The sequence below is a fragment of the Emydura macquarii genome, unplaced genomic scaffold (genome assembly GCF_026122565.2).
Source record: "Emydura macquarii macquarii isolate MOO-44397 ecotype Brisbane River unplaced genomic scaffold, CSIRO-AGI_Emac_v2 contig_306, whole genome shotgun sequence".
In the NCBI taxonomy this organism is placed as follows: Eukaryota; Metazoa; Chordata; order Testudines; family Chelidae; genus Emydura; species Emydura macquarii.
The window spans coordinates 8,148,553-8,215,543 of NW_027130443.1; the positions used below are offsets into that span (position 1 = coordinate 8,148,553).

General features: G+C 53.6%; 5 protein-coding genes and 1 long non-coding RNA gene across 8 annotated transcripts in view; 1 reads left to right on the plus strand and 5 right to left on the minus strand.

Annotated features, from left to right (window-relative positions):
- Positions 1–477: 477 nt before the first annotated feature.
- UBXN6 (UBX domain protein 6) lies at positions 478–10,236 on the minus strand. Of its 2 annotated transcripts, none has more exons than XM_067558316.1 (11): positions 10,220–10,236; positions 6,551–6,708; positions 6,020–6,081; positions 4,801–4,932; positions 4,292–4,389; positions 3,636–3,711; positions 3,466–3,550; positions 2,964–3,183; positions 2,668–2,798; positions 1,711–1,856; positions 478–1,314 (listed from the first exon to the last, which is right to left on the minus strand). In XM_067558316.1, the coding sequence occupies exons 1-11, from the start codon at positions 10,228–10,230 to the stop codon at positions 1,186–1,188; spliced, it is 1,248 nt and encodes a 415-aa protein (XP_067414417.1). In that variant the 5' UTR covers positions 10,231–10,236; the 3' UTR covers positions 478–1,185. The 2 variants fall into 2 exon arrangements, with proteins under 2 accessions (XP_067414417.1, XP_067414410.1); XM_067558309.1 differs by lacking the exon at positions 10,220–10,236 and adding an exon at positions 9,948–10,116.
- A 623-nt stretch (positions 10,237–10,859) lies between these two features.
- LOC137159861 (uncharacterized) lies at positions 10,860–13,263 on the minus strand. The gene is made up of 4 exons (XR_010921750.1): positions 13,079–13,263; positions 12,354–12,498; positions 11,330–11,444; positions 10,860–11,085 (listed from the first exon to the last, which is right to left on the minus strand). It is a non-coding gene; the product is annotated as an uncharacterized lncRNA (long non-coding RNA).
- A 573-nt stretch (positions 13,264–13,836) lies between these two features.
- On the plus strand, positions 13,837–31,761 carry HDGFL2 (HDGF like 2). 2 transcript variants are annotated; one of them, XM_067558334.1, is made up of 16 exons: positions 13,837–13,958; positions 16,369–16,445; positions 16,529–16,667; positions 18,769–18,966; positions 19,524–19,640; positions 20,693–20,764; positions 21,390–21,525; positions 21,835–21,910; positions 22,810–23,098; positions 24,357–24,493; positions 25,589–25,659; positions 25,957–26,027; positions 27,696–27,797; positions 27,904–28,117; positions 29,708–29,834; positions 30,497–31,761. In XM_067558334.1, exons 1-16 carry the CDS (start codon positions 13,887–13,889, stop codon positions 30,588–30,590), a joined length of 1,992 nt encoding a protein of 663 aa, XP_067414435.1. In that variant the 5' UTR covers positions 13,837–13,886; the 3' UTR covers positions 30,591–31,761. The 2 variants fall into 2 exon arrangements, with proteins under 2 accessions (XP_067414435.1, XP_067414445.1); XM_067558344.1 differs by having other exon boundaries at positions 24,357–24,454.
- Positions 31,762–35,636: 3,875 nt separating this feature from the next.
- Positions 35,637–42,210, minus strand: LOC137162395 (perilipin-3-like). Its single transcript, XM_067562168.1, has 8 exons — positions 42,199–42,210; positions 39,463–39,615; positions 38,843–39,026; positions 37,967–38,049; positions 37,145–37,454; positions 36,556–36,743; positions 36,129–36,332; positions 35,637–36,032 (listed from the first exon to the last, which is right to left on the minus strand). The coding sequence occupies exons 1-8, from the start codon at positions 42,208–42,210 to the stop codon at positions 35,637–35,639; spliced, it is 1,530 nt and encodes a 509-aa protein (XP_067418269.1).
- An 858-nt stretch (positions 42,211–43,068) lies between these two features.
- Positions 43,069–50,357, minus strand: LOC137159885 (perilipin-3-like). The gene is made up of 8 exons (XM_067558359.1): positions 50,290–50,357; positions 48,919–48,986; positions 47,542–47,737; positions 46,869–46,951; positions 46,046–46,343; positions 44,927–45,126; positions 44,659–44,787; positions 43,069–44,559 (listed from the first exon to the last, which is right to left on the minus strand). The coding sequence occupies exons 2-8, from the start codon at positions 48,967–48,969 to the stop codon at positions 44,215–44,217; spliced, it is 1,302 nt and encodes a 433-aa protein (XP_067414460.1). The 5' UTR covers positions 48,970–48,986; positions 50,290–50,357; the 3' UTR covers positions 43,069–44,214.
- Positions 50,358–57,645: 7,288 nt separating this feature from the next.
- The window catches only part of LOC137159873 (perilipin-3-like), a 10,301-nt gene continuing 955 nt past the window's right edge, over positions 57,646–66,991 (minus strand). The window contains exons 2-8 of the mRNA XM_067558353.1: positions 64,581–64,660; positions 63,691–63,886; positions 61,173–61,255; positions 60,535–60,820; positions 59,829–60,028; positions 59,423–59,551; positions 57,646–59,295 (exon numbers count right to left, since the gene is read on the minus strand). Coding sequence (XP_067414454.1) covers positions 58,855–59,295; positions 59,423–59,551; positions 59,829–60,028; positions 60,535–60,820; positions 61,173–61,255; positions 63,691–63,886; positions 64,581–64,643 — 1,398 coding nt within the window. The 5' untranslated portion in view covers positions 64,644–64,660 and the 3' untranslated portion in view covers positions 57,646–58,854. The remainder of the gene's footprint in view (positions 59,296–59,422; positions 59,552–59,828; positions 60,029–60,534; positions 60,821–61,172; positions 61,256–63,690; positions 63,887–64,580; positions 64,661–66,991) is intronic.

Consider the following 66,991-nt stretch of genomic DNA (forward strand, 5'->3'; position numbering starts at 1 on the left):
CTGTCAACTGCTGCTGAATTTGGTGGCAAGTGTAGACATAGGCTAAATGTGTTCAAACTTAATCTGCCCCATCTGTATGTTTAGGCCTCTCTTCCCTTTTTTTGTTAAAGGCTTAATGAAGTGAATTTAGTACTAGTGCCTCCCTCAGCTTCAGCTGGAAACACCATGTAAGTAGCAGGTTAGAACTTACTCTTACAGTAGTAGTATGCAAACTGGCACGTCCCTATTTTCTAACTCATACATAAGGAAGGAGTGTTAGCAGATTCATTTTTTTTAACTCTCCTTGACCAGGGGGCAGAGACTGGTAGTGAACAATTTGTAGATGGTTCTACCTCTGCAACAACTTATTGCTACATTTACAGCAGTTTCTCCTTTCAAGATACAATATTAAGTGAGAGGTTCACCATTTTTATTTGCCTTCACTGTAGTGCGTGGGTTAACCCCTACATCCCCTTGTAGCGTGGCAGTTGTTCTAGACCACCAGTGGCAGCTCTGCCTCCACATTCACACCTCAGCTGAACTCTACTTCACTCTGCAAGTAGAGGTAGCAGAGCAGGAAGACCTATTACACAGCAGCTCTTACACAGGTCCCTCCCCCCACAAGGACAGGTTAATAACTCAAGGAAGCTGTATTTCCAAATATTCCATTTAATCTGGTTGCAGTTGACAATTAATGTTTTAAGCAAGTCTCAGCAGCAGTTGTTGTACTTTGTATAATAGAAGCTTAAGGAAAAGCTTAACACTAGAGCTCTAGCAAAACTCAGTGGAAGGGTAGGCCTGCAGCCTCCCTTGTTTGCTACAATGCAGTGAAGTGGATTTATCTTCCACAGCAGATCTAGAAAAGAGATTAACCAATATACAGAAACAACAACTTTTTACAGTGTTATATAAAAGCAGCACATTTAAAGTTTTTCTGGGCAGGACTGTCTTCACACTTAATCTGTTTAAATGCAGTCCTCGTGTCCCATTATATAGCCACTCCCGGCTGAGCTGGAGGTACTAATGCATTGTGCATAAGTATACTGAAACCTGGCCTCAGGCTGTAGCTAAAATGGAAGTTTTCCCTCAAACAAGTTTGAGACAGGAACAACAGTTGAGGCAGCTTCCATTTTCATGCTTGAGTGCAGAGAGAGGCAAGAACAGCACATACTAGAATCAGCCGTACTGAATCCAATCCTATTTATTTCATGACAGTATCTGGACAGTAGAAAGGAGTTCAGGTTTCAAAGGACTTCCTTTCTGCTCTTCTCCTGAAGCTTTTATGTCTGCCATGACAGCTGCATCCCATGCGAATGTCAGGAGAGCAGAGGGCACCTAGGACAGGCAGAAAATGTACTGGATATTAAACAGTAGCTACACTGAAACTGGTCAAGGAAAGTTTTATGTATATTTAACCCATTGAAAATAGATTGAGGTGGAAGAGAGCTGGAATGCCAGAGTTTTGGAAGAACTTCGGCCAGCAGGAAGACAGGACATTCTGCACTAGTCTGACCTACGTTCCTAGTCTGGTGCCTAAAGCTTTCTCCTCAGCAAGGAGTGGTACAGTTTGGGGCCAGGCTGAAGTTCCACTGCACTGAGTGGAGGACAAAGCTGTGCAGTAGTACAAGAGATTAGACCCTCACTGAGACCAAAATTACTACAATCCCCTTTCCTTTCCCTGAAGGATTTTAGATCTACTGTAAGTGGCTTCAGCTCAATCACTGGACTCACCAGTCCACACTCATTGAATGCCAAGTTCTCTTCATTCAGTTTGAGACCTCCAGGAGCAAGTAACTCAAAGGGCATCCAATCATCCTGCAGCGCTTCTCTCACAAAGCTGTAAAGCACAGATACTGGCTCCCGGGCATAGAAGGTCCCTACCATGAGAAAAGGCAAAGAGGGTTAAGGTCAAATTTTTCCATTTATCAACCTGTTACAGCTGATTTATAGGCAGACTCATGCCCCTGATCTCACCAAGACACTCAGTTCGCATGTTTGGATAACATTAAGCTAATTCGTTAGGGAAGGAACCAAGTTTGTGATTTATGCAACAGGTAACCAATTCATAGAAATACAACATTGGTCATCCCAAGAGCATCAAAGAAGGGCCATAAGATTAATAAAATACTGTTACACTTCTAACCTCAAAATAAAATCCACTGGAAAGCTTCCTCAGTCCAGTAACTGTGCAAGATTTCAAAGTCTCCTACTACAGAATACAACTGGTGTTCTTCAAGCTACAGCACCATTTTCAGGCTGTTACCCACAACGTGGGCATCACACCGATTGTTTTAATGAGCCACTCAGTGGAATCTAAGACAGTAAATTGCTTGTTTTTGCCACCAGCAGTAAGAAAACTCTTGTGAAGCTTTGCAGTGGATCAGGGTGTGATGCTGACCAAGGATGCCCCATATCTCTTTACTCACTATCGGTTTAGATGGCAAGGATGCTTTAGAGAAATTTCTACAGAGGCTGCAAAAATATAGTTACCCCTTTGACCCGGTCCATGCAGTGGTTAGAAGAGTCCCAGCTGGTTTAGTTATTCTATCCCCATGTTGCCAAGCAAATTCTGGCCAGGTTCCTTCCCATGGTCCTGCCAGGTTTATGATTCTTGCTACAAAGCTGAATTTCCAGAAGTTCTTTGAGGTGTGTTTGTGAGAGTAAGTTGCAAGGCATGGCCTCCTTTACCTTGTAGAATGTATCCATCAGGGAAACGGACTCGTAGCAGCGTGTAGTTATATTTCCGCATTTCCCTTTGCTCTTCTTTCTCCCGCATAGCCTTCGTCCTCAGCATAGAGGCCTTCTCCACTGCTTCTGTCCTTTATGGACAAGACAGTTTTAACATGAAATAAAGCAAAGGGGGTGAGTGCGAGTGGTGAGTCTCCTAAACCAGAGCAACACACTTCACCCGTATGGTCAGTCCCCCCCACCGCCTCATTATGTGGGTCCCTCCTTCGCAGCGCTTAGCGCTACAGACCACTCACCGGAGTCGCTGTTCTCGTTTTAGCTCCTCTGCCGTGAGGTTGTAGAAGTCATGGGGCAGCTCGAACTGGGCAGCTTGAGGGGAGGGTTTGAATACGCAGAGCTGGCGATCCAACTGGGCCTTCACTGGCTCACAGTTCAACAGCTGCTCCTTGTAGTCCTTGAGGTTCTCCAGCTTGCTCAACACTTCCTCCTTCAGCACATAGTACTCTTCTGTGGCCTCTGCAAACACATGCACTGGGCGTAAGTGCCTTGTTTCCCCTTCAATCCTGATACACTCCCCACTGCTACCTGTGACCTAGTGGAAAGCAATCCCAAGAAAGCAAATCACCCTGAGGCAACAGGCAAGCTGCAGGTTTGGGGATGTGGGTAGAATGGTGATGTTACAACCTGCAACAGCTTTTAGACAGCTCCAACAGTAACCAGAGCTGCTCCCCAGACACACCCTGCTACCCCTCCAAAGTAGTTGACCCCAGTCTCAAGGCTAATAGTTAGATTTCTTGCCTTGTTCTGGAACAGGCAGCATTGCCTTCTCAAACCCAATGGCCTGAAAAAACTCGTGCGCGCCTTCCAGACAGTTTATCCTTTCCTAGAAGATAAAGAGAGGATTGAGATTTTAATCTGCTCCAGGTGGGAATTCCTCAGTACGGCAACCACAACTGTCTGAACCTCACCTGAAACACTTTATTCTGCAGTTTGATTTTCTGGTACTTCTCCTCCTCTGGATGCAGGTGAATGTTATCCAGATATCTACAGAAGATAAAACCATCACACACTTCAATCACAATGGCAGGCATGGATGCTCTGATCACTGGTGAATCTTGGGTCCCATTTGGTGCCAAGGTCAAAGTTTGAAAACATTACTTGGGCCAAAGAGATCTCCACATCTCCTTACATCCTTCCCATGCTTGCTTATCCCAAGACAAATCTATTTCTGAACACTCATGCAGGATACCCTGGTGCTTTACTATTAGCTTCAGGGGCTAACCTGGCATCATCGAGCACTCACATTTCACTCAGAAGGATGGTCCACCTGGGGGTCCCTCATTCTAGGCATGCAGAGACCACCTTTATGATCTAGTCCATCTCCCACTAATAAGTTTTGTTTCCTGGACTACACACTTTGTAGAGTCTAACAGACTTCAACATTAGGAAATATTTCTAAATCTTCACCTTCAGTTTTCCTTTGAGCACAAGAAAATCCCCTCCCTATTAACCTTATGGGACAGGGGCAACTGCTTTCACCCAAGCCCTCTCGTCTGGAGAAAGGACAGATTTCATGTAGGCCACCTGTGAGCTGAGCACTGCACAAGGCATTCAGACCACTTACTTAGCAATGGTCTCAACACCAAGCTTCACTTTCTCTCGGTCCCTGTTGAAGGTGTGAATCTCCATGATCGAGGCAGCCACTGGGTCTTCAGAGGAATGCTGAGGGAGGACGGAAGCCGATCATAGAGGAGTTAGCTGACTGTCACGCTAATTTCAGAACCAGAGGGGCAGACTGAACAGAGTTCTGGAGACTAGTGCTCCTGCCCAGCTTGGAGGAAGGAGTCAGGACAGGCATTTATCAACCACTATCCTCATCTGGATTTACAGTCCTTTCAGACAAGGAAGCTTCAGGGGAGAAAGTGGAGGCAGCAGAAGGCTGTAATATTGCAAGGTGGTGGTAGAGAGAACATGTTGTTCTGCGCAAAGTATCAAGCACAGAGATGCCTGAGAATTTGGCTCAGACCACCACCACCAGAGGGCATTTCCCATGAGTTACACTGCATTTGGGGACCATGCCAAGGATTTAGTAAGATTGGAGGGCAGGGGGAAGAGTCTGTGGACCTCACTTACCAAGAGGATGGCCTCTTTTATGTGTGCTTCCTTCTGGTCTTTTCTTACTGTGGCCCCAGTTAGTGGACAAGTGAAATAGACGCCTGACACGGACAGTCCAGCAGTTTCTTCCTCAAACGAAGACAGGGGACTCTGAAGAAAGATCGGAAATCAAACATCGGCTCGAAGGGGGAGAATGTTTGACGCCCATATCCCTCGTGCACAGCTCTCTTGCTAGTGCAATGCAGGCAACGTATTCAGAGGTGAGATGCCCATCTCATATCTCAGCATGCCCCATGGATTGTGTGGGTTTTTCAGCCACAGAGCAGCACTGAGCAATGCTACCCAGCGCTTGAACAAGATCCCTTCTAATATAATGGAAGGTCTCTTCCAAGAAGCTACCTAAAGGCGTTCTGAAGAGATACCAATAACAGCCCTTCACACAAGAGCAGAGAAAGGGAATGCTACTAATCAAGTCACCCGAGGTTTGCAAAGCACTCGTAACTAACAGGGTAAATGCTTGGCAACCCTGAAGTCACTCAGAGGAGTGAGTCCTAGCACCAGCGTTCAGGAGCCGTCAGCTCTTCTATTACACCCCTAGTCTCTAGTTATGTTAAAGAGACTCAGCTGCAGGAGGATATACTTCCTTCACTTTCATCATGCGGCTTTGACAGTAATACCAGCTACTGAAACAGAGGGCCACATTCCAGTATCATTCCTCAGATGAAGCAGAACCTTACTCAAGGAGTAGTCCTGCAGATTTAAATGGACCGCTTGTGGTGTAAGGTACTATCCATTATAGGTATGCAAATCTGGCCCTCAGCCAATCAATAGGTATACCTCCCCTACAGAGAAAATCTCAGGCTCAGCCCAGAGAAGTTTCAGGAGTTTAAAGGTTAAAAAACCCATGGGTCTAAAAAATGGGTAGTCTCCTGCATCAACTGAAAAATCACTACTCTGACTCCACAGCAACTGTTCTTAAATCCTAGTTATCTAGCTCACTTCCCACCAAGTCAGAAGATTTCAGAAGAGATGCCATGGTGTGAACTAAAAGGGTTTTAAACTCTCTGAACCAATAAATACCTATTTCTCTGCTCATTTCTAAAGTCAGATTCAAATCCACAGTCCCACAGCATAGGGGCTGGTATCTCCTTCCTTAGGAGATGCTCAAGCTTCTTAACTCAGGGATTCTCAATTGCCCAGGGATCATATGCCCTTGAATAGCAGCATCTCATCATACCTTGTCATCTGCGGATTGTCTTCGCTCACTTGCTGCTGCTTCAGCCATAAGCTCTTTTTTCACTACGAGACAGAAATCCAGGTTACAGCGGCAGATGTGGCAAAACCCAATGAACTATGCAGGACTGGGGCAGGGAAGCAGCAGTTAGAATTTACAGTCCTGAATCAGCCAGATGGTTCCTCTAGTCTGGCATTGTGCCTCTGGCAGTGGGTCAGAACATGGTGCTTTAGAAGACTGCAACCCCCACTTCCAACCAAGAGTGCACCTACCTGGCCATGCAAAACTGCCTGTGGGGTGTGAAACGACAGGAGACTCTCTAGACTAGACGGTTGCACATTCCTTACATCAGCCGCACTAAAACACCCAGGTGGACTCCTCCACCCCCCATTTGAGAGACAAATGCCATTGAGTTGAGTGTAGGTTTTGCTAGGCCAATAAATAGACTGGTGAAAATACTCTGTATGGGCACTTTGTAGACTGAAATACGCCTGTCATGCACCTGGACAAGAAATGGGTGTTGGCTGCTCTTACCCTGATTCTTGATGACATCGTGGGATGAAGGGAGCCAAGGCTTGGGCTTCTGCTCCAGCCGGGCCAAGGCTGCAGCAGCTGCCATCTGGGCCTCATCTGTGGGCCCTTGGCGAGACTTTGAGGTCTCAGTTTTTGGCTTTTCTTTGGGGTTTCTTTCTCTGGTGAATAAAAGAAAGGCACAGATAAATGAAGAGCCCTCAGAGGAGAGCCAGAACCCTCAAACAGGTCAGCTGAAAACATATAAACCAGTGATTGGAGTGAAATTATAATTATGTTCACCTCAGTTAAAGGAGCAAGTTAGGATGTGTATGTTTCCCCTTACCTTAGTCACTAAGACCACAGATTATTAAAATTGGGAGGTTTAAAAAAATCCGGTTTATTTTTTCCACCATCTGATGTTTACTTAGTGAAACTGCCTCCATTTGATCAATAAAAGCCAGCCTGATCAGTTTCATATTCTGGCTATCATGCTGTAGCATTGGGATACTCTATTTTGGGTTGCAGACACAACAGGAGACAGTTTAAATTCAAGCAACTATTCCTTAAGGTTAATAAATTACATTTAATGCAACTTAAAAGATCTGGGATCTGAATTTCAGAGGTCATAAGCACCTACAACTCCAACTGAACAGAGGTGCAGGTGCTCGGCGCCTCTGAAAATCAGGCTCCAAAATGGTAGGTCAACTCTGACAGTGTCCTTTAAGTACACAGTGGGCTGGTCTGCACCAGGAACTTACATCAGCACAGCTTCATCTCTCAGGGATGTGAAAAACCCTCACCCTTGAGAGATGCAGCTATACCGACCTAACCTCTGGTGCAAACGGCACTAAGTCAATGGAAGAATTCTTCCGCCAACCTAACTACCATCTCTCAGAAAAGAGGATTAACTACAGCAAAGGGAGAACCCCTACGGTCGGCGTAATTAGTGTCTACACTGAAACACTACAGCAGCACAGTTGTGCCACTGTAGTGCTTCAACTGTAGACAAGTCCTAAGCCTTTGTTTAAAGGTGATCTGCTATGCTTTTGTTACATAGAAAAGAAGCTCTTCAAGGTGGTGATGTGGATGGAGCTTAAAAAGATTTTCACGTTAGAACTTCAGGTCTTGTTTACCCTGGAAGACTATGGACACCTAGAAGGATGCCACTGGATGCTATGAAAGGACCCCAATTATTTGAGAATGAGATTTTTTTCAGACAAATTATTAACCCCTATTTCACTCAAACACTTGTGAGAAGAGTTCTTTGTCAAGCGTTCAAACCCCAGTTGCTATAATGAGTACTCAAACGTGTCGGAGTCATCTCAGACATGCTTCAGCAAAACCAAGGAAGATAGAAGACAGCAGGATTTAAAAAAAAATAAAGGCCTGCATTGTAAGGCAACAAAAAGGCATCTTCCCCTTTAAGAAGATGGACCCATTTTTCCTAGATATTCCTCCCTTCCCCACAAAAACATGGTGAGAGGGTTCCTATGTATCAACAGGCTTGTACACAATACAGAATGGAGGAAAGCCCTGAAGACTGCACCCACTATAAAGCGTGGATACCATTAGAAAGGGAATATATTTAATGTTTGCAGGAAATAGTGCTTAGCACTTTCTGCTGCGCTGCTAGACAGCCACCCTTGCCCATGCATAATCCTAAACAGCACTGGCAGCTCCAAGGAGAGACCTGAACTGGAAGCAACTGCAGGTGCCCAACAGTGACATGACGTAACTTTACAAGGTCACAAAGAAACCTGATGTTCCTGCTAGGTAGCACTGCTACTCAGCTGCTATGGAAAAGTTTATTAAGTTTGGGTGGCCTGAGTCTTGAGCAGTAAATAATACTGAACTAGTTTTCCCTGAAAGCCACAGGAAACAGGATTTAATCTATGATTTTACAACTACAAATTCCTTGCAACTTTTAAGTAATATTGTTATCAAAGGCTCTGTTATTAAGCTAATTTATTAATATTCCTTCAGGATTTACGATGAAACTGAGGACTCTAGCGACTCTCTTGAGGGTGTATTTTAACAGTGCAGCAGGGCTGAGATCCAGCACATGAAAGTCATATGAAGACTAAACAAATGACACAGAATAGCAAGAACAATACATTTTGCAGCACTGAGTAGGTCAGGCCACTGAGCAGTTAGATTCCAGTCTCAATGCACTTTCACCATCACGGATACGTGTATTGGCCATTAAAACGAATGCAAGTCTAATGTTTTAAACCTGCTTGGAAACATTTACTGATCCTGGAGACATGCAAACTAGTCCATCGATACTGTTTGTAACCCAGATGTAGGCTTGCTGTCACAAGACGCTTCATTCTGATTGAACCCCTTGCTTTCTGCAGGCCAGGGGCTTGTATTCCAAGGTGATTTTACCAGCCACTGTCTCCTGAACTAGTGGATTTGAGGATTCCCAGAGGATTTATATGGTATAAAGTAATTATTTGTCTATGATTGTTCTCAAGATACTAGGCCTTACACATTGTCAATAGTCTATTCACCACACATCTGGGAAGCAGATGAGGCAAGTATCAGATATAGGTGATTTTAATTCCCAGTGGAATTAATCCAAATGCACCCAGCTGCAGTACAATGATATTCAGGAAAGTGACCAAACAACATGGTGAGATTCTGTACTCGTCTCAACTGCCTCCAGATCAATCCTGCTCCATTTACAATTTTTCTATCATCCTCACTGCTGCAAATTTACCTTGGGATTGAAAAATCAGCCCCAAAAATAGCAATTCTGTGGTCAGAACTTGAACAGGTGTGTTCCCTGAAGCCGCACTAGGTCCTGTCAGTTCTTTCTTTGCTGTACCAGCTCCCACAGGGCTAACAGGAGTAAGAGCCTGTTCCTGCTAGACGAGCCAGCAGCTCTGACTCAGACACATGTGAGCCAGGTAAACAAAATCACTTCTGAACCCCTTTCCAGCTGGTGGAAGTGTCTTTTAGCCTCTAAAGCCAAAAGTCCCACAAGGAAAATAGAAGTTGCTTCTCTGGTAATGTGTCCCCCACCCCATCACAACCTACATGTAGTCTGGCCTGCCGCCTCCAGCTCAGGGGCTTTTACACTAGTCCCAGAGCTGGGCACGTTTTGGAAGAGATGGGAAAAAGGGGACCCATGGTAGCTCCTGCTGCATCAGAAACAGGGAGCTCTGTCCCATCTCAGGCAGGAGCTGGTGAGGGACAGAGGGTTTGTTCTCCAGGAGCTGAGCAGCACCCCGAACCCCAAGAGGAGACAGTCTGGGACTGTCTACCTCCCGCCGCCAATGGCATCTGGCTGAATGCATCACCCATCTCCCCTCCCCCCACACCCATCTCATCTCATCTCCCCTCCCCCCACCCCTCCCCAGCTACCCCCAGTCTCCCCCCTAACCACAGCCCCCCCTCCTGGCTCCCCCCGTACCTGGGCGGCTCCGTCAGCTTCTGGCCGGGCCCCGCTGTTTTGAATTTCAGATCCGCTTTGATCTCTTGGAAGAATTTCCGCATAGCGGCGCCGGGGGGGGGAGGGGATGCGGGGGGCCGGGCCCACGGCGGGCGTGGGGGGAGGGAAGACGGGGGATGGAGAGACACCGGCGGCTCCTGGCCCCACCCAAAACTACACCCGCGCGGAGCCACCTCCCCCCTCAACCACCGGAAACAGGAAGTGCCGCCTCCCGCTCCAGGCACGTGACTTACCGAGCGGCCATCGGCAGCAGCCCCTTTTGGAGCCGGTGGGAAGCAGCGGGGGCGGGGCTTGCGCCCTTCGGTCAGTCACCTCACGCCGCCCAGTGTGACGGGACGGGACCCGACCCGGCAAAGGCGGGCGCTCTAGCCCCCTTCCCCCCCAGTCTCTATGGTGCGTGCGAGAGGTCCTCCGCGCGCTGGCGCGGGGCTTAGTTCTGGCTTCTCTGTACCCTGGTGCCGCGCGCCCCTTCCCCCACCTCAGCGCCCGCCGACCCCCCCCCGCTCACCCCACCTCAGCGCCCCCCGACCCCCCCGCTCATCGCACCTCAGCGCCCCCCACCTCAGCGCCGCACATCGAGCCCGCCCCCCCGCTCACCCCACCTCAGCCCCCCGAAACCCCCGCCCCTTCCCCCACCTCAGCGCCCCACCCCGCCCCCCCACCTCAGCGAAACCCCCCGCCCCCTCCTCAGCGACACCCCCACCTCTTCCCCCGCCCTCACCTACCCACCACCCGTTCCTCCCCCCACCCCACACATGCCTGGACACCCCCCCGCCACTGCACCCCAACCCCACACCTAGTTCACCTCCACTCCCAGCCGCACACAGCGCCCCCCCCCCGCCCTCACTCGCCCCGACAGCTAGCTCTCGTCTGCCCCACACCTTCCGCCCAGCCAGGGCGACCGACCCCCTTGGCGGGATGGACAGACAGGCAAAGCACACGACGAACACGGGACGCTGCTTTATTTGCAGGGACGTTTCAGGGAGACACCATTTTGCCTGGCGTGCATCCCTGGCATTTCATTTCCCGGGCCCTGGCGTGCCCGAGGCAATGATCATGTTTACAATGATCCGCTCAGCTGTCAGATATTTCAGGAGAGCTTAAAAGAAGGGAGTGTAAGGGACGGGTGGGCAACCTACCCCTAGCTCCACACACTGCATCCCCCCGTGACCCCAGCCTTCACACCCGACATCCCACTGCCCCCTACTGCTGCCTAGCTCCCCATCCCATGGTACCCCCCCCCCGCCTCCTGCCTACCCACAGCTCCCCACCACCCCTGGCTGCCTCCTGCTTCACCCCCAGCTCCCCCCTGCCTTCACATCATTCCATCAACCTTTACTCACAGGAGCAGTCCCATTACAACTGGTGGCCCAATGGCACTAAAGTTACTCGTGTGTCAACAGCCATCTTAGCTAACCCACCAGGGACCTCCAGAGCTAAAAGCATGAGCTGCTGCACCTTAAAATAAAGAGCAAAGACTATCTAAGCAGGGGCTGTAAGAGACTCATATCCTCAGCACAGGGGAATTTGTAACACACACTCACCAGTGGGCTACTAAAGTTTGCAGGATCAGGAACTTAGATCATAAGGTAACATCTGAAGAGGATTCTTTATCATTTCACTTGCTCTGCAAAGCACTGAGCTTGCTTTTGGCTGCTGGTCTATTCTATTCTACTCTACATAGGTTCTTACTTCACCCTCTTCACCCCAGTATTTGAAGTGCCTTCCAGTCATGCATTAAGCAACATGATTAACATCTGTCACGTGAGATTTTTTTTCACTCATCCTCTCCCCAGGGGGAGAATCGCTATGTACATTTTTTTAAATAAAGGGTGTGGATTTTTTCATTGTGTAAATCTGAGCTCCTCACTGTAGCATCCAGCTAGTTCAGACAAGTTGTCACACATGCTTATTTTTGTTGATACCTCATGTCGACTTTCAACAACAGTCATATAATTGCTGAATTTGGCTTGCTGTTTCTAAAAGCTTCACATAAAAATTACATCAGTTTAACTAAAATGAGTGTTTAAATCAATTTAGTTAAACTGGTACAAACTCCTGTGTGTGTATGCTCTTGAAGTCACTTAATCCTGGCCTGTATCAATTTAGCTTAAATTGACTTGGAATCAGTTTAAACTAAAGCAGTATAAGCTAGGTTTAAAAGTTTTGCATTGGTTTAACTAAATAGATTTCAAAATATACCTTTAAACAAACCAGTGTGGGCTTAATCTTGCATCTATTGAAGTTGTTGGAAGGTTTCAATTGACAATGGGTGTAGAATCAGAGCCTAAACACACATGTCCAGTGCCCATTCACGTCAATTTAAAGAATCCCCTTGGCTTGAATGGGTACTGGGTCAGGCCTCACCTGTTTAGTTGTCAGTCGCAGGCTCTTGTGCTTGCTAGAGCCAGCCACTAGATGGAGACATGATCATCTGCACTAAGCCATTGTTATACACAGCACCATAACAGGACCCAGTCAGACACAGTCCTTGCCCCTAGGATGATATCCTCTAAACAGGACAAAGAAAACAGTTGAGTTCCATAATATGGCCCATGACAGGGATTAGAAGGTCTCTTCTCACACTGCTGCAGGTGTCTAGGTATACACAGAGGACTTTAATGATTAGGAGACTGCTTCTGGCCTGAAAATGATTAATTTATAATTACGGTGTTTAATTTTCAGGTCTTTGGGCAATTGTCAAACAGCATCAGAGGTGAAGGATGTAACACTAACTCCACCCCATTATCACCTATACACTCCAGCTGCTCCCCACCCTGCTGAGAAAAGCCGCCGCTGCCGTTCTTCCCTCCCCCCTTGCTGCCGCCGAAAACGGGCAAAGTGGCTGTAGGGTTTAGGCGGAGGGCATTGATTCAAAGTGTCTACAGCGCTTTTTTTTCCTAGTATTACTCTGGCCAGGTACAGTCAGGTGAAGTGGTACTTTGCCTGACTGTACCTGACCAGAGTGGTACTCGGGAAAAAAAGGTTGAGAACCGCTGTTATAGCCCATCCCTCCATTCTATCATCGCCCTCCTTCCTCCTCAATACACCTATAGACCACCTTCTTTATTCCTATCAGCCTACACACTCACCTCTTCCGCTCTACGGCCACCAGTCAATATTCCATTGCCCCCTCTTCAGCCCGGAATTCCCTTCTATAACCCAGGCCCTATAGTCTCTCCCCCTACCCCACTGTCCTCTGTTGCCCCATCACTCCATGCCTCCTATACTCCTCTGAAGTTCACTAGACGCTATACACTCCCATCCCTAGCTCATGCTCCCTAAACCCCTCACGCCATGGCCTCATACTCCGGCGACAGCCCCATCCCCTCACCCCATACCCCTACCTTCCCCCCGCAGCCCCTATACCCTTCCCCCCATACCCCTTCCCCCCCAGCCCCTATACCTTCTCCCCGCAGCCCCATACCCTTCCCCCCACACCCCTACCTTCCCCCCGCAGCCCCTATATCCCTCACTCCACACCCCTACCTTCCCCCTATACCCCTCACCCCCTGACCCTATACTCCCCCCGCAGCCCCTCCCTCCATGGACTATACCACCTCAGAGAGACCCCCTCCCCATCCACACATCCGGCCCGGGCCCGGGGTCAGCTACCGCCTCCACCCCGCGTGCCCCGACAGCTGCCCAATCCCGTTACTCCCCAGTCTCCACCCCGAGCCTCCATTGGAGGAGGGAAGATGAGTGGCAGTCCCGGGGGCCAGTGCGCTGCGGGATAGCGCCGGGGGGGGCGGGACATCCTGCGGGCCGAGGGCCAGTCTCCTGCCACCCCCCCCCATCCCCGCTTCCCCGGCGGTGCCAGCGGCCTGGGCCTCTGCTGCGGCCCCTCCCCCCGCCCCCGGAGCCCCGGCCCGGCTCGGCCCGGCCCGGCTCCGCCCCGCCATGCCGCACAGCTTCAAGCCCGGAGACCTGGTCTTCGCCAAGATGAAGGGGTATCCGCACTGGCCGGCCCGGGTGAGACCCCCAGCCCCGGCCGGAGCGCCCCGAACCCCGCCCCCGCGGGACCCCCCGGCCCCGCCTGGGGAAGGCCTTGAGCTTGGCCCACCCCTCGCTGGGGAGCTCCTGGGGTGGGGGGGACCCCGCGTCCAGCCTGCGGCCGGGGCCTACTCGGCGCTAGGGGGTGGGGGGCGGTGGGGAGCAGGGCGCGCGGAGCCAGAGGCGAGGGGGCGCAGGGGCAGCAGGGCGATGGGGTGCGGGGAAGGAGACGGAGGGGGCGATTGTGGTGCGGTCACTGAGGCGATGGGGTGCCGGGGGGGGCGAGGAGATGGATTGAGGGGTATGGGGGGTGGGTGTTGGGGAGATGGGGTGTGGTGTAATGGATCCTGGGGTGCAGGGGTGGGTGTTGGGGAGGTGGGGGGTAATGGATCATGGGGTGCAGGCGTGGGTGTTGGGGAGATGGGGGGTGGGGGGTAATGGATCATGGGGTGCAGGTGTGGGTGTTGGTGGAGATGTGGTGTGGGGGTAATGGATCATGGGGTGCGGGTGCGGGGGTAATGGCGGAGATGGGGTGCGGGGGTAATGGCGGAGATGGGGTGCGGGGGTAATGGATCCTGGGGTGTGGGGGTGGGTGTTGGTGGAGATGGGGTGCGGGGGTAATGGATCCTGGGGTGTGGGGGTGGGTGTTGGTGGAGATGGGGTGCGGGGGTAATGGATCCTGGGGTGCAGGGGTGGGTGTTGGCGGAGACGAAGTGCAGAGGGGGCAAGGTGGTGAATTGTGGGGTGCAGGGGGTTGTGGAGAGATGAGGTGAGGAAAGGGATATGGATTGGGGCCAGCGTACATGGAGGATCAAGGATGACAGTGTGCAGTCGGAGTAGTCAATTATTTTTTGTCAAGGTCTAAATATCTTGGCCAAGGTATGGTGAAGGTCCAGACTCCAGAGAAAATAATAATAAAAAAACGATAAGTGAATACAAAGATTTTGGGGTCTATTGAAAAGCATCTGGCAGCCTGGATTTGGCCAGCAGGCTGCCTATTGACTGCGCCTGGCCTGCAGTATGAGAGGGGAGGTTCATAGAGATATAGGATCCAGAGGCGGGGAGCAGGATGTATCGCAGAATGTGGTGGTTGTCATTGGCAGGTGAAAGTTACTGGCTTGTTATTGAGTGTCGGGGTGGTATTAAGAGCTGCAGTGTGATAAGTTCATAGGGTGACAGTGCTGCGTAGCAACAGTGCTTGGAGGGGGTATGGATGAGACACACCGGGGATGGCATCTGGTGAGGATGGTCAAGTGACTGTTCCTGGAGGGGATGGGGATATATAGGGTGTTGATGACCAGGAGGGGTCATGGTGTGTGTGGAACACCATGTGGATGAGAGTGCCGTGGGTAATGGTCCTGAAAAGTAAAGAGGGTAAATACTCTGTTGGAAGCTGAGGGAGGGGCAGGGTCACCACAGTGTGAGGGGGCATAGTGGCAAGAGACATCAGGCTGCAAATGCATGGGATTGGGATGTGGTGGATGCCTGGGGAAGCTGATGGATGTTGGAGCTGGAAAGACATTGCATGACCTACAATGCACCGCAGGATCTAGTATATCTTTTCGGTTCTGCCTGTGCACTGTATGTGCTTTGCTAGTGCTAAAAACTGGGGCTCCAGTAGAAACTTGGTTAGAGTTAGGAGGATGCTGGCATTGCTGGAGGCCCAGTCTGCTCTGGTTTAGCTCACTCCCTCCTGAGGGATGCTTTCCTGTGAAGAAAGTCTTCCCCAGTATGCGAGGTCACCCACTTGCATGTACACTCCCACTTTTCTGTAATCCGAGATCTCATAACATTCCTTGGCTCCTGCTTAGAAGCTGTGCCCCTTGCTATGCCATGTGCAAGTGACTGATGGGCACTGGAGCCAGTGGGACACGTGGGAAGGCAGGGTTTCCTGTGCATTAACAGCCAATTGCCTCGGACCTGGTTGCCTTCCAGCACCCAGAGCTTTTCCTATCCTGTCTCCAGTCAGGAAGGACAGCTCAGACCACCTGCTGCAGCAATCTTCCTCTGTCTAAGTAGGGCTGGATGGGATTCTCTCCTGGGAGTCCTTCCACTGTGCTCAAGCAAGACACTTGTTCTCCCCCATGCGCAGAGCCCATAACGTATGCAGCATTACCAACCCAAGTCTTAGAGTAGAGCGCTAGCAACACGGCAGCTGGCGTGGTTCCCTGCTGTTACTTGCTTAGAGATCCTGGTTGGCCATAAAAACTACCTTAGAATTCAGCATGTAGAAAGCTCCTTTTCTCAGTGTATTAGCGCAGTGTGTGTGTGTGTAACAGCCAACCTTGGCTTTGTATCAGTTAGCTGCCCTGACCTTTGTTTGCTGCCTCCTGGTGATGCACCCTGAGCTGCCAACTCTGATCACTTCCTGCCTTGTGCTTCTTTTCAGATTGATGACATAGCAGATGGCGCCGTGAAACCACCGCCAAACAAATACCCCATCTTCTTCTTTGGAACACACGAGACGTAAGCCCCGCTGTCCGCGTGGTTTTCTTGCCATTGCCCGCTTCCTGGCTGCTTGGGCCTGACCTCTGCTTTGTTTCCCTCAGAGCCTTCTTGGGACCTAAGGACCTGTTCCCTTACGACAAGTACAAGGACAAATATGGGAAGCCAAACAAGCGAAAAGGCTTCAATGAGGGATTGTGGGAAATCCAGAACAACCCTCATGCCAGTTACAGTGCCCCTCCGGTGAGTGTGAGAGCGGGGCTCGTGTGGTCAGCCATGACTAGGGGCTGTGAGCACCTCTGTGCTTTGTGTCTTCAAATAGCCTTTCTTTCTTTTCCCGCTGCCTGGTACTGTAGTATTAGAAAGCTTCCATGTCAAAATCTTTCTGAGGGGCTCACAATAACTTTTACAAATAGCTAACTCTCCTCATGCCTGCTTTGCAGATGCCTAATCTGAGGCACAGAGTTTAAGTGACTTGTCCAAAGTCACAGAGGAAATTTGTGTCGGAGCAAGAATTAGAACTGGGAGTTCCTGGCTCCCAGCCCTGTGCTCAGGCTGGTAGATGACGTCAATCTCTTCACTGGCATCGGAGCACCTGCACCAAAGGCCACTGAAGTCACTAGTGTGGTTCCCATTGACTTCAATGGGCTTTGGATCAGACTTAGAGAAAACTGTTTACAGTCCAGTGTTAAGCTGTATAGGGGACGCTATATGTAATAATAACGGCGTGATGCAATTTATTACATAGTGATCTTCATAAAGATCTCCAAAGCTGCTTCATATTTTCTTGGTCTGAAGAGAAAAAGGAAGGCTTTAAGGTGAAATATAGAGGAGGTGACTTCGAGGAAGACGGAGTCAGACAGAAAGGGTACCCCAAATGAAAGAGCAACAACCCCCACCCAAACTGTTGCAGAGTTTGGGGGAGAGGCTGTAGATTGCAGTGAACGGGCAGAAGATATGGCTTGATACAAGGGCATAGATGTAGGGTGGGATGATTCCATAGAGAGTTTTGAGAGCAACGTAACATTGGCTATAGCAACAAGTGAGAAATCATTGAATGTAAGGGAAGATAGGGGTGACAAAGTCCTGGTGTCTGGAGCCAGAGGCTGTTTTGGACCCTCCTGAAGTTCGCAGAGCAGGGTTTTAAGAAGCCATTAAAAAGAGACCCGCACGAGTCAAGGCAGAAATTGATTAAGGCAAAGGTAAGGATTTCAGCAGAGATGGGCTTGAGGAACAGATGAACTCTGGCGTTGTAAATGAGGTGGCTGTAAGGGGAAATGAAAATTTGGAATCAAGGGTGACTTCAAGTTTTTTGGCCTTGGGAGCAAAAATAAGGAGCATGCTGTGAGCATCCAGGGCAAAGGGGGCTTTCCCCCAGAGGGAAGAATTCCAGTAGTAGGAACCCGTGGAAGTGACAGCCATGACAGAAATGTGTGATTGAGTCAAGGAAAATGGGGAGCTTGGTCATCGTCCCCACAGATATGATGTGCACACTTGAAGTGAGGCATGAGATTCCTAGGTGAGGCCTTCTGAGGTTCTGTATAATAAAGGGAATACAGGAAGATGGTTAAAGGGCTAGTAAGAGAGGTGGGATTCAAACTAGCAGAGCAGAGTGCTGCTGAAACCCACCCCCTCGGGATTCTTTCAAATGGGAAAGTGTCTGAAGCTGCCCTGGGATAAAGCAGCTTGGGAAGAGGAATCTGTGATCAAAGGCTCCTCGGCCACCCTAAGAACAGTCGCTCACTTATGAAGCCAGAATGAAACCAGTCCAGAATGTTGCCTTGAAGGAGGTGAGAGCAGATCTCCTTCTCTAATAACCTGTGGAGGAAAGAAAGGCTGGAGTTTGGCTCACCAGTGAGGAGAAGTCAAACATGGGCTTTTCAGAGGGGCCATGTGACAGCAGCATCTTCAGCACAGCATGGTGAAGGTGGGATCACGAGGGCATAGCGCAGCACTAGGTGACCCCAGAAATGGAAGGGGATCCAGTGGGGAGTGGTCTTTGTTTGTAGATGATTTAGATGGGGATGGCGTAGATGGGGTTACAGAGGGGATTTTAGGGGGTTTGGCTGTAAGTGGAGGTTAGGGGAGATGTAGAATAAATTTCATTAGAAGGTCTACCTGATACTCTATGACGGATATCACTCTTGCTTGTTAGCAGGGGATGTTATCACAACACTGACAGCAGCTGTTCACATGGCTGCCCTTCGTAAATACCCCTCTCAGCTCAATCCTCCTCTCCCTCGTGCTTAGCTCTCTTATTCCGTTTCCTTTCTGTGCTGATGTGCATTATGAGACTTGCTATTGAGCAGCAACCCTTGACTTTTCCATTTCTTTGCTCCTTTAGCCAGTGAGCTCCTCAGACAGCGAGGTTCCCGAGAATGACCCGGTGGCAGGAAGTGATGGAGGAGAGGAAGAAGAAGAATCTGCTACCATGGCAGTTGCTGCTGTTGCTGCTGCAGCCATGGAGAAGCTAGACAGCGATGAGGAGTCCGACAAGGGGAGCGACCATAGTGGGCTGAAACGAAAAGCACTAGCTATGAAAGTAAGTTTGCCCCATGGCGAGCTGTGGGGGGAGTTACCTGGCTGGGAGTAGGAGGAGGATGGTTACGTTTATATAATAGGTTTTACACTTGGCTCACAAAGCACTTTAGAAATTGTACATAACGCGGTCGCATCACCCACCACCACTGCATTTGTCTCGTGGCAGCCACACTGCACAGCTTGGTGTTTTTAGGAAGGATGTGAAAACAGGTTCTCCTGTTGATACTCCAGGGGGAAATTAGGTTGAAAAAATCCCAAGTTCAGTGGTAGCCAAGATACCAGGACTAACTCATCGACTGACATAGCTGTCTCTGTTTACACATACGCACGCTGGTATCAATCAGAAGATCCATATTGTGTAGACTGTGCGTGGGATCAGGCTTGAGTTGTGTGTGTCTATAGGCTGCACCCTGGCTGTTGTTCTGAGTTTAATATAGAAAGCAGGAAGGGAGAGGTGGTGAAAGCCCTGCTCCATAGGTTTTGTTTTATCAGAGCGGGTAGCAGTGAGGAATATACCAGCTTCTGGCAGCTGTTATGCTGATGTTTCTCTGACTTCAGATGCCAGTGGCTAAACGACCCCGGAAATCCTCCAGCGACCTTGACCAGGGAAGTGCATCTCTCTCGGAAGAGGAGAACTCAGAAAGTTCTTCTGAGTCAGAGAAAAATAGCGACCAGGTGAGTGAGTGTTGGAGAGATTCCCCATGTGCTGCAGTGGTGTGGACAGGATGGGCAGGTTCTGATGAACTAACCAGATACTGGGGAGAATGTAGGACGAGGCGCACTGTGCTCTATGCACTATTACACAGTTGTCTGCTAAATGGGCCACATGAAGCATGGGGGATCGACTTTGGAATAGTCTGCTATGCACACACGGCTCGATCACTTGTGTTCAAGCAGCATGTCCGTAAGTCGTTAGTAGCACTAGAGTTCATGTGCTCTGTAGACCTTCAGTTACTAGAAACTTAATCCCAGCTGTCCGAGCCTGTCTCATGGCCGCACCGAAGGGCAGTGGCACGCAGCGTTACAGCTCGCATACCCTTTACCTAGTGCCATTCCCTGCCTGGCTTCCTCTTTCATGGGGCATTGAAGAGCAGACCTGCTCCTTTGCTCTGTCAGCAGCACCCAGTGTGGCGGCTCCTGTCCACCTCAACTTTGCCTCCCCTACTGGCTTAGTGCAGTCTCTAGTTCCTTCCATGGGTGTTGAGTCCAGGCCAGGGCTTGAGCATCTCTGGGTGCTGACAGCAGGCAGCGCAGGTTGGCATGGTGTGTGGAACCCTGCCCTCGTGCCGCATGGCGCTGACTGGCTGGGCACCTGTGGGCCGTTCTTTCTCCCATTGTTCTCCAGCTTTGAGAAAAATCATGTCTTTCCGTGTCTCTGCTCTTTCGAAGGCACCAAACACCTCTTTGCCGGGACATCATAAATACCTGTTCCTTGTCCCAGTTAAGATTGTTTGTTCTTGGGTTGACAAGCATCAGTGCTTCGGGGCAAAGCCTGTGGTCTGTGGAAATCAAAGTCAAAGGCTGTCAGATAATGAGGGGCGGGAAGGAGTTTTAGGTGAAAGGGCTGACCTGGAGCCATTCCCTACACCCCTGAGTATATCCGGAAGGTGCCCTCACCTCTCTCCATCAGGGTCTGGGTATGGGGTTACTGCTGAGAGTGGTGGGATGAAGGCTCCTGAAGCCAAAGTGAGGCCTTTCCTAATTGGAATGGCTCTGTCCCTTCCCAGGACTTTACTCCAGAGAAGAAGCCAGTGGCCAGAGCTCCCAGGAGGGTGCCTGCAGGTGGAAGGAAGAAAAAGGTAAGGGGCTCTGGAAGTGAGCAGCTTTGCCCCATTGCTGGTCCGGTCTCCCTGCCCTGCTGCAGCAGTTTAGCCCCTTGCTCTGTAGAAATTGGCTTTGCCAGGTGGCATCCAGCACAGATTGTGCCGTAGCCAATCAGACAGACCCGTAAGTGGAAAGAAAACAAACACACAGGGCAGCTGGGAAGAATGGAAGAGACTAAACTTGTCTACCATGTAAGAATGGAGAGGGGAGTTGAGGTAGGAGGGGGAGCGGGAAGGACAGGCTTCCTGCATGTGGGTTTGATGGGTTGGGGGAGCAGCGAGAAGGGATATTCATAGATTTTTAGGGTCTCTTCTGGCCTTGTGATCACCTAGGCTGACCTCCGACATAAGAGGCCTAGGTGACTAAACCTACTATGGCCACGTCACGTCACTAGGGGATGTGTGCTGATAACAACTGTGCATGTGAGGATTTGTCAGGGAATCCCCCCAACTTCCCCTAGACACAGATCCATTACCAAAGGGGTTTGGAGGTAGATTTCCCCTTTCATTTCACTTACGGTTCCCACAGGAAGGCCGTTCAGCTCCCCCCTTCTCCTACCCCTGTACGGATCCCCCTCAACACTCTCTCCTTTGCTCACAGAAGGTGGATTCAGGGTCTGACTCTGATTCCAAAGTGGATTCAGAAGAGGAAAATGAGACTGTGGACATGACTAAGTCGGACTCGGACTCGGACTCAGACGTGTCTGTGAAGAAGGTGCCGCGGGGCAGGAAGCCAGGTAGGGCTGAAGGGAAGCTGTCCTCCATGGCCGGGCTGCCACAGGTTCCTTCCAGCTCTTCCCATGCGGTTCTGGAAGGGAACTGGTGCTGGAAGCTGGGCTGTGTGGGCTCCGCAACCCACCTTTGTTCGGGAGCCTTCATTAATCCCTACCCCAACAGAAGAACTGAAACCCAGGCCCTCCTGACCCCTGGATGGGTTACCCTTCCTTCACACACACCTGCATATGGCTGCTGGGGGGCCCATAGGAGGGAGTGGGAGGGAAACTATGTCCTGCTGTGCTGAGCCCCTGACCCCTTGTGTCTTTTAGCTGAGAAGCCGCCTCCAAAACCTCGCGGTCGGAAACCAAAGCCCGAGAGAGTTCCAACCAGCTCCAGCAGCGACAGGTGAGAGCCGAGGCCCTAGCGAGGGGCACCGGGGCCTGGCTTGGATGCCTGCTCTGGTAGTCAGATGCTTTAATCTCCTTTGGCCCAGAAGCAGAGGAGTGCGGCCCAAGGCTTGGGTCACTGACACCAGGCTCCGTGTGGGATCGGCTTCTCCTTGCAGGAGCTAGCCGGGCCCCGCTGTCAGGGCATCACACTTGTTTCCAGTCTGTTGTTGGCTGGGGTGGAGGAATCTTTCATGTTGGCGCAGGCGAGTCCTGACCTGATGAGAAGAGTTTGGCCAGTGAGTTCAATTTGCAGCTCTGCCACAGATTCCTAGTTTCTCTCTGGCTCAGTTTCCCCATCTGTGAAAACGGGGATAAAATTACAAACCTCGGTCCCTGGGGTATTACGAGGATGAATGTATTAAATCAATGGGAACTGCCTGGGCACCACGGAGATGGGAGATCTCTAGCCTGAGCGCTTTAGGGCAGGCACGGTCAGGTGCAAAACATTTGTCCAGCACCCTGCACCCCGGGGCCTGACCTGGCTGAGGCCTCTAGGTGCTGCCACAGTATAAATGTCTGATAATAATGGGCACGTCCCGGGGCAGATGAGGGCGGTGAGCGATGATAACTGTGTGCAGCTGCTTGCTGGCCTCAGACCTCTGCGGGGCAAGGGCCTGTCCAGTGGCCTGTGCCCCATGTTCTGCTGAGAATCTGACATTGCAAAAAGTTGATGTGCCAGGGAGCCAGGCTGGTGCTTCTCTCCGGCGGACGGGAGGCACGGCGCTCCACAGCACCTATGGGACTCTGCGGAAGCAGGGCTCAGCCTGGGAGCGGAGCTTCTCGTGCTGCGGAGGGTGCCGGGGCCCCGTCTCAGCAGGGGGTTTCCCTTGATCTATTTCCCTCCGTCCCCTCCAGCGATAGCGACAGCGACGTGGACCGCATCAGCGAATGGAAGCGGCGCGACGAGGAGCGCCGCCGGGAGCTGGAGGAGAAGAGGAAGAGGCAGCAGGAGGAAGAGATCCGCAGGCTCCGGGAGCAGGAGAAGGAGGAGAAGGAGGAGAAGAAGAAGGAGAAGGCGGAGAAAGGGGAGGAGGTGCATTCGGACAGTGGCAGCAGCATGGATGATGAGGTGGCCAAGAAAGGCAAGAAGGGCAGAGGCAAGGACCAGTCATCATCAGACTCTGACCTGGAGTTGGAGAAAGAGGTGAGCACGTAGGACCGGGCGGGGGGGGGGGATTCAGCCTCTCGTCTCCAGGCCGCCCGTTCGCAGCCAGCCTAGGGTGGCAGTGATCACATGGGAAATGAACCAAGATTGGCACCAAAGCCTGGTTGGTCTCAGAGCGGCCGAGGAGGCAGAATGCCCCTCTCAGCCCGAAGACGGTTCTTTCCAGGATCGAGTGGCTTTGGGAAGGGTTGAGGTCAGGGAAGCTTGCCCAGCTGCTGGAGACTCGAGGGCCATCCCCAGAGCGTGGACAGCAGTGCACGTGTACCCCTCCACCCCACCAAAGTGCCTCCTCTCCAACCTTGGGGTTGCCCCTTGGGATAAAAGGGGATCACAGTCTGCATGGCCCGTTCAGTCCTTGATGTCTGTGCTGAGGCTGCTGGCGAGGGGACGGGTTAGTGGTGTTAGGGTGGATGTGATGTGGAATTTTGGCTGCTGGGAACAGACCGAGACCTACCACATGGGACTCCACTGTCTGGGTCACTAAACTGGTCACCGCTGCTCCAGGCTAGAATTGAACTGTTGAGCTCGAAGTGGAAATCTTCATAACTCCTCACCCTAAGCCAGTTTTCTGGAGCAGTCTAGGGGGTTAGGAGGGTCTGAAATAAGCACTTTCTCCTCTCCATCTCAACTGCAAGAAGAAGCCATAAAAGCAGTGTTGTCTCGTGGCTGGAGCCGGGAACTTTGTTGTTACGTTCCTGGCTCTGCCACATAACTTGCTGAGTAATCTTGGGGAACGTCCTATCACTTTGTGCCTCAGTTTCCCCATCTGTAAAATGACTGTCATGGGGGAGCTGTGACATTGAATATTAGCAAAGAGCTTTGAGATCCTCTGGTAAAGGGCCCTACAGCATCTATGTGCAAAGGGGTGTGGGTCGGTGAGCGGGTACCATGGCAAGGGAGGCTGTATAAACACTTAGATTGAAACCATGCTTCTGGGTACAGAGCAGCGCATGGCCGTGTAATCTTGGCAGGGCGCTAGGGTTCTGACTGGTCAGAGCCCTGTTCTAGGCTGTGGTGTGGCAGACCGGCTGACCTGAAGCAGATCTAATCACTTCAGTTGTCAGCTCTCAAGGGCAGAAACTTCCATGTAATTATTGGCATGTACAGTGCCTGGCACCCCACGGCACGAAGAATGCATGGCAGAGGTGCTGGAATAGGGCACCATCATTCTCTCCCCTCCTGTGGCAAGGAGGGGCTCGGTGCAGCTCTCATCGCCTGCATTGTTCTCTTGTTGAAGGTAAAGAAGGCGCAGAAGAAGCAGCAGTCCTCAGAGTTGTCAAGGAAACCGAATCAAAAGGAGAAGAGGGGCCGATCGGAGGAGAAACCTCGCAACAAGTCAGCATCTTTCTGCCGCGCTCTCGATTCCTCCTTAGGGTTGGTCCCTTCCCCCTGGATGAGCAGTTGCTGTGGGGTTGAGTGGAGGGATTCTGTTCTTAGGCCTCCTGGCTGACGAGCCCCCGGCGAGTGGGGTGAAGGTTCCCCTCCTAGGGTCCATGGCAGAGCTGCATTAAGCGTCTGTGACACTGGGCAGAAGCAGCTTGCCAGGGAGGTGGCGAGGTTCTTCTCCCCTCGCTGGTCTTTAAAGGCGTTAAGAAGGGAGTGGAGGTGGTGCTGGAGCAAATCTTTACGGTTCCTCTGAGCATCATGTGCTTTAACTGAGCCCCCCTCAGCTGGATGCTCTAAACAGCCTGCAGGGCCATGTGGGGGGTGAAAGGGTCACAGCTCTCTGACACCCCTTGACTCCTGCTTTGATTACTGGGACTGCTCCCTTCTCCTCCGCTCCCAGGGATAGGGGCTGCAGGGAGTCGAGAGGTGTCCTTAGGAGCCTGTTTCCCAGGTGAGGGGGACCTGACATTTCCAGGCCTGAAATAGGAATGATTGTGGTCCAGCGTATGAGGCTCGGGAATGGGAGTCTACCCCTGCCTCTGCCACTGACCTGCTGTGGGATTTGGGCAAATCACTTGGGGACACATCCAAAGTGACTTGTAAGCTTTCAATCCCTGGAGCCTGAATCTCCAGAGGTTCAGAGCACCCCCAGCTCCCACTGACTGCTGCAGGAGCTAAGGGCGCTCAGTGCCTCGGCAAATCAAGCCCAATGTGTCACAGGCTGGACTTCGATAACCTGGACCTGTCTGAAGATGTGGGCCGCAGCCCCTCCTGTGCCCAGGGCTCCCATTGGTAAACCGAGGATAATGAGACTCGCCCACCTTGGTAAAGTGCTTTGAGATCCAAGGCGGAAAGCACTGTGAGAGTGCGATTCCCACCCAGGGAGCTGGCGCAGCAGCAGATGGGGCCAGGGCCACGGGTGCTGCCATGTAAACCAAACGGGGAAAACTCTGCCAGGAAGGCCGGGCATCTCCCTGCCCTCTCCCACTGGGTGTGGAAGACAGTTGTTGCAATGAGTGCGACTCCTCACTGGGGCATGTCTAATGAGCAGCTTCTTCCTCTGGTTTCCTCCACCTGCTGCAGATCCTTGAGAGTGGAGCGAGGCCGGAGAAAGTCCGACGTGATCCCAGAGAGGAGGATGGAGAAGAAGAAGGGTGAGAGAGCGGGTTACTTCTGGGATGGAGAGAAAATGTGTGTTTGTGTGAGTGGGACTCTTCTGATCAGTTATCCTGACCTGGGGGCACGGGGTGCGGAGAGCATCTCCCTGAAAGAGGTTCTGTGTGTGTAGTGCCTATTCCCAGGAGGCCAGGGGTTGTATGGAATCAGAGCTGAGGTCCCGGGATGCCCGGCGCGCGGTCTCTGTGCTTTCAGTCCTGCTGTCTAATGACAACGAGGAAGAAGCAACCCAGAGGGGGCTAACGCCTTGGTCTCTTTATTTTACATGGTCTTAGAGCCCACAATTGAAGAGAAGCTTCAGAAACTTCACAGTGAGATCAAGTTTGCCCTGAAAGTCGATAATCCGGTGAGTACCGGCGGGTGGGAGGGGATCAGGTCTAGTTCACCTGAGAGTGCTACCTCCTGCGTGGGTGTCCCCAGACTATCAGCGACTGGGGGGTGTTTCTCCCTGCTCCTTGGGTCATTGACACCTTTGCATTGACACCCCCTCATTAGATCCCTCTGCTCCTGCTGGTGGGGGCACCGTACACCCACTGCACAGGCCTCCAGGACCCCGCACAGCGCGAGGCCGGGCAGGACCAGACCCCGTTGTCTTTAGGCACCTGTCAGCTTTTAATATTCAGTGGATTGCGTTTGACCCCTCTCCAGCACTGAGCTTGTTGGCTTGAGGCCTGCAGGATCTGCCTCCCCTCTTCGCTTTGTGGGATACTTGCTGGCTTTCACGGTCTTTGGGGGGTGTCCAGTCTCTTGACATCTGGGCGGGGTTCCCTGGTCCTCCTCTTCCTCCTTGCAACCTCCGTCTGAGCCAGCTCCGAGATCTGTTAGTTCGTTCTTCATGCTGCCTATTAACCGTAGTGTCCTATTGTTGTCTGAGATGTCTGCTGCCTGGGGATGGACCCATTGATCAGATTGGTCTCTTCCATGTCGAACTCCTACAGTCCTATGGGACACATTTGATACCGCAGTTTTAAAGGCGCAATACTCAGCTTTGCCACTAGATGGTGCCAAAGGTGATTTTTATTTCTCCCTGGGCTCCCCTTCCTGTCTCTGAGCATCCCCCGCTTAGCGCCCAGGGCCGCACAGCTGTGCCCTGCACCTGCGCTCTGCTGACGGCGCCTCCGCTCCAGCGCCTGCCTGCTGGGGATCAATGCAGCTTTGGGGGAGGAGAGGCATAGCTGAAGGTGGGCAGGGGCTGCGTAGTTGGCGTCCGCTACTTGTTGTGAGGCCGGGTTAGAAGGAAGATCAGTGGCATACCGTGGGTTTCTGGCGCCCCAGGGATTTGCACCCTTCCCCCCTGCTCCCCCGCCCGGCCTCTCGCAACCCCCGTGCAGGGCAGGAAGGGTCCCGGCTCCCACCAGACAGTGCCACCCCCCAGCTTCCCTGGGGGGAGTCTGTACCTGCAGGGGGGGGACACGCCGCTTACCTCCTCCTGCACGAGGGACTCCCACCTCCCCCCTTACCCGCTGTGCGGCACCCGCTTCTCCGGCTCCAGCCTGGTGCCAGCTCCCCTGCTGAGGAGGTGGGGGAGCTCCTTCTGCTCAGCCACAGCTCCCCGCCCCCCCGCCTGCCTCTGGACTCCATCCAACTGCCCCTCGGAGCCTCCTGCACTCCCAGCATGTCATGAAGGGTTGGCCTGGCGGCCCTCCCCCAACTCCCAGGCCGACACCCAGCGGCCTGGGCCCCCCCAGTCCCCATCCTCGGTACGCCACTGAGGAAGATCGTTTAGAAGAAAGATCAGGGTCTTGGGAGTGGGACAAAGATTTTTCTGTGTGAGAAGTGCCATAGACTTTGGATCTAATCCCAGCTCCGTGCAATGCACCATTGGATTCGTCAGCCTCTATCAGTGTCTCCACTCCTCAACCTCCCCAAGGAGCGGAAGAGATCCTGGGGCTGCCCTGCTGCATGAAGCCTGAGGGGATGGAATAAACCACTAAGGAACGTCCCAGAGCGCTCCATGAGTCCTTGCCACCTTCTCTGCCTGGTGGAGATAAGTCTCTGATCTCTCTACCTGCAGGATATCAAGAGGTGCCTGAATGCGCTGGAGGAGCTGGGAACCCTGCAGGTCACCTCTCACGTCCTCCAGAAACACACTGACGTGGTGGCTACTCTGAAAAAGGTACGATGGAGGTGGGAGAATCGGGGTGTGTGTGTCCGAGAGCACCTTCCTCTTGGGCAGGGGGCCAGTCCATTCCCAGCCCTGCCTCACTGTGTGTATGTGACAGATCCGTCGCTACAAAGCGAACAAAGATGTCATGGAGAAGGCTGCCGAGGTTTACACCCGCCTGAAGTCGCGCGTCCTGGGACCAAAGATTGAGGCGAACCAGAAAGGCAACAAAACTGGGACGGAGAAAGACAAGGGGGATGTGGAGAAGGATCAGGAGAAGCTGGAGGGAGGGGAGGCCCGGAACAAGAAAGGAGAAGAGGAGACGAATGCCGGTAACTATTGCAGGCTGCTGGGAGGGTCGCCCAACCTGCCTGGGCACAGGGCGAAGCTGGGTGCCCTGCGGGCCTCTTCTTTTGTGACGATTGCTCTGAGTCAGACACACAGACTGAAAGCAAAAAGATGCTTCAGTGACTCAGCCTGTCTCCCCCAGGGAGAGACTGGACCCTGGTTTTATCACTTGTGAAGCCGGGTCACTGTCTACCTGTGTCTTACAGGGGATTTCGTAGTGCAGCAGTGCTCCCTGTAGAGCACAGAGGGCTGCCGGGTCCTCCCTGGTGGCTCTCCAAATCAGACGCTTTGGGGAGTTGAGTTGGGGTGTGGGCTGGGAGACGGGCAGGCTCATGGTGGATCGTTCTCTTACGAAGCTCTGCACAGCATGGAAAAGCTGGAGACGCCTGTCCTAGCAGCTGTGGTGTTGCAGGCGTTCGCGGAAGACCTGCCTGAAGAAAGGGCATGTTAAGTGTTTGCCTCCAGTGCCCCGCTCCTGCCGGGCACATCCCGATACCCGTGACGCCACCGTTTGGTTCCAGGCTGTGGGACTAAAACACTCAAACGCCAGGACAGCGGGAGCATAGGCTAAATCCGAGAGCTGTCTGTAAACCGAAGGGAGGGGCCCTTCTGTCTAGCTACAGCACGACTGTCAGTCCCCTGAGCCCCCCACTCATGCCTAGTGCACAAATTAAATGAGAGTCAGACCAGTGGGGAGCAGCTTCATCTTTAGGTGGCCGCTTCAAATCTTCCCCAGATGGATAGCGACCGAAATCCGTATTTACTATTATGCTGGTGCCCATAGAGACCCCAGCTGAGATCCGGGCCGCATTGAGCTGCTTGCTGGATAGACACAAAGCAAGAGAGCTGATTACCCTTTAAATGGGAGGGCAGCAGCTGGGCTGGGCTCCCAGTGAGGGAGAGCTTCCCAGCTGGTCTTGCTCTCCGGGAGGCGTGGATCCCAGTGCGGCTCCCCCCACAGGTGCAAGGGGGGGAGCTGCCGCTGGGCTCGATTCCCCACAAGCGAGAGCTGCTCAGCTACAGCTCTGCACGTACTGCAGGGGAACCGCTGCTGGGCAGCTCTTGCTTGGCGGTGAGGAGCTGAGCCCAGCCCGGCTTCCCCGCCCGCCCCATGCCTTCAGCCAGTTAAACGTTCTATTTTTAGAGCATTTAAATGGATTCCTTATTAAACTAATTTTTACATCCCTACCTCCAGGGGTGTTGAGCTGGTACCTTGGTTAGAGAGAGCGAGACAGAGACTGTCTGTAGCTCAAGAGGCAGGATGGCCCAATGATTAGATTAGTAGCCTGAGACTCAATTCCCTGCTCTGCCTCCGACTTCCCCTGTGACCTTGGCCAAGTTGTTTAGCCACTCTGGGTGTCCCTTCTCCTGCCATACATGGGATAGTAGTTCTTCCCTCCTCACAGCCCCCTGAAGACTGCAAGGTGCTCACATCCGACAGGGTTGGGGGCCATAGCGGGCTGGAAAAGAGATCACGGCAGCTGCCGTTGCTCCCAAGAAGGAGCCGAGCATATGAACGTGTGTCCATTTCCGTCTGTCATCTTCTCCCCTCGCCTCCGTTGCTCCCACCTTAGATCTGTCAGCACCTGTAAACGGAGAATCCATGTCCCAGAAAGGGGAGAGCGTGGAGGATAAGGAGCAAGACAAAGCCCAGGGATCTGGCGATGGAGAGCGAGAGGCATCCCCGGAAGACGCACATGAGTGAGCAACTGCTTCTGGCTTGGGGAGAGGCGGTGGGAGGGGACCAGGGCCCTTCCTGTTTCGTCTCGTGCCTGCTGAGGGGAGGGGTGGGAGGGCTGCTATTCCCTGGCGCCAGGGTGTGGTGATGCCGCTGGGTACGGAGCTCCTCCGAAGCAGCAGCCTTTTCCAAATCGTGTCAAGGCCCAAATCTTTGTCTGGGGTTCCCAGCACCACAAGTCTATTTCTTGGCTTCTGCGGGGTTGTTCCCTCTCTTTCTGGGATCAGCTGTGTCTGCAGAGCCTCAGCCCCAAGCAGGCTGCCTCCAGAAACTGGGCATGGCATGACTTCCCCCAGCTGTTGTGGGGGGCAGAGAGGCACCTGTCTGGGGACGACTGCTCTCTTCTTAGGTCCATGGGCTCCTCGCCCAGGCTGGGGGTGTCTTGTCTGCGGCTAGGAAAAGCCGTGCTACAGGGGAGCAGGGGCCGTGTATTCACTGGGATGTCCCTAGATAGTACTGCTGGAGGGGTGTTGCTTGGATACCATAGGGAGTGCGGAGAAGGGTATGGATGGCTAGAGAGGTGTGTATGGGGAAGTCACCTGCCTCCCTGCTTGGCTACCAGTGACAGCAGCTTCCCAGCTGGGAATGGAGCAACTCAGTGAGTTTCCTGTGCTCTCTCCGGCAGTGCACAAGACTATCCCGAGATCAAAAGGCCCGGTACGGACAGGGAGAGAGTTCGCCTGGAGTCGGAGTCCATGGACGAGGAGGAGGAGAGCTGAGGACGTGGGTTCCGCGCGGAGGAGAACACTCGCAGGCTCGCTGCACTGAAGGAGACTGGCTCTGCCATGCCCCATGTTTCAGAGTTACTTCACTAAGTCGCACCGTAGATGATGCATAGGTCTTGTTCCCCTGCCCCTCCTGCTCCTGTGAAAGGAAGGAACTTCTGGGGAGGCTCTGTGCTGTATGTTTGTATTTGTCTCCTTCTTTGTTTTTTTTTCCACCTAATTTCTTGTGATTTAAACCAACATGAACTGAATATAAAGGGTTTTTTAATGAAAAATATCACTTATTTGTCTATTTTCTTGAGCCCCTGATGATGGCTGTAACTCTAGGGTGAGAAGGGACATCCTGGGTGTTTCCTTTTGAAGTGCGGTTAGACTCGGAAAAGTGACTGTAAAAATTATCATCCAAGGGCTCATCCACGTTTCATCCCTCTGCAGCACCAGACCCAGCCTGTCCCAGTCTACAAGCCAGAGACAATGGGTGGGTGCTGCATTCGCCAGCTGGGATATGACAATCACCTGGATTCTTTTCATTGTCCCCAGAGCTGGAGATTTGGAAGTTGACTTGCAGCTCTTCTGCGTGACCCTGAAGACTCCAGCGCATGGGTCCCATAGCTTGTGCTGGCTCTTCAGGGCTAAAACTTGGTGTGGGTAAAAAGCCAGCAGAGCTCTGGCTTGGAAATGTGGAGTGCCAGCACTGAGTACAGATCCTGCTTTATTTCCAGTGACTACCGTGGTGTAACCGTACTTTGCAGGGCATGCTTAGCATGACCTTTTAACTAGCAGTCTCCAACCAATTGGCCCTCCCAGTTCCCTGCTGGTCTGAAGCCCCAGAATCATGTTGGGATGTCCTCTCCTGCAGCCCCCGGAATGCTTAAAGCCAGAGGCTGTTGGCGTATCATTCCTCCAGCAAAGTGAAGTCTGCCAATGGCGCATTGCATTGTCAGGCTGCTTTGAGGGATGTCCATAGTTTACGTAGCGGGTATGGAGAGCTGCTGCTGGCTACTTTTATTTCAAATCTACTTTAAAAGTACAGTTGCTTATCAATAACTACAGCCTGGGGGCTTCATCTCGTCAGCAGGAGTAGGAGAAATCTTTAGGTTTTGATGTGTGTCAGCAGGATCTTAAGCTTTTGTATTTGTAAAATAAAGACTTGTCCATCTGAAAAGGAAGATGAGTGTTCTGACTCTGTCTCCTTTGCACTGCAGACAGCTGAACTGCAGAACAATGCAGCACTTAACAGGCCACTTGTTCTAAAGCGGTTAGGGTACAATCCAACCCCCTCAACTCCGGAAGCTGCAGCTTAACTCTCCAGTTTTATATTTGTCGTTGATGCTCTGCACGGGAACCTTTCATAACAGAATCTAGATAAACCAAAGAGACTTTTTTTAACCCGCTAAATTTATATGCTGGCTGCATCCAGCTGTGTGGCCTCGTATATAGACCACTGTTTGCAGAGATCAGGTGCATTCTTCACAAACCCGGTCTCCAGGGACCACCTTTCAATTGTGTCTATTATGGTATTCCCCGCAGGCTCCACTGAAGAGCCATAGCCCCGGCATGCTGGCTGCTGCACAGACTCAGAGGCAAGACTGAAGAGCTTACAGTCTAGAAAGACAGGCTGGAAAAGTCTCCTCCTCCTCCTACAAGGAGGGGAAAGGGGAACTGAGGTCCAGAGAAGTTAAGTGATGTGGGCAAAGGCACCAGAAATCTCTGGTCAGGCTGGGAACTGAACCTTCTGAGTCTCTGGCTAGTCCCTTGACCACAATACCACTTTGTCTTGTAAAGCTTTAGATTGCTCATCAGAGGGGATGCCTAGTTTGAAGACTTATGTCCTGTTTTTTCCTTTGGGCCCATTGATTCCCACTGCTCCTCCCTGGGAGACACTCCCTCACCCTTCCCCTCCCTACAAACAGCTGCAAAGGAGTCCACCCTCTAGGGAGGGAGGTTAGCCTAGTGGTTAGGGTGCCAGCCTCAGTCTTGAGATGCAGGGTCTGAGGCCTTGGGTGTTTTGGTTTTTTGGCTGAGCAGTAGCTGCCATATTAGCAGAGAGCAGCCATAAGCTAAAAAGCATGTGCTCACATCTTCCGATCCCCCTCGAAATTACACCAAGACAATGTAATATTGGGCTGTTAAGAAGGTGCTACTGGCCTACTGGTACCTACCACCACCAGCTAAACAAACAGATCTCAAGATGTTTAAAGAAAACTTGGTTTGAAAGCTTTCTGTCTGGCAAGGAATCACTGATCAACAGCTGGGGTTGTAAAATCTACACTTGTTGTTTGGTCTTTCTGGTCCCCCACTTCTCTGTTGTTTCTCTGAATGATTTCTGGCTGGTTCTGTGATTGTTTCTGGCTGTTGCATAACTAATTGTGCAATATTGAAATCAACTAAGGTGGGGGAGTATGATTGGTTAAAGAACTGTTTCGTAATGGGTTAGGATTGGTGTTTTGTAGTACTTTCGTTTAAAAAGAGTGGTTAAGATACAGCTAGGCGGGACCCAAGTTCTAGCCATATAAACTGGGGTGCAAGAGGAAGTTCTTTGGAAACTAACTCCAGGCCACAGCCTAAGATCCGAGCTGCCAGACTTCAACCCTCTGCCAACCAGATTGTGCCGCTGGGGTCCCCGGATGATCTAATCCTGACTAGCCAGCAGGAGAAGTTTGTCTGCCTTAGTGGGAGTGCTGAGCAGTGTCTGCTTAGCGTGGGTATTTCGTTTTGGTAACTGTTCATAAATGGAGAACAAAGATATTACTGTGGAAGGCTCCTTCCCTGGTAAACGACCCTGCAAGCCTGCAGAAAATTACGCCCGGCGCCCTACGAACGGGGAAAAGATGGGAACTTAAACTAAGCAGGCTGTGCCTGGAGCTCTACGGCCGTGGAATGGTTGACCCTGAGCCCTACAGTGTGATTTGGGTACGGGTACGTGCCTTTCCCCCAGAGCCCTGCTGATTGCATTAACTGGGTTATGCCTTGAGCCCTCGGGATTGGGGTAAAGGTGGGGTGCCCTAGTGTGCACAGAAGATAGACCTGGGTCCAGGTCCCTGATCTGCCCCAGACTCCCTCTGAATTGCATAGCCTCTCGCTGCTCCAGTTCTCCATCTCTACAATAGGGGGTGACAGCACTGCCCTGCCCCACAGGTGTGGGGGGGCGAGGATTGTGAGGCACTCAGGCCCTACGGTGATGGGGGAAGATGGGGCAGCATGGGGTGTGGGGCAGAATGGGTCAGGGGCATGTGCAATTGCTCTCCCAGCCCAGCCCCCACTCCCATGGCTGAAGGGGGCTGTCTCCCCCAAGACTACCCCATCTCTGCCTTCTGCAGGTGAGGGATTTGTACAAAATGCTGTGAAGGGGGCAGCGGGATGTCAAATGAAGGGCAGCGGAGGGGAGCTGTGTTGGAGATGGGGAGCTAAAATGAAATTCGTTGGGGGGCTGGGAATCTAGTTGAAATGGGTGGGGTGAGGGAGGCTAGAAACGCTGCCAGCTCTCGTGATGTTGGGGCGGTTTTTGAAGGGTTCGCATTCATTTCGGACTCCCGCTGGAATTTTGCCCTTTCCCAAAATGGCTGCCATTGAACCTTGATGTCAGCAACCGGGCCACTGTGTCCCCTTAAACTTGGTAGACAAAAGTGGGGCTGGGCCCAATAACGGTGGCTATCCTCTTCCCCTAGGGTCAGGAGGCGTGAAGGCAAGCTGCCCTCGGGAAAGATGGAGGCGCTCTCTCATTCTGTCCACCAGGGCTGAAGCCAGGCTGCCCTTATGAAGATGGCCCCTTAGTCACCGTCGGAGACTCTGGCAGAGGAAAGGAGGATGTGGAGGCGCAGGAATGGCACCGCGGGCAGCGGAGAGGGTGCATGTGTTGGAGAACTGGCCGGGAAACTGAGCAATCGGAGGAATGGGGCGGGCATGAAGCAGACTAAGGTGGTGTGGGGAGCATGGGGGGGGGGTGGATAATGGCCTGAGAGCAAAGGGGAGGGACCTTTGGGGGACGAGATTGTTGGGGAGGGGACATGGAGGGAAAATGTGGGGCAGCTGCCTGCCCTATCTAGGTGGGCGGGGCAGAGGGCAGCTCCCCAGGAGACAGGAGGGAGAAAGCCGAGACCCCTCATTTTTACGTGAGTATATAAGGTCGTCTGACCGGGCGGTTGAGCTTTGGGACGTACTTAACCAACCGCTGCCTGGGCTCTCCGAGCGAAGCCGCACTGAGCGAGGGGAGTCTGTGGCTGGGACGCCTCCACTGGCCACCCCTGGGCCGAAAGCAGTGCTGCTGCGGCTAATTCGCCGGGTGACGCGCGTTCTGCAAGCCATGGCTGTGTCCGTGCCCCGGGTTCCCATCAAGATGCACGAGGGCGGGGCTGTCTTTTAGCTAGGACGACGCTGTGGGGGCAGCTCATGGCACGTGGACGCAGAGAAGGGACGTGGTTAATCTTGGCGTCCTGGCCAAATTCCAGAACGTTTGGGGAAAAAATAAACGACCTCCCCAATTTTGCTTGGTTATGGTGTTCTTCACTTCCCGGGCGAACCCGGGAAGTTGCTGGATTCCAGCTCAGCGGTGGCTGCTGGTTTGAGATTGCCGTGTGTTCACCTTTGAAGTCGAGTTCAAAGGTAAGACTCTGGCACTAGCACCTAAAATGCAGAGCTGCTTCTCCACCTGCTGGGGGGAGCTGACTACTTCCCCTTCCCCCTTCTTCAGTGAAATAACGGCAATAACTCGTTACCGTTTAGGAACATAACTGTGCCAAGGGCAAACGCCCAAGGTAAGAGCAGGGCAGCTGGTATGGAGAGAGAATTAGTTAGGGGTTCATTAGTTGGCTTCCCGTTCATTACAATTAACCAGCACCAACAGTCCTGGCAGGGAAGAGATCTAGGATGCTTGGAAGACAAAGCCCTCCGTTTATTGGAAATTGCTCTTTACCTTGGGGTGTGTCACACATGGGGTGCATCCCACGAGGGCTAGAGTAAAACTGAAGCTCCTAGAAGAGGTTTAGGGGTAGGTCTCCATCCACTCAAAGGGTTTGGCTGGCTACCATGGAAGCTGACTAGCTAGTCATCTTTGCAGTCCTGTGGCTCATAGTCTTGCAGGACTTTCAATATATCCGGCTTCTCCTCTATTTCCACCAGCTCGCCTTCCAGGGACACCAAGGATTCTACAAGCCAAGTGACGGGAGGGTTCTGCAACAAAAACTCCATCATCTCATCCAAGGCCTCCCAGGCTTTGGCCACCTTCTCCCGGCTCTGGTTTAGGACGCTGCCGGACAAGTCCTGGAAGGAGTTGGCGGAGGAGAAGTAGCCATGCAGCTCTGCCATGTTCTGATGCACCTGCTGCATCTTCTCCTGGAGATTCGCGGGAAGGCCTTTGACGTTGGATAAGAGATTCAGGTAAGTAACTTGCAGCTGTTGCGTCAGGCTACGGGACATAGCCAAGGTCCTGGACTCCGTCTGCCAGGAGACAGCGAAGGAAGAGTTAGAGATGGGATGAGATGTTTGCCTGGACGCAGCATTCGCTGGGTTAGACCCTGTCTGCGGTGAAAATACCTCTAGCTGCGCGGCCCTGTGATCTTTGCTGCTGCCGGCTTTGGAGCTGCGATCCTGGCTGCCGCCGGCTGCCGACCCCGTGTCTTTGCTGCCACTTGACATGCTCTGGCCGCCCCCTGGTTGCTTCTGGCTCCACTGTTCCCACAGGCCGTGCAGCTTCTCCCGGCTGCCGCAAACCTTCTTGTCCTGCTGGATGTGTTCGATCTGGAGGGTGGAGAAAGCAACGCAGAGCCAGGTTTCTGTAGGGGCAAGGAGCGCTCCGGGCGGGGCCCAGTGAGCTGCCCAAGAGGAGGGAGGGACGAGTGTCCCGAACACAGAGAGTGCCCCCCCCCCCGACCCCCACCCCCGCGAGAACAGCCGCCTGGCGGAGTCAGCTTCCAGGCAGGGCCAGCTTGCGGGCGGAGGAGAGCGCTGGGCGTGTCCTTACCAGCTCTATGGTCTGGTGGAGCTGAGTGAGGTTCTCGTGGGTGCTCTGCCTGGTCTGTCTCAGCTTGTTCAGGATCATCATGAAGGCCCGGTTCCGCAGACTGGTGGACAGGGAACCGAGCCGCACCAAGCAGCCCTTCTTGTGGCGTTCGGCCGAGGAGGCATCCAGGCCCTCCATGGTGAGTGCAGCTGGAGGGAGAGGGAGGGACGGCACCCCATCAAGGAGGAGGCGGGAGCTATGGCCCGTGTCCTCAAAGGTCTGAGGCACAGACAGGCTAAGTGTCTTCTTGCCCAAGGTCACACAAGGGAGTCAGTGGCAGAGCAGGGAATCCAACCTGCATGTGCCCTAACCTCTGGGATCTGGGCCTATGCGACTTCCCCTGAGGTAAATAGGAAGCCTCAGGAACCCGCAGGAGATGGTTTAATGAGGTCCTTGGGGAAGCAGGGCCAGAGGCCACCCCCACTGCAGGGTTCAAGGAGGAACATCTAGTGCAGGAGGTGGGACGTTGGGGGGGACGACACTGAGATCTGGGGGGGCTCAGTCCTGTTAGAGCAAGCCTAGAAGAGCCGTGCTTCGGGCAGCTTCTCACCTAGCTCCTTCTCAGTCAGGGGCAGGTACCGATTCATCAGCTCTTCTGACTTGTCCAGGGCTCTGTCCACGCTGCGGAGGAAGAGCTGCCCCACCTTGGAGTTCATGAGGGTGCGCAGGCTGTTGGTCAGGACCGTTCTGGTGCTGCCCCCCCCATGGAGACGGCTGGGATCACTGGGCCGGCCTGCCTTGGGGGCGCTGCTGCTCCCTGCGCCCTTTGCTCCACCCGCCCCGTCAGCTGCTGCCGGCGTGGCCTCAGCTCTCTTGTAAGAGACCAGCTCCGGCTCCGGCTCCGTTGTCTCTGTCACCACCTGGAAGCAGGAGTAGTTGGGGTCAGGGAGTGAGACCGGGCAGCGACTCCGAGGAGGGTGAGGGCAGCGGGTCAGAAGGGCGAGTTCCCCAGCTAATCCTCACACCCACACCCTCACCGCCATTCTGCCTGGGCTGGGGGGTTCCCACCACTGCCTCCCTGTCTGAGATCCTCTGTCCGACCCGGGGAAGTTCCCTCACAGGCCCAGGATATGCTTGGAAGAAAGGATGGTCCAATGGTTAGGGCACCTGCAGGTTGGATTCCCTGCTCTGCCACTGACTCCCTTGTGTGACCTTGGGCAAGACACTTAGCCTGTCTATGCCTCAGTTCCCCATCTATACTGGGGGTTAACAGCCCTGCCCCGCCTCATGGGGAGGGGGAGGATAAAGATTGTGAGGTGCTCAGATACCAGATGGGTATCTGATACTAGATACAATGAGGGGTTGCCCTAGGTTCCCCGTGCTGGGCTGGGTTAGTCTCTGTGTGAGATGCTTCTGGAGCAGAGACTGTTACCTGCGGGGGTGGCTGCGGAGGGGCTGGCAGCTTTCCTTCCTGTTCATCTGGCCCATCGCTCCTGGTCTCCTTTGGTGGCCCAGCTGGTGGGACAGACAGAAGGGCGGTTACTGACTGCGTGTGGGGCACTGGGCAGACGCTGAGGGACTGGCCATAGGCAGCTGGGTGGCCGAGTCCGCGAAGATGGAGCATGTGGCACTTTCAGTGACCATCAATCCACCCGTAGCACTTGCCCCAGGCACAGCGGGCGTCCCAGCATCACCCTCCCCTTTCAGAGGAAGGGACAGGGAAGCCGAGTGAGCTGGGGCAAGACAGCTGCGTCCCAGCCCTGCCTCCGACTCCCCTCCTGCGCTCTGCACTGCAGCACGCAGCGCTTCGAGGAAGCTCCCAGCGGGAGACTGTGGACACCCTGCCAGCTCCGCAATTTCCTCTCCCCACAGGTGCAGGGACTGGGGCTCAGCAGAGCGTGACAGGCGAACGCGCGTCCCCATCGGACCAAGGAACGACTCCGCCGAAGCGGTCGCTCCCCGCGCGGGCAGAGGTACCGACGCTAGCTCTCCACAAGCAGCTGCAACTGCACGGCTGGACTCGCCGCCCCAGGTTAGTGCTGCTGCTGTTAGTGTGTGAGCGCCATCAGATCCGCCCGAGCCGGGAATTACACGGCCATGCCCTCAGGAGCTGGGCCAGGCCGGCGACTGAATGAAGACCAGCAACGGGCGGCCCAGATTCCTGGGATCTGAGCGCCGCGTTTCAAGAACAGGGACTTGAGGGAAAGAATAAAGGCCAGTCCAACTTCTCCTGGATGCTGCAGCCTCCCGCTTCACCCTGACGTCCCCCTCCTCCTCCCCGAGCTTTGGCCGCCCGTCCGGGACTCACTCTGAGGGTCCCCTTCAGCCTGAGCCGGCTGGGCAGGATCGACGGCGGCGACTGGCTCAGCTTCTTTCTCTGCCGGGTTGCACGCGGATTCGGTGCTGGGGCAGCTGTCTTGGAGGTAGGCAGCGGGAGCCAGCTCGTAAACGGAGCTGACCAAGGGCATGCTGACCACTCGGTTCACTGCAAACTGACCAAGGACAAGAGCCCCGTGGGGGTTAGGGAATGAGGGAATCCGCAGGGCCGGGCCTGTTAGCGCGCCAGGGGAATGGCTCTGGACTTTCTGACCCTTCCACCCTGCTGGCTGAGTCGGGGCGCTTTGCGGGGAGAGCGCGAAAGGACCTTCCATTTCAATGGGCGTTCTCTTCTCTATGTGGGGGGGCCCTCGGCAGCTGCGTGCCCCCAGGACGGGCCACGGGTTGGTTTAGTCGTCCCATAGATCAGCTGCTTTCCAAGCCAACGAGCCGTCCCTTGTCTCAGCTGCTGCCCCTTAGCAGAGAGCGAGCACTAGAACGGGGCGCGCAGTTGTCTTTAAGTACAAGGGATCTAGCCCCTAAATTCCCCCCCATCAATCTCCATTTACAGGCTCAATGTGTCACTGGGGGGGCTTCCCAGTATTTACCCACCTCCGGTTCCTCGTTGTCTAGTAAAGCTGTCTTCAGTCCGGTATCGGAGGAAGCTGCCTTCGGTCCATTTTCACTGGCTGGCAAAGTGACATCCAGACTTGCTGAGGAGACAGAATGGGAAGAGAAGGCAGGGCAGGGAACAAGTTGCCCAGACTAGTTAGAAAGCAGAAGAGGGTCCTATTGCGCTAGGTGCTGTACATCCCCAGTGAGAGACAGTCCCTGCCCCAAGGAGCTTACAGTCTAATAAAACAGACAAAGGGTGGGAGGAAGCAGGAGTATCATCATCCCCATTTTACAGATGAGCAAACTGAGGCAGGAGAGAGTCCTGCTGCTGTGCAGGGGGCTGGACTTGATGACCTCTCCAGGTCCCTTCCAGCCTTGCATTTCTGTGTTTCTATGGTGGTTAAAGCATGAGACCGAGAGCTGTCTGTGCTCTGTTCCCAGTCCTGCTGCTAGCTTGCTGTGTAACCTTGGGCCAGTCACACCACCTGCCTCTGCCTCAGTTTCTCCATCAACACAATGGGGCTTCTTCAAAAAGGGGTGCTGTGAGGCCACTGCTCGTGCTTCAGCTGACCACCAGCAGGGGTCAGGGAGGGATTTCCCCCCCAGACCCCCACCCTCACACGTTGTATTCTCCTTCCTGTGAAGCAGCAGGAATGGCCCTGGCTGGAGATGGCACACAGGCTGGGGTGGGCCAGGGCACAGAGTATTCTGCCTCTCAGGTGCTCGGCTGATGGGTTCTTGCTCACATGCTCAGGGCTAACTGATCGCCATCTGTGGGGTCAGGAAGGCTCTGTGCCCCAGGTCAGGGACCGTGGAGGGTTTTCATCTTCCTCTGCAGTGGGTGGGTGCGGTGCCAGGATGATCTGGGTACACAGCATTGAGTGATTTCCCTGCCATTGCAGGTGCCTGGTGCACCTCGGTCCCTCCTGTTCTCTGCCCGTGGCGCAGCCGAGGCCGGGGCTCTGGTGGGCTGCCATGCTTTGGTCTTGTTTTGGCTGTTGGGGTTAGGGCGCTGGGCAGGGATGGTGGTCTGTGATACACAGGCCATCAGACTTGCCCCAGAGGATCTCGTGGCCTTGAACTTGTCCGCTGGCAGGTGTGAGCGAAATGGTAGCTGCAGAGAGCTCAGAGCTGGGCCGTTTGCCTGGGTGCGGCCCCAGGGGCTGATTTTATGTCTAGAAAGAAGTGACGCTTCCCACTGCCCCCAAGAGAAACTCCTGGACCCCCTGGGTGCTGTAAGAACTGCGTAGGCACACGTCCTAGGTACCAATCGACCCCATTCTCCGGGGAGAACTGAGTCAGGGGGCGATTAAGGGACTAACCTAAGATCACACCAGAAGTCTAAAGCAAAGCCTAGATCAGCTGGTGCCTTAAACACAAGCCTCTCCTTCCTGGGCGGGAGAATCCTCCCCATGCTCAAGCAGCCCGGGGGAACATAAGGTTCCTGGTTGTCAGCTCGGCCTCGGTACTGCGGCTAATTGGCTAATGTCATTAATTCAGGGCAGACAATTATACCGAACACATGCATGAGAAAGTGAGCAGCATCTCCTTAGGGCGGCAGTAGCTGGGTGAGAGCGGCTGGCTGGGAGAAGGCAAAGCACAAGGGGAAGGAAATGTTTGTGCCAAGGATTTGCGCCCTAGAGCAGCGAGAAGGGGGTGGGTGGGGGGAGTAGCCAATGGTGCTTTTGCAGCAAAAGGCAGCCAGGAGACGAGGTCGTGTTGGCCTCTTTGTAATCGCCTGGGCTGAGTGAAAAATCCCTTCTACTCACCCTCAGCCATGGCCTCTGCTCAGCTGGCCAGGGGCTGGAAAGGCCTGATCCAGGCCTGAGCCCAGCAGGTAGCTGGTTCCTCCTGGGAATCCACCCCGCCCTGCCCCCAGGCAGCTGCTTGCATCATGCTGTTGGCATTGTGACATCACAACGCATCACAATGCCAGGGTGTCACTCGCCCCTTTTAGGGCAGGAGAAGAAACCACAGGCTGTGCCTTTGCTCCCCTCCCCGGCATGCAGGGGTCAGCGTGCACCTGCTGGGGGCAGGCCTACGCTCGCTGCACCTGCGGTACTAAGCACCCTGAGCATCAAATGCAGCGGAAGAGAGTCTTCCCCAGCGCCCCTCTACAGGACACTAGAGTCAAACACCCGTCCCGTTGCCTGGGAACTGGGCAGGGTTTTGAAATTCACTTTCATTCCCATGCAGACCCTCCCTGAAATTTTTCTGCCTATAAATATGTATTAGCATCCCCCCCCCACCCTGAACAGCAGCAGCCAGTGGTTGGAGCTGAGGGCTGGGGGACCCAGCTTCCAGTCCTTGCTGCAGATTGGGCCCAGTGGGGTCTTGAACCTTGGTATCCCACACTCCCAACGATCAGCAGCAGCCTCGTGCTCTGGCCGTATAGGATGGTCTGTATATGAGGTGGAACCGCTCCAAACAAAGATGCTGAGTGGAAGCTGCTCCCTCCCCCGCCCCCACGTTGGGATTCCCTCTGAGACCCCTTTCCACTCCGCTTCCCTCAGCACTCTGGGATCTTTGTTTGGCACAGAGCAGACGCTGAGTGAAGCAGGGGGATGGATGCAGGCTACAGCACAACTCCAAGGTTGCACAGACACCAGCTCCCTTTATAGATGTTACATGTCTCGCTGCATTTGCTCTGCTTTGCACTACATGCTTGGTGGCTTGGCTGGGTTACTCTGCAGGCACCAGTCCCTGGGCAGCCTGCACGGATTTCCTCTTTACCTCAGTCTGCATTCCTCACTTCCCTTGTTAGCTAATTCACAGTAAATAGTTCCTTGCGTGTTCTCCCTCTTATCTTTGTTGGCTGAGACATTGTCTTCTTAGCCTACTGCCCTATTTACGGGGCTTATTTCCCCGCACACTTTCTGTTTTCAACCTGATTCATTTACATCCCTAATCCTGTCTTCCAAAATCAATGCAGCCTCCCTCCATGTATTAATTACTCATGTCAGGCCAGGCCTCACCTACCTTCTTTCTGTGGGCAGCATTAATGTTGTGATGTGTTGGATGATGGCTGGGCCACTGCAGCTGTGGGAGCCTGGCTGGAGGAACACAGAGGGGTGTTACATCAGATGTCTTAACATCTCCCTCCATGCCTTGCTTTTCCAGCAGCTACACTGTGTACAGCGCGCTGTTCCCTCACGCCTAGTGTTTCTGGATCCTCATTTCCTAGTTCTTTCAGGGAAAGACAGTATCTCCAACTCAGCCATGGCAACTTTCTCACAGCAGGAGGTGCTTTGTGAAGACACCCAGTGGCTGGCTGAACAGCTTGTCAAAGACAGTTTGTTTGTACAGCACCTAGCATAATAAGCACCTCAGTTGTGGACCAGGCCCCTAACTACGTCTGCAATCCAAACAACAACGAACAGGAGCTTCAGGGGGTCAGTAGTGCTTTCACTCAGCTAAGGCTGCTCAGGAGCCCCCAGATACTCTAAGAACAAGGTCAGCTGCACACCAGCTATTTTGACCAAGGTACCGGTGAATTCCTGCTCCATAACAAGCCAGCAGCTGCTACAGAGACTCATGGAAACAGTGAAACCGGTGTAGCAGTTCAGTAGCACAGCGCCTGCACCAGATCCCACTCCTCCACACAGCAACAGCCGGTGTCAGGAAAACCCTGGTCTTTATAGACTGAATTGTTTGGAAACTGAGGAGGTCGGGGACGGATGGACGGACACACATGATTTGCAACAGCAATGCAGAGGATTGCTTCTGCAAAGTGCTCCATAAGAACCAGCCATGCGAAGGAGAGGTGTCATTTACCTGCAATCCTGAGCCTCTCACCCAGAACAAACAAAACCAGGTCTTTGTTTCAATGCAAGAACAAGTTTATTGTGAGCAAACAAGTCAAAGCCATGGCAGTGGACAGGCAGGGAATCCGACATGATCCAGTAGGACAGATCCTGAAAGAGCAGCACTAGGTCAGTACCTGGTCTTAGCAAGTTTCCTTGGTTCGTTTGGGCTCTCTCCACTCACTCAGCAGGTGTGCTGTGCTGGCTCTTTAGCGTCTGCTGTCTCCTCTCAGGCAGCTGGTGTATTGTTGAATTGGACTAAGCTGTATTTGCTTGGGATCTGCAGTTAGTGACATTACATGTGCAATAGCCACGGTGGTCAGAAATCCATGGCATGGGAGCACCCTCTGATTGGCTGTGCTTTTGTAGGATTGGCTGAACACTAAGCTATATTGTGAATGCACCAGCTGCTAGGCCTCCCACCACTGCCCCGCTGCGTGAAGGGGACTTTCAGAGTCTAGACGACAAGGCCAGGGTTCGAGTCTGGGTTCCAGGATCTGGTTGCTAAATAGAAGGGGCCCAAGTCCCTGAGAAGGGGCAAAAAGTCAGCCAGAGTCGTTGGAGAATCTCTCACCTAGAGATGGTTAATAGGCACCCCAGCTAGAAGGCTCTGCCTTGATCCCATTTGGGTGGGTGGGGTTGTTACTTGACTAGTTAGTGAGTGAGTTTGGGTGGCAAGCCTCTGACCCAGGCCACAGGCAGTTTATGGGAGATTAAGCCACACATGGGTGGGGAGGAGACATTTTGCATCCCCCATGTGTAGTGCAATCAAACCCAAGGCAGCTGCCAGGAATGAGGCACTGAAATTACACCCAGTGCTGCTATCTAGATTCAAAGCCAGGCTAGAGGTGTAACAGTGACAGTGACAGGAGTTACTCAACCCCCCAATGCTCTATGCTTAGCAGAGCCTGAGAGTCCTTAATCTGGCCTGTGTATTCGCAGGACACTACTCCATCTCCACTTCCTCCAGCTGCTGGCCAGATGGGGCAAAGGGTCCCACTAGCCAAGAAGCGGGGACGTTGTGCACCACATGATCCATCAGCTCATCCACCAGCTTGCGGGCCTTGGTCACTCGCTCGCGGCTCTGGGCCAAGACGCTGCCTGTCAAGTCCTGGAAGGAGCCAGCAGCGGAGAAGCTGGCACGCAGCTCGTCGATGTTTTGACGAACCAGTTGCACTTTGTCCTGGAGGTCAGCAGGGAGGCCTTGGAGGCTGGACACCAGAGTCAGGCAGGTGGTCTGCAGTTGCTGGGTGAGGCTCCGGGACATGGTCAGAGCCTGCATCTCCACCTGCTGCATGAACAAATGGGTCAAGTCAGAAATCAGCCTAGAAACTAGGTGTCACCCATGTCTGCAAGTAATGGCTTGTCACATCCTCTTATTGCAACCTACCTCTGGCTGCATGGAGCTGGTCTCTGCACTCTGACTTGGCTGCTTGCGGCTCCACTCCAGCCATATCTGGTGCAGCTTCTCCTGGCCGTCACGAAGCTTCTGGTCAACACCCTGCTTGGCATACTCGATCTGGAAGGGAGGAGATGGACACCTGTGATTACCACCAGGCAGTGTTTGCCATGTCCATGGCATGGCTTGGCACAGATGCCAGGTCAAAGAGTGACAGGGGAGTCCAGGGGGTATGTGCATAGCCCAGCTGTGCTCCTACCAGTTCGATGGTTTGGTGGAGCTGGGACAGAGCCTCTTGGGTGCTCTGCCGGGCATTCCTCAGCTTGCCCAGCGAGTGCTGGTAGGCCCGGTGGCGGAGCTTGGTCGACAGGGACCCCAGGCGCACAAAGTAACTCTGCTGCTGCCGCTGCTGCTCCACGGACGCCATTTCGAAGCCTTCCACAGCCGTGGCCAGTTTAGCTGGAAGCAGTGAGTGCAAGGTTAGTGGTGCCAGGAAGAGCGGGGGGAGATCACCACCTCTGGCACCTGCTTGTTGAGTTGGCAGGGATCCCTCTAGCCTGGCAATGTGCCTAGAGGTAGGTGTACAGCACTGACCTCGCACTCAGTCTATGGGCAATGATGCACTTGGACTGGGGCAGCCGGTATCGCCCTGGTTTTACAGCCGTGGCCATGAAGGGACTTGTGAGCACTCAGCAGGCCAGGGCAGAGCCAGGAATAGCAGCTAGAGATCAGCCTCCTGCTCCAGTGCTCTAGCCAGTAGGAAACACTGCCCCAGCTGTATCTATTTGGAGTTATGCCTCTGCAGGAGCGAGAGAAGCCATGTGCTGTCCAGGGGCTACTGCTAGTGGAGATGCCCAGAGATCCAGCAACTCTCCTCCCCCCCCCCATTCAGTTAGCAGTGTTTACAAGCCTCAAAGGTGACTAAACCTACCCCTGCTCTCTGGTGTCTTGGCCACCACCCACTCGCCTTGTAGCAGGAGCCCTTCCCCATGGTTAGGGTACTCTGTATGGAACAGGTCCCCCCTCGAGGCCAACACAGGTTGTGGGAGGGAGACTGGTCGCTCCCTGCCCAGAGCAAACACCGCAAAGTGCTTCCAGGTAAGCTGGCAGGATGCTACGTGCACCCCAGGAACAGCAGGCATGCGCCTTCTCTTACGGGGAAGGGAGTTGTTTCTCCCAGGGCTTCACACTGGGGACCTTGAGGCTCCGAGTTACCAGGAAACCCAGCCCTACATTGTAGGCAGGACAGCTTCAGTTGAAGCCATGAACCAAACTGCAGCCAACATTAGCCAGACAGACCCAGCTTCTCATCACACCCCTCCTTACCCCCCCCCTCCTGCCACAGTCCACAGGATAAAGCAGTGAGTGCTGTTCTCACCCAGTTCCTCATTGGTCATCGGCAGGTAGTGATCCACCAGCTCTTCAGACTTGCCCAGCATGGCATCCATGCTGCTCACCACCATCTGGCCCACGGCAGAGCCCATGACGGTGTTCATGCCACTGGTCACTGCTGATCTGGTCAGGTCCACGCTCCCCTGGACAGCCTCTTTGGTCATATCCACCATCCCAGTCACCCTGCTGCTCACAGCATCTTTCGCTCCAGTGACGGTGCTGGAGATGGCATCTTTGGCCCCCACCACGGTGGCCGTAACCAGCTCTTTGGTATCGGAGATTATCTAGAGAGGTCAGAGGGGATTTCAGGCAAGGCCTCAAGCCAGGTTGGAATATTGCAGTGCAGGGGGATGTGGGATTTGCTTCCCTCTCCCCCCACTGTCCAGTGGGAAGACCCTGGCTTTGATCTCTAGCCTCAGGTCAAGTTTTGCCTTCCACGTGGGCATCATCTACATTCGAGACACTGGCCCAGTGCAGGGCTAGATTGCAAGTTTCCTGTGAAATCCCCACTGCCACCAGCACAGCATGACTACAGCAAGGGTTGCACTAGGTTAGTTACCCTGACCTAGAGATACTGATGGGGTTAGTTCAGGCTGGCCACAATTCATCTCATGAATGAGTGGAAGCCAGTGGGTCACTTCTGCCTCACACCAAACTCCTACAGCAGGCCCTGGCCAGTAGATCAACCCACCATAGCCACCCTTCTCTGCTGTTCAACTTTGTGCTTGTTGCTAAACGCTCCTGCTTGAGTGGATCACGCCAGTCACTGCCCCCCTTCCTTGAGGAAGGCTTTGAAGCAGAGCGGTTACCTTATCTGTTGGCTGTTGAAGGATGGGCAGCTTCTCCTCCAGCTTGTCCAGTCCTCTGCATGCATACTCGTTTGCTGTGGAAACTGAAGAAAACCAGTTTAGCTTCTCATCTGACGGGCCCTGTAGCTACAGCAAGTTCTGGGAGCTGTGAAAGCTCTAGTTCATGAAGCCAGAAGACCAAAGCCTCATGCATCAGAAGGGGTGGCAGAAGTTTGGGGGGGGGGGGGAAGCAGCTCAGTAGGCACAAGGGTGAGTGGATTTGAAATAGTCCCTTGTCCTCAACCCAGTCCAAGCGGACCCAGACCTGCTCCATCCTCCTGGAATGCTGCTGCTGGGATGACAGGCGGATCCAGGGATCCCAACCACCAGCACAGCTCTCGCATTGAGGCAGCAACAGAAGAGGGCTCCATGCTTTCACTAGAGGGCTCTGGGGACTCTTCCACCTCCAGAAACCCTGCAGCTGGAGCGGTCAGTGGGCAGGGTAATGTGTTGGAATGGGAGAGGCTTCTCCATCCAAGAGTGAGCCAGCAGGACTCCTCCCTCGGGCATGGCTGAAGGCTCATTTAGCATTTGCCTGAGTCGCACCCCAGGAAAGAGGGCAGAGCCTGACACCCCCCTCTGGCTTCACTTGGCCATCCCACCCCCATGGCCCACCACACCAGCAGTTACTCACTCTGGGGCTCAAATTTGGTCAGGATTGGCTGGGCCCCGCTGACCGCTGCAGCAGTGAGGGTCTTCACGCCTTTCTCTGCCACGTCGCAGACGGATTTGACGTACGGGTGGCTCTCTTTGGTGGAGGTGTAGGCTGTGGAGACCATGTCATAGGCAGAGCTGACGAAGGGCAGGTTGGCCACCCTGTTTGCTATGTTCTGTGGGGAGGAAGCAGTCAAACAGGGTAAGGGCTCCCATACCAGTCTCACCTTCCAGCCAATGGAGCATGCCCTGCCAATTGGTAGCTGGGTCTGTCAGCCGATGCCACAGAAAGGAAGCCAGTCTCAGAGCATCAGCTACTGTCACCATCCTCTACTGCCAAGAGCATTTAGACAGATCCAGCATCCTGTTATCAGCATTGACTAGTAGGCCTGGCCTCAAGTGAAGAACAAACCCAGGAAGGGAAGAAAAAAAGCTCTTCCCCAAGAGAGCAAGTCAGGGCAGGTCTACACGTAACACCACTGAAGTGCTACAGCTGCACTATTGAAGATTACTTTGACACAGGAGCCCCTCCCCTCAGCATAGGTCATCCACCCCTGTGAGAGGCAGTAGCTGGGTCAACAGGAGGAACTCCATCAAGACAGACAGTGCTATGCCAGGGGGTAGGTAAGGAGAACGGCATTTCTCAGGGGGTGGGGGATTTTTCCACCCCCGAGTGACATACTATCAATATAGACCTTGCCTCCTTATACCCCGCCTTGCTCCAGAAACCCAGGAGGGGGATCATGCTGCCTATGTGGGAAGCAGCCTGATCCTAGATCGGGGGGGGCCCCCAACCAGTGAGATGAAGAGCCACATTTACCTTACCCTCCCCCGAAAATTCTCACTGATCCCTCAGCAGCTTGTCAATTTCACTTTGGCGCCCCATACAATGTGCAGAGCAAAGAGCCCCATGCACGAGCCATGGGTTGGCCACCCCTGCCCTAGATCAACAGGAGACAGCTGCACCAATACAACCGAAGTCGCTCTATAGTTGAGCCAATGGAAAATGTTGCGTGAGAACATTGAGAGGGTTGCTTGGATTTTGCTTAAATCTATAAAGACGACGACTTGACGTTTGAGTCAAGCACTCCTAGACCAAGGGCAGTAGCCACATAAGGGTTTGTGCTAATTTAGCCACATTCATTTCAGGTGTAACCTTAACCCCACCCAGTGCAATGCTGTTTGGACAAGCCCTCAGTCTCCATTTGTCTGGGTGAAGGTTTGAGAAGCGACAGCCTGGAAGTCAGAACAGGGACTGCAATAAGCAGGCTAAGGGGCCCAGCAGCTTTCTAGCAGAGGCCAGGAGCCCACCACCTCAAAGAGATCCTCCCAGCCCAAATCTCCAGCATGTACCTACCTCCTGCTCTTCATCCTTTGGGGAAGCAGCATTGGGGTCATTAGAAGCCATGGTGGAAGCGGGTGAAACTGAGAAGAGATACAGAAACTGGCTTGTTAATCTGCCCGCATTGAAGATAAGGCTTGAGTAAACGCTAGCACCATAAAGACTGATCAGAGGTCAGCAGTGACTCCAGGGCTCAGCCCCTTGTGTTTGATCCCGGGGGAGTTCAGCAGCACAATGCATTGAGTAACTTCACGCCAGAGCCACGAGACCGAAAGCCGCAGGCGCTGGGATGTGGTTGCACTTACACTCCCCAGCCCTTTCGGCCCAGATTGCAAAACAATCAGCTGCCAAGGCCCCTACTGCAACAAGTAACAGTGGCCTTCGTCCCAGACAGCTCATCGCTGTTCCGACACCTCCTACTTCGCTAGGATTGTGTCACAGCCACAGTTTTGTTGCTTTCAGTTGCCAGCCACTAACTGGAGTCAGGGTCACTACGTTAAGAGCAGCACGAAGTCAGGGTTTGATCGTTCGTCTCAGCTAGTTCCGTCCACCACCAGCCGCACCACCCCGCACGGCCATTCTAGGAGGTTAGAACAGGGCTCAGGACAGATTAAGAGGCAAAGACCTTCCCCACTCCCTGCTCCAAAGGGAAGCAGGCGACAGGTAAGTGGCGGATTTGATTTCATCCATCATGGGACAGAAACTACAAAATCCATCATTGCAGTTGCATTGCCAGCCGCCAAGCATTCAGACAAGCCATGAGTCAGACTTATGGATCATGAGATACAGGTGGCTCAAAACACAGAAGGCAAATAAACTCCTTCAGGAGTCATGTTTGAGTTTTAAACTCTCTAGCCAGGAGGGCTAAAACGTCCCTGGTCAAAGGTGAAGTTCTCATAGCGGAGAGCCCAGAGCACTAACGCTAATTAGTGAGGCATGTTCACACTGCCCCGGAGCACCAGTTTCTCTGCTCTTTGGAGTAGTTCACTTAGAACCTTCCCTGCAGGGAACACTAGTTCCAAAGGTCGCAGTATTTACACACCTACAGAGGAGATGTCACTTTAGTGAGTTGGGAGAACCACCCCTTATGCTGTAAGGCAAAGGGGAAAACCAGAGCTTTAAATAAATCTTCTCTGTGCTCGGGGACCCCATCCAAGTCAGACCTCAGCCAGTTTGAGAGCTCCCAGGCAGCCCTGCCAAGTCACCCTAGTTTTAGTTACTAGCCAGTTTGCCTGTAACTACAACAGCAGTGAAGAAAGCTAAACCAGCAGGAGTCCATTTGCCAAGCGCTGAGGGGAGAGGGGAAAACAAACCTAAAGTTTTACACATTTCAATTATAATCAGGACCCACCCCAGTACAAAGTCAGGAAAACTACCACCACTTACCTCTCTCTCTCCCACAACTCCAGACCAGCTATAGCCTAAACCACCCCTGCCCAGCCTTTATATACCTGTGCTGAGACCCCGCCCACTGCTGAAGGGGTTGCCCAGGGAGGTAACCAGCATCAGCCACCCTGATTGGTTTGGGCTGGCATGTGGGTGGGGAGAGGCAGAGAGAAGATCTCTAGCAAGTTGCATTGGACATGGAGCCTTGTCAGCCCCATGGGAGTCCAATCAAGCCCAGGTTTGGAGACTGAAGTCCCGCCCTCCTTGGTGGCTTGGCTTGGCGGTGAAGGCTCAGACCCAGGTCTTTGGTGTAGACAGTCAGAGTCATTACAGGGCCTGGGGCTGCTGTGCTTTAGAGGGTGATGGTTAGCAGGGTTTTAGAGTAGCTCTGGTGGTGTCTCAGAAGGAGTAGACAATACAGAGGCCTTCCCCCAGCCCTGCAGACCCCTGCTGCTGCTAATATCCATAGAAACAATTGTGTGCAAAGTTGTGGTAGGTGTTGGTCCCACCTTGTCTCCGTAGTAATAATTAACGTCTGATGCCTCTCATCTCAAAGTGCTTTACAAATACAAATTAACCCTCCATCCTCCCTGGGAGATGAGCATGGCAATCCTGGCTGTGTTACATGGGGGGAAACTGAGGCAGAGAGGGGTGGATGGTAAGTCGGTGGCAGAGCCTGGGAAATAAGGGAGGAGTCCTGACTCTTTAGGGTCCCTGCTCTAGAGCCTCGTGTTTTGATAGCTCCCCAGGGGACGCTGGTAGTGCTGAAGGGGACTGACCTGCCCAAGCATCCCTTGCTCTGGGGAGCTGGCCTGGGCGGGGACAGTACCAGGGGGCTGGGGTGGAGGTTTGCTTCCCATCTGGCAGTAGCAGCGGGCGTGGCAAGCCCAGGGAGCCTATTGAATGGGGCACCGCAGTGGACGCTGGTGCACCTCCGACGCCTGGGTTGGTTCCTGGGCCAGCAGCAGCCTGCCCTAGGGGAGACCCTAGATATCTAGGGGATCAGAACCAGCCAGCCCTTCCCAGATTGCTAAAAAGGGGGAAGGGAGGGTCTGGCTAGACGGGAGCAGGGCCCCAAGGAACAATTCCCATGTGGAAAAGGGTGAGAGCTGCTGCTCCAGGGAGGGGGGCAATGACGCTGGTGCCTGAGGCCAGCAGGGGCTGTTCTGTCTCCTGCTGGACTGGCTCCAGCCTGGGGCCCAAACCCCTGCCCCTCCTCCAGCCATGAGCAAGGGTTCTGCTTCCTGCTCCTCCAGCCTTGGGCAGAGGAGATGGAGGAAGTTGGGTGCTAGGGGGATGGGACCCTGGGAGGGGGAGGGGACGGGGCGGTGTCTGGAGCCGATGGGGTGGGGTGATGCTGCCGGGGGGTGGGAGGCAAAGGGGCTGCTGGTATTTTGTGGGTCTGGGTCTTCCGCAGCTTCACTGCTCAAGTTAATCTGGTGCTGGGACACTGACAAAGTGTTGGATCTGCTCCGGCCACGGGTCAGCTCCAGGCAGGCTGCCCTTGTTGGAGCCGGCCCTAGGCATAAGCAGACTAAGCAATTGCTTAGAGCCCTGAGCAGCTGAAGGGGGGCCCCTTATTTGCTTTTTATTATGTGTTGGGGGGGCCCAAAATATTCCCGCTTAGGATCCCCAGTGGACTGCACTTCCCGTGGGGCCAGAGGACTCTGAACCGGTGCCTTGCCTGGGCCCTGCCTGGGAGAGAGAAGGGGCCTTGGAAGCAGGGGGGGGGGGGGGTGTTAGTCACAGGACGCACTCTCCCACTGTGACTCCTGGCCCATATAACATGCTGCATGGCCCCCACATGGAGAGGGAAAAGGATACACTTTACCAGGGCCCAGAGGCTGTGGGGGGGCTGGCCCAGGCTGCAACCCCCATTATCATGAGGAAAAAATTGAGGCTAAATTGTAGATCATGCCTGAGGCTATTTATAGAAACTTATTTCCCTGTATCTGTGTCTCTATTGTCCAGATCTTGTGAGATTCGCTGGCATCAGTCAGAAGCAGTGTTAGATCAGTCTCAAGCGAGTTGCTGGGCCCAGCCCAGGCCCTTCTCTAGAACAGAGAGTGTGCTTGTACAGTTAAACCAGGACTTGTAGCTTGAGATTGGTTTGACATGCAATTCAGCCCTAAAATATGTGACACCAGAGCCTGGGGAACTGGAAGAAGCTTCTAAATGTCTGCTTCCCACGTATCCTACAGATCTTTTCAGAGAGCTTTCCTTGTGAAATGTTGCACCTGAAAAAAAATCAAGTCTACTTTTGGAAAAGAATCTGAACTACCCCCACTTCTCTTGTGAAAGGAGATTTACAAAAAACAACTGCAACTAATTGTCAGCGAAGTGTGCGGAGCCCTGCGGATTTTTTTGCACACTGCCAGTGACTGTGGCAGAAGCTGAAAGACGTTTCAGCAAGCTAGCACTCGTCAAAAACGGCAGGCAATGGGGTAAGAATAATTAAGTCACCTAGCTATCTTGTCTATTGAGTGTGAACTTGCCAGAGAAATTGACTTTGGAGGAGCTAATTCATGATTTTGCAATGAAAAAGGGCAGAAAAATAAAGCTTTAAAGTTAATTGGCCTAATTATAAAATGTTTGCAGTCACATTGGTCCATTAGAATAAAAAAAATCAAGACATTGATAGGATAGAATACCTTTATAATGACCAAAACGTTTACAGAAATAGTCAGCAAACTTGTAGGACATTCAGGCTGGGTGTTATGTTAAACACGAATAGCAAAGGGGAGAGAGGTGTTTTTCAGAACTGTAGAATACGTAACAGTAATTTCAGGATTCAGACTTTTGTCATGGTTTATGAGACTGTACGTCTGGGATGAGGGATTGTGGGATGTGTGTGGGAGGGGGCCTGTGTTACAAGTTTGTAGTGGGCCCAAAAAAAGTATGCTTGGGCCCTGGATGTGGGGAGCTGTTGCGTGGGGGCTGATTCCTAGCGTTGATTCAGTGAATCAAAAACCACTGTCTCCGTGAGCACCCCAGTTCCTTGCTCGGCTGCGTTGAAAGAGTTGGAGCCAACGGCGCTGGAGAGGCCGGCTCGTTAGCAGAGAGCCTCGGAGCACGAGGGCTGACACGGGTGCCGGAGGGGCTAACGGCCCTGCAGCCAGTTACGGCGTCCACCCACCTGCGGCCGGGAGCAGGCCCCGGGTTGGGCTCGGCTCCGGAGCCTCTCAGCTTCGGATGGTCTCTTGACAGTGACAGATCCTCTGGCTCAGCTGCTGTGGGGCAGGGAGGGCTCGGTGCTGACGGGGTCACTGACGGCGCACGCCTCCATGACGTGGGCAGCATAAGAGGGGCCCTGAGGCCAGGCTGAGCCAGCCACAGCTGTTTCAGGGCAATAGGTGCCACGCGGCCCTTTGTGCCTCTCCCCGTGACAGGGCATGGACCGGCCTACTGCTGTCACCCCTCTGAGGGGCTCAGGGGCGCGAGGGCAGAGTCTGAGCAGACACTAAAGTAGAACTGCCCAGACCCTGGTCCCCTGAGGGGGGATCGGAGTGGTTCCCATGGAAGCCAAAGGAAGTTCCTTGTTTCCTGCAATGAGGCCCGTGGATTTGCCGCTCGGGGAGCGTTTTGTGACTGCATCATTTCCCCCCCGGCCAAGGGTCTGATCTTCAGATGGACTGCTAGTGATATGCTGCGGTACTCAGCACCTCTGCAGAACAGGCCCTGCATATCTAACCCCCTCCCCCCTGCAGATCAGGTAGCAGCGACAGGGCCTGGGTGGCGGCAGAGTCTGGCAAGAAAGTGCTCTCTGATGGCCTAGGGGATAGGGCACAGGATTGGAACTCAGGAGATCTTCCTGGCTGTGCCACAGGCCTGCTGGGTGACCTGGGCAAGTCACTTTCCTGCCGCGTGCCTCAGTTTCCCCATCTGCAAAATGGGGATAATGATACCGGCCTCCGTTGTAAAGCGCTGGGAGATCTGCTGCTGAGAAGCGCTGTCAGAGGCGGGGCTTGCTGTCATTCTGACTTACAGTCTAGGCAGCAGCAGCAGCGGCAGGTCTGGGTTAGGACAGCTGTGTTGAGCCTTGACTCCTGTTGTCGTGTGTTGTGATGTCAGGCCTGGACTGAAGGCGATTCCCTGTTCTCTCATGTGGGTAACAGTCTGTTAATCTGATCAGTCACTTCCCCGCTGATGGGGGACTAGATTGGTTTCTATGGACTCACGTGTGCTGAGCTCCCCGGGAAGGGAGATACTAAATGATGTGCCAAAGGGCAAGTCATAGCAAGCTCCACTCCCTGATTTTACCTGCCTGTCGCTCTAGTTTCCAGCTCTCTGGGAGTGTGTTAAATTCAGGTTCTCTCTAAAGCGGTGCAGGCACTTGACTCAGAAAATCAAAGTTCCCCTGAGCCAATGTCTCACCGGGCTGATGTAGTTAAGGCATGTCGGTTTCAGAGCTAACAGGAGGCCAGCATCACCTCCAAGCACCTTTGCCCGCCCCAACCCAATGGATCAAGTACCCATTCGGCAGCTGGGTGAACTGGAGGAGGTGTTTCAGGGTGAGATCAAGCCAGACTCCAATCCTTGACCTGCTGGAGTGTTGTCAAGGGCTTTAACCACTCAGCCTCTCTCCCCGGCTCTGAAAGAGACAGGACTAAATGTGGAAAGATGCAGAGAAACTGGAGCGAGTCCAGAGGAGAAGCAACCAAAACGAGAAAAGGTTTAGAAAACCTGACCGATGAGGAAAGGTGAAAAAAACTGGGCATCTTTAGTCTTGAGAAAAGAAGAGTGTGTGGGGGAAGGACCTGATAACTGTCTTCAGCTATGTTAAGGGCTGTTATAAAGAGGCCGGTGATCAATTGTTCTCCACGGCCACTGAAGATAGGACAAGAAGAAATGAGCTTAATCTGTAGCAAGGGAGATTTAGGTTAGATATAAGGAAAAACTTTCAAACTCGAAGGATAGGTAAGCTCTGGAATAGGCTTCCAAGGGAGGCGGCGGAGTCCCCCTCACTGGTGGTTTTTAAGAACAGGTTGGACAAACCCCAGTCAGGGACGGTCTAGGTTTACTTGGTCCTGTCTCAGCGCAAGGGGCTGGACTAGATGATTTGTCGAGGTCCCTTCCAGCCCAACAGTTCTATGAAATCCCCGGCACTCTCTCAGTCTGTATTTGTATCACAGACTGCGACTGAGGCTGATGTAATGAAACAGATGGAGAAAGTTTAGACACAGTTGCACACCCCAGTGCATTAATGATGTGATTGTGCAGATAAAGTACTGGGTGAAGTTCAGTGCCACACAGGCCCAGTTCACAGTCCAACAGGCCTAGGAAATCCAGTTTGCCTCTTCCTTGAAGCCTCCCGCCCACCTTTGCTACGGCATGAGCAGAACTTGGAGCATTTTCCACTAGGAGAATGAAAGTAAAATATGCATCACTTCTACAGCAGCAAGTGTGATGAAGTGGGAATTTTCTGTAATATTTTTATGATGCTGCTGCATGCCTCAGTTTCCCCTATGTGCTGCATAGTTAGCCAGTGGGTGGAAGGGAACCGTTTATGCCCTGGGCAGGCTAAAGAGACATAGGTATGTGTGTTGCCTGGCCGGCTGAGTTTGCATGGGGCATTAAAAAAGGACTGGCCAAGGTTCACCCCCAACTCAGTGGAGGATCTGAGGAGACAGCGGCAAAGCCGGTCACTGGGACATTGCCGGTCACTGGGTCAATGACCCAGAGGGAGAGGGATTTCTCCACCTCTCCTGCGGGAAGCTGAGCCACGTCCCCCAGCTCTGGCGCAAAGGAGTGGCAGGCGTGAGGATCAGTGTTGGCTGCTGGAAGGAATGAGGGTTCTCACCGCCACAGAGGTCAGACAGAGCCTGAACAGGCTGGGGGGGTTTGCTGCAGTGTGGCTGGGGCTCAGGGCTAATCACAGGGTCTCTGCTTTAACCTTCAGTTCTCTCTGCTACGTGAAGAACGTCCCAGGCCGTGTTCCAGGTGGCCAATAAACCCGACTGGCTTGAAAATGCCATCGGAGGCTCACTGCCCGTGCTGGGCGCAGCGCAGGAATCCCCGAAGAGCGGGCGAGTCTCTGCCAGGGGTCTGGCTTCGTTGGACTCGCTGAACGGAGGTCACAGGGTGAAGTAGGAGCGTTGGAGCCCAGAGGTTCGGTCCAGGGAGACGGTAAGGCCACGCGGAGCATCCTGGGGAAAATAGAGACCGAGATCCCTTAGGGGTCTGGCACACTGAGGCCGGGTCTGCTAAGGGACAGTCCTAAAGCTGGGGGCGTAGCACTGGTCCTGTGGAGCCGTGCCGGCACGGTGAGTGCAGGCCCCGAACCTCGGTCTCTAACACACAAACTCAGCGTTAGCCACTGCGGTGACTAACCCAGTGTGAGTCATCCTAACGCTCACCCAGAGCCAGGGAGAGCCCAGGAATCTCTGCCACCTCAGAACGCGGTGTGGGACAGAGTCTTCCAAGTCCTTGCTACTCTAATGCGGAGCCTGAGCCCTGAGCTTGATGTGGTGAGAGCTGAGTAACATGTAGCATTTGAGCCAGCCAGCGGCTCCTGAGAGAACAGCCAACAGGGGGCAGGGTTTGCATCAGAGCACGTCTGCTGACAGGGGGCCACAGGTTACTTCTGGGGACCAGGTGGGGCTAGAAGTGAAAGGCCCAGGAAGTGCGTGATGGGCAGTATGCAGGGGGAAAGGGATGCACACCTCTTAGTGCCAGTCTTTTTGAGGGGGTGGGTGGCTGGGACGTGCCCTGCCACTAAACAGGATTTTTCTTTCAAATGAGACACATGCCTCCTCCCCCTGCAGCTGAGGACTGTTTGAATCCAGATTGCACAGACTAAGATATATGACAGGAGGTGCTGGTGAGAATAAAAACCCTCCAAAGCTGCTTAAAGGGCCCCACGGGAAGCCTCTAGGAGTCGCTGCTACAAAGAAAAAAACCTTAGCAGGTGGCTCCCTCTGCCTTTGAACTGTGGCAACAATGTTTTACGAGTGCATTGAAACCTCCTCACCTGCAGAAGTCAGCCCCAGCAAGGGGGCAAATACTCAGTGCTGCTTCCTCAGAGATCTCTGGGTGATCACCAGTGAAGCATTAGCCCCCTTGGCTACTTCCTAAACCCCTCTTCCTGCACCGTGAACGCCTCTCCCATGATCGAGGCAACAGTCCCTACAACCCAGGCCCACTAGAGTCAGGCTTTACCACAGATCCACGCATTTGTGGCCACCAGTGTCACTGCAATTCTCCCCCTGGAGACACCACCAACCCCAGAGAAGCTACAGCTGGTTCAGAACCTAGCACCTCAACTGCCCCTAGCACCTCAACTGCCCCCAGCACTCGGCCCTCTTTGCGGTTGTGGTTCCCAGCTCAGCTGTAAGGATTCAGTCCTTGGGCCATGGGTCTTTAAAAAAAGGACTGCCCCCTGCACTAGGCCAGCCTGTGTGTTTCAGACTTGTGGGCAGCTCCTATGAAGCCTCTGAAGTCCTTCCAGGAGCATCTTAGTACCAGGCAGAGCAAATTGCACAAATCTGTTATGTTCACCTTCCCTGGGAGATGCTAAAAGCAAATCCAGTCCCAGCAGACTGGGGGAAGAGCCTTGTGTCCATTTAGTTTAAGTTGCCAAGGTAGCCTGAGGACTTTAAAAAAACCTAATCAGAAGGGTGGGTGTGTGTGTGTGTGTGTGTGTGTGTGTGTGGAGGGGGGTCCTCCTCTTAGGTGGGGTGATGCTTAGAGAGACACCAGAACATCATGTGAATGCTATTACATTTTATTATGGAAAAAGTTTCCTATAAGCTACAAGCCATCAGTGGCACTGACCGGAGGGAAAGTTAGAAAAAAGTCATGGGCTATTGATTTGCGATTACAAATGAAGCCCCTTGAAAGAACCATCGGGCTAGCCCCGCACCAATTCCACCTTCTGCCCAGCGGCGGACTAGTCACTGCTTTAACAGTCATGTTACAGGCAGGGTTTTCATGGCTTCAAAGCACTTGAGACTGGAAGAGCTGGAGGCCTGGACATGCCAAGTAGAAAACAAAACTAATTGTGCCTTTGCTCGCATGGGAAAGGGAGTAGCTGCCCTGGGAAGGCTGAAGGGAGCAGTCCCCTAACAGGACAAGGCCCACCCCTAATGCTGGCTTTGCACCCACCCCCTTTGTGGTGCTTAAGGGATGTTACGTGGTCCAGAGACTGGACAGCAGACATCCTAAGGGCCTGTTTGCAGCTGGAGTTCAGTGCAGTTGTGGCAAGCCCCTTTAAAGGCACTTTAAATGGGAACTGTCTGGAGGCCTTAGACCCCCAGCTTTGCTCTGAGGCTACGCTTCTGCCAGGGTCTGGAGTCACATGGAAGGAGCCACCCAGAGGGGCAAGGAAGAGAGCAATGTGCAGCATCTCAGCTGTGAGGCCAACTGGGAGCTCCAGGCAGAGCCAGCTTATATCTACATAACCCCCCACCCCAACCCCCACTAGATGCAGGGACTGCTGAGTTTGTTATTCCAACCCTCCCATCTCAGGCACATTCACACACAAGTCTCTGGCTCCACGGGAGGCGAGGTGAATTGCGCACACGTTCCTTCCCTCACAAGAAGCCAACTGCAGCTATACGGAGCGGACTAAGGAGCCTCCTTTGGCACGGAGGCATGCAGTGCTGGGCTGTCCTGCTGCTCTTCTCCCTTCTGGGCTGTGCAGCCGGCAGCTTCCTCCTCCTCCTGTCCAGCAGCTGGAGCTGTTGGAAGCTCTACCAGCGTGGGAGCAAACGGTCCCACAAGCCAAGGCAGGGGAGCATTCTGCACTACGTACTCCAGCAGCTCGTCCATTGACTGTCGGGCCTTGGCCACCCTCTCCCGGCTCTGGATCAGGACGGTGTTGGGCAGGTCTTGGAAGGAGTGGGCAGCGGAAAAGGATGCGTGGAGCTCCTCAACGCTGTGACGGATCTGCCGCACCTTGTCCTGCATGCTGGTAGGGAGGCCTTGGACATTGGACATGAGGGTCAGGCAGGTGGCTTGCAGCTGTTGGGTGATGCCGTGGAACATGACCAGCGTCCGAGATTCCACCTGCCAGGGAGGAAAGTGCAACAGTCAAGAGGGGAAGCTGCTGCCCAGGAAGCATGATGCCCACCCAGCCTAAGAGGTCACGTCACAGTAACGTAGGACTCCTTCCCCTCCCCCAGTGGCAAGATACCTCTGGCTGTGCCGAGTCAGAGTCTGCTTTCCCCCCGGACTGCCTCCTGCTCCACTCCAGCCACATCTGGTGCAGTTTCTCCTGGCCATCGTGGAGCTTCTGGTCCACGCCCTGCTTGACATGTTCAATCTGGCAAGGGGCAAAGAGAAGAGAACCAGAAGTCAAGATACTTGCAATCAGCAGCGAAGAAGGAATCTCCAGGCCAGAGCCTCAGCTAGGGGAGTTAGTGACTTCCTTTGAAGTCAGAGACTACTGACGGCACCAGCTGCAAACAGTCTGCTGTCACTACACAAGAGCCTGGACGCTAGGTTGTGAACCAGGACATCTGACACCCCGTGAGGATTTGGCCTTAAACTCCAGGATAAAGTGGCTGGGAGCTGGCGTTGGGGGAGACCTGCATTCTTACCAACTCGATGGTTTGGTGGAGCTGGGACAGAGCCTCTTGGGTGCTCTGCCGGGCATTCCTCAGCTTGCCCAGCGAGTGCTGGTAGGCCCGGTGGCGGAGCTTGGTCGACAGGGACCCCAGGCGCACAAAGTAACTCTGCTGCTGCCGCTGCTGCTCCACGGACGCCATTTCGAAGCCTTCCACAGCCGTGGCCAGTTTAGCTGGAGCGAGAAGAGAAAGGTCAAGCCACCCTGCCAGGCAGAGTCCCGTCAGCGGAGCAGGAGAAGCCACAGGAGCTTTCTGAACCGGGCCTGCTCTGCCTTCGGCAGCATGTGGGTCTGCACCTCCAGGCACTGACCGAGTCTGGCTCCCACCTGGGAGCAGAACAAGCAGGGGACGCACGTTGACCCAGTGAAATGGGCTCGCAGGAGACCCATGGTTAGCTGAGCTGTGTGTACTGCAGGGGTTTGGCAGCCATAAGAACAGCCATATTGGGTCAGATCAGGGGTGTGGGATGGGATTCAAACCAGGGGTTTCCACATACTGAGTGAGTGCTCTGCCCACTGGGCTAAGGGGCAGCACCACAGCCATGTCCTCCAGCCATTTGGTGAATGGCTGAAATTCTCCATGTCAGATTCACAACTAGTTTGGGGTTGCCCAAGACTGCATTTTCGGTCAAGCTATTGAGCTGGACGTTTCCAGCCCGCTCTATTCAGCGCACACTAACCCAGTTCTTGATCCGTCATGGGGAGGTAATGATCCACCAGCTCTTCCGATTTCCCCAGCACAGCATCGACTCCAGTCACCACCATCTGGCCCACTCTTGACCCCATGACTGTGTCCACGCTGCTGGTCACCACTGATCTGGTCCTCTCCATGCTGCCCTGGACGGCTCCTTTGGCCATGTCCACCACCCCGGTCACGGCCCCCTTTGCACCATTGACTGTGTTGGAGACGGCATCTCTGGCACCCGTCACTGTGGAAGACACCAGCTCCTTGGTGTCAGCCACAACCTAGGATTCAGGGAAGCGTTTGGTAGCAAAGGTTAATCTTAGGACAACTTCACCTGCCCCGTATAAACAAACACCGCCCACCCAGGTCAGAGCCCAGACTCGCATCCCTCTACAGGGCATCGTCCCACACAAGCATCCAGCACTAGGCTTTTATCTCCACCTCACTGATGAGTTTTGCCTGTTGTTGGATAGCTCACTGGCCTGTCCAAGGAAGCTCCTAGATCTGGGGAGAAGTCAAGTCTTCTCCTAGCCCCCCACCCCTTACCCCCCAACTGGTCTTTCCAGGGAGAGTAGATCGCTCCTTCCCTGCCCCCCCTCCCCCCCCCCAGCACCTCCAAGCAGAGCTGCTCACCTTTTCAGTTGGCTGCTGAAGAATTGGCAGCTTCTCCTCCAGTTTATCCAGCCCCTTGCACGCGTACTCGTTCACTGTTGCAACTAGACAGAGAGAGAGAGAAAGCCTGAGCGGAGTTGCCTGATAGTCAGTTGCCTGGAGTGGCAGAGTAGGTTACTAACCAGGTCGGGTTTCCAGGGGCAAAGCCAAGCAATGCAAGGCTTGAGGTGAGGAGGGAGGTCAGGCTGCAAGGCCGCCAAGGAGAGCACTGGCTAGCCCACATTCAGGAAGAGTCCTAGAGCACCGCCACTTGCAATAGGCGGCAAGGTGACGCCTCACCACCTCAGGGGCCAGCCAGATGCTGGAAGCAGCCAAGATGAGCATGTGGGACTCAATTTCTCAGGTTACCTCCAGCCACCCCAGAAGGGAAGGGCCAAGAGACATGATGCGCCTGTGGTAGAAAGCCAGCCCCACTGCCATGGCCCTAGCTCACCAGCCACTCCTAGGACAGTGGTATTCCTTTGTCCACTCCCCAAGGAGAATTCAGAATGGGGGGGGGACCAGGGACATTGCTTTCTTCACACAGAAATGGCCCCAGCAAGCGTGGGACTCCCTCGGCTGTTGGAGGGAAGCAGGGGTTGAGCCCCTTTGCAGAGCAGAGCCAAGCAGCAGTGAGCTGGTATGGAAGACGCACCGTGTTCTGCATGGTGCATTAGCAGCAGCTGTTGTAGCTGGGACACAAGGGACTCGCCTATAACCGGAGCAGCACCACGGGCCTGTCTCTGGTAGGGTATCACTAATGACAGCTGTTTTGGAAGAGATCTGGCTGACATTTGCCACAGAGGCTGCATAGCATGCCCCAGCTCAACCTCACATCAGGGCCGGGCTGAGCACACTAGCTTAGCTCTATTGGTACAGTTTAAAAGCAGACATCCAGCCAGGCGGTAGTTTGCATAGCAACTCTTACAGGGCAGCATTATCTGATGAACAACAAGTCCAGCCCTCTCCTCTGTAGTGAGGAGTGGTGTGGGATGAAGAGGGCCACACCCCTCTTGGGGAATGCGTGAGGGTTATAAATTGCCCCCCCTTGATCAGGGGCTGCCTTTCAGTTACTCAGGCTTCCACTGAAGGAAGCTTTTCCCAGCTATTAAGCCGCACAATGCCCCAGGGAGTGAGGGAAGCGTTAAGTGACATGCTCCAGTGCACCGGCCAAGCTGGGAACAGCCAGGCATGACTCCCTGGGCCCTGTTCCATCTCACTGCACTCCCCTGCCTTTCCCTGGTTGAGCCACGCAGAGTTTTATCTCCTCGAACGGAGGCCAGCAACTCCCTGCCCTGGAGGAACAAAGCCTTCATTGACTTGGGCTCACAAGGTGAAGCCAATTCCCTGCCCCCATACCCCAGCAGAGATCAGAGCCAGCGTCAATGCCCGAGCTCTTCACAAGAGCCAGGCGAAAAGGCACCTGTGCAGGCTGCCAGAACTACTCAAGGTCACGCAGCAAGAGGTCACCACAGCTGTGAACTGGTCAAGGAAAGGGATTGTGCAGCTTTCACTCCCTCCCAGAGCTTTGGCTCTTTGCTAAGGCACCCTGCAGCTGGCCAGCTCCAAGTGGCTGCAGGGCCCACTGCAGAGCTCTGCCAGTTTCTGGGGGTCAGACTGGCTAGTTGGTTCTGGGTCATCTCTGCCCCACACATCCATAATTTAGCAAAGGAGGCTGCCACGAGGCTGCTTTGAGCTCAGGTTACTCTGGACAAAGAGCACCAGCTGCATGCCAGGGTACTCGAATTGACAGCCGCACGGTGTGAGAGACAGGCAGCTAGGGCCTGGCGAATGGTAATTTATTGCTCAGATTGTAGCTGCTCTGGAGAGAAGACAGCCCTGCTGTGACGGGGCTCGGCAGTGCAGGGATTCTGCAGTTCACGCATGCCACCTAGAACTCTGGCAGGACTTCTACAGCCGGGAGACTCAGACCTCAATGGTGCAGGAGCCAAATCAGCCATCAACATCACCCCAAGAGCCAGTCGTGTCAATTTGTCGCTTCCTTTTTCTATTCTAGATTATTTTCACTGCAAAGTGACTGACCAAGTATTCGAGAATTGGTGAATACCCAAGGAAAAGCATCTGGATTTCGACTTAGCTGGTGTTTTAGTGTCGTGTGCTGCCAAGAGACCTATTAAAGCGCCACGTGCAGCTCCCAGCCCTGAGTCTGAATATCCCTGGTCTAAGGCTTCTTTGTGAGGGTCCCTCCTTGCCACGGAGGCCGAGGAGCCGAGGTAGGTTCTGGCCCCTCACCTGCTTGATAGGACGGCAATGCACCTGCCAAGAGGCATTCGGGGAGATAAGCAACAACTACAACAGCTGCGACATCTCAGCTGCAAAGTTACACATCCCAAGACTCCCTCAGTGACCATGGGCCCCCCCAGCCCCAGAGGCGTGAACCGGCATGAGTGCCACCTGGATGACAAGGCATTAACCACGGCAGCTTCCCCAGGTCCTGCAGCCTGTCCCACCCCAAGCAGCCATCGCACTGCTCACTCACTCTGTGGCTCCAGTTTGGTCAGAAGTGGCTGGGCACCACCGACAGCCGCAGCGGTGATGGTCTTCACTCCCTTCTCTGCCACGTCGCAGACAGATCTGATGTACGGGTGATTCTCTTTGGTGGAGGCGTAGGCCGTGGAGACCATGTCATAGGTTGAGCTGACCAAGGGCAGGCTGGCCACCCGGCTCACTACGTTCTAGCCGAGGACAGAGAAAAGCCAATCAGTAACAGCCCCTTGGATGGGGCTGGCATCATGGCTTCCCTGATGTTAAATCCTCCTGGACGAGGGTGCCTTGAACTCCTAGCAGCACAATGAGCTGAGTAGCCCTGGAGACATGGCTATACTCCAGGCACCAGTGACCTCTTCAGCCCCAGAGTAAAGCATCTAAATGCAGGGCCTGATTTTCTAAGACTGCCAAGACCCTGCACCTCCCATTGACTTCAGAGGGTGCTGAGGACATCTGAGGGTAACAGGCCTCCGGCACAAAGGCCTGCAGGAAAGCAGCCAAGTTCAAGTTTTGCTTAGAGGTCTGGACTGCAGAGACTAGGTGCAGGACAGCCATAAACTGACTTCAGATTAACCCAGATTATAACAATAAGTACAGCAGCATCAGATCTGGGTTTGCCACCCTAGCACACTTCTTTAGACTGCTTGGTGACCAGGCAACAGCCAGGAACCTGTGTTAGTAAATTACGGCTTCCCTGTGCCCCTGGCATGAGTACACGGGAGTCAGTCTTGAACAAGCACCAGTTACAACAACACCCTCCAGCAACAGCACCAAATACCATTGCTGGCCTGGTTCTTGAGACACTGATCTGAGCGTGCCAGGGATCCACGAACAGTTCCATTAGCAGAGTCAAGTGCTCGGCAGCCATCCAGGCTTACTCACCTGCTGCTCTGGTGCCTCGCTCTGGGGGGAAGGCTGGTTTGCAGCCTGGTCATCAGAAGACATGGTGAAGTCAGAGGTTACTGGGAGAGAGAGAGAGGGAGAAGTCACACCATCACCACACAGAACAGCAACTGCTACATTGAAAAAAATGCTGGGGGAACTTTTGTCTTCTGCTTCCTTCTGCAGCCCCCGTGGGCCCACGCCCACCTGCATAACTGAATAGCCAAAATGCTCCTAAGCATGGCTCAGCACCTACACAGCAGCTTCCCTCTCCCACCTGAAGCAGTTTTAGCCCATCTCCCCCACCACCACCTGCATGGCCATGTTTGCATTTGCTGGGCTCTCCCAGAACGCACTATCCCACAATGCCTCAGATGCTGCTACAAGGCGATGAGGACCGCAAGTGTTTCATTTGCGCTTCACACACAACGCCAAGGAAATAGGAGACTTGCTAGAGGAGACTAGTCAGCCCCATCTCCACAGCTGAATATTGGAGTGAAAACCCAGCACAGCATGTTCTTGATGACAAGCAGGGCTGGAACAAACATGGTTTGGGAGCAGCATGTCCCGTGACGCACCTGACAAGCTTGGAAAAACATCTACAGTAGCAACAAACCCTGACATGTGAACCACACACCACTGGGCCATGTTTGTAGGAGATTCTAGCAGCGAGACAGCCATGGAGGACAAAAGCCCCTGATCTGAGCCCCAGGACTATGGAGGCAGGACCATCAACTTGGAGTTCCTCCCCTTCCTGTTATTTCCGAAAAAAGGAAGTTCTGGTTTCAGTTTCATTTGTCCACACTAAAGCAAGTTGCGCTGGGAGTACCTAGAGCCACTCAGCTACTGCAGCGATGGGCAGCAGTACAGGACCTAAGCAAGCGGCCCTGGTGCCTGTAGAAGGTTGTTCTGTTGCAACACTGCTCTCCTCATTGACATACCCAGGAGCGCCTTGTTTAAGCAGGCCAGGGACAATGCATCGGAGTCACAGCCGAGCTAGCACCATTCCTACACCTTCAATAAAGAAGGCCTGACAATATAAATTGAAGCAGGATTTGCCCTAAGCCCTCTGGTGGCCCTAAGACACTCCCTAATCCTACACACCAGCCCTTTCCAGGCAGGAGGCATGTACACACCATTTAACCAAGGTCTCAGCAATTTTCTTTAGCCGTTCACATCAGCTGCTCAGCAACTGAAACATCACAATCCATTTTACTTGCATTAGAAGCTTTTCCAGCTTCTCTGAAGTGGCTAGGGGCAGCTAGGTTGTGACAAGGCTTTGACCTTCCCGTTAAATTCATTTTAGGAAATAACAGAGTCTTCATTTTTCAGTGTCATTGAATCCTGCACAGTATTGCACACCTGTTGGAGAACCCCGCCCATGCTATACACTGGAAAGGCTGCGCTTTCATTTACTGGTGGTCTCAGCCAAACTTGCCCCAGTCAGCCCTACTGCCACCTAGAACTCACAACACCTTCTGAAATGCCCTCCCCCCCCCCCGCTGTTGCTGACTTCAAATGTCCAACCCTTTTCATCATCCAGGCTGATCAGTGCCATATGAAGCTAATATAATTAGCTTCATACTTTGTCCCTAGAAGTCACATGGCTACCAATTGTCTCAGTGACCAATTACTATCAGCACAGGATTGGCTCTTGGGTGTCCTTTTAACATGGATGGTATCACCCACCTATTGTTCCACGGGGCCTATTATTGACCAAACACCTATTGTTACACTCGATGTTACAATAGCTAGAGGTCTCTAGAACCCATCTGGGGGCAGAGCTCTTTTGCCCGTCTCTCCTACCGGGTGTGCTGAGCACTCCTGGAGAAGACAAGCGGTGCTGAATTTCAGTTTTATTTTGACAATTGCTTTATGTTGTCTAGTCAGTTTCATTGTTTCTCCCTTGTGGCCTGTTTCCCCTTTTGTTTCTGTAGGGCCCTCCCCCCACAGGGCAGATGAAAACCATTTCACAGCAGAAAAGGGCAACACCATGAAAGTTGGCAGGGCTGGGGGGGGGGGGGGGGGGGGGGGGGGGCCGCGCGCCCGGCGGGCAGACAGCTTCCTCAGCTACTTTAACCCCCCCCCCCGGGTCAGCTTTTGGAAATTCTTAAAGGGGCAGTAAACCAAAAGACTCCGTTTAAGCCCAAAAAGTTCAGGCTCTTTTCAGCGGAGGGTTTTGTATCACTTCAAAGCGACACCAACGTTGTTCGCCATGAGTCAGCAGCAGCAGGGTGGGTTTGGTTTGGATCCGCTGCCTCGTTTGCAACAACTTGCAAGGAACCGAAGTGAAACGGATTCATTTCGCATTTCAACGGCCGGGTTTAGACGAGGCAGGGGAAGAGACAGTTTAAGGGGATCTAGGAGAGGGAAGCTGCTTTTGCCAGGCTATAGTTTTTAGCTGCTCTTCT

What these genes read in the sequence shown, in the direction of transcription:
- LOC137162395 (XM_067562168.1), bottom strand. An exon ending in GGCTGAAGGGGACCCTCAGA is followed by an intron (nt 38,050 to 38,842) that starts GTGAGTCCCGGA and finishes CTGTCCCACCAG; the next exon opens with CTGGGCCACCAAAGGAGACC. An exon ending in CTCCGCAGCCACCCCCGCAG is followed by an intron (nt 37,455 to 37,966) that starts GTAACAGTCTCT and finishes TCCTGCTTCCAG; the next exon opens with GTGGTGACAGAGACAACGGA.
- LOC137159885 (XM_067558359.1), bottom strand. Translation starts at nt 48,969, where the DNA reads ATGGCTTCTAATGACCCCAATGCTGCTTCCCCAAAGGATGAAGAGCAG. An exon ending in CAAAGGATGAAGAGCAGGAG is followed by an intron (nt 47,738 to 48,918) that starts GTAGGTACATGC and finishes TCCTCCCCACAG; the next exon opens with AACATAGCAAACAGGGTGGC. An exon ending in TCCACCAAACCATCGAACTG is followed by an intron (nt 44,788 to 44,926) that starts GTAGGAGCACAG and finishes CCTCCCTTCCAG; the next exon opens with ATCGAGTATGCCAAGCAGGG.
- HDGFL2 (XM_067558334.1), top strand. Translation starts at nt 13,887, where the DNA reads ATGCCGCACAGCTTCAAGCCCGGAGACCTGGTCTTCGCCAAGATGAAG. An exon ending in TTCTTTGGAACACACGAGAC is followed by an intron (nt 16,446 to 16,528) that starts GTAAGCCCCGCT and finishes TGTTTCCCTCAG; the next exon opens with AGCCTTCTTGGGACCTAAGG. An exon ending in GAGGATGGAGAAGAAGAAGG is followed by an intron (nt 25,660 to 25,956) that starts GTGAGAGAGCGG and finishes ACATGGTCTTAG; the next exon opens with AGCCCACAATTGAAGAGAAG.
- UBXN6 (XM_067558309.1), bottom strand. Translation starts at nt 10,030, where the DNA reads ATGCGGAAATTCTTCCAAGAGATCAAAGCGGATCTGAAATTCAAAACA. An exon ending in TGCAGAATAAAGTGTTTCAG is followed by an intron (nt 3,551 to 3,635) that starts GTGAGGTTCAGA and finishes TTTATCTTCTAG; the next exon opens with GAAAGGATAAACTGTCTGGA. An exon ending in CATTCAATGAGTGTGGACTG is followed by an intron (nt 1,315 to 1,710) that starts GTGAGTCCAGTG and finishes TGCCTGTCCTAG; the next exon opens with GTGCCCTCTGCTCTCCTGAC.